The sequence below is a fragment of the Esox lucius genome, chromosome 14, assembly GCF_011004845.1.
Source record: "Esox lucius isolate fEsoLuc1 chromosome 14, fEsoLuc1.pri, whole genome shotgun sequence".
Classification (NCBI taxonomy): Eukaryota; Metazoa; Chordata; class Actinopteri; order Esociformes; family Esocidae; genus Esox; species Esox lucius.
In genome coordinates this window covers 32759902-32818514 of record NC_047582.1, presented here as the reverse complement: position 1 = coordinate 32818514, position 58613 = coordinate 32759902, and the positions used below count along the sequence as shown (strand labels likewise).

At 41.4% G+C, this 58613-nt stretch overlaps 2 protein-coding genes across 3 annotated transcripts; both read right to left on the bottom strand.

Annotated features, from left to right (window-relative positions):
- Positions 1–312: 312 nt before the first annotated feature.
- Positions 313–17267, bottom strand: LOC105015357 (apolipoprotein B-100). Its single transcript, XM_010878457.3, has 26 exons — positions 17172–17267; positions 16831–16875; positions 14220–14332; positions 13959–14104; positions 13701–13848; positions 12886–13038; positions 12579–12703; positions 12356–12441; positions 11744–12194; positions 11521–11638; positions 11265–11411; positions 10816–11054; positions 10475–10697; positions 10203–10376; positions 9867–10070; positions 9492–9659; positions 9045–9250; positions 8748–8924; positions 8530–8660; positions 8210–8411; positions 7917–8089; positions 7580–7755; positions 7306–7421; positions 6790–7163; positions 1765–6497; positions 313–1660 (listed from the first exon to the last, which is right to left on the bottom strand). Exons 1-26 carry the CDS (start codon positions 17224–17226, stop codon positions 545–547), a joined length of 9999 nt encoding a protein of 3332 aa, XP_010876759.2. The 5' UTR covers positions 17227–17267; the 3' UTR covers positions 313–544.
- Positions 17268–22696: 5429 nt separating this feature from the next.
- Positions 22697–41884, bottom strand: apobb.1 (apolipoprotein Bb, tandem duplicate 1). Of its 2 annotated transcripts, none has more exons than XM_010889473.4 (29): positions 41783–41884; positions 41230–41268; positions 40237–40349; positions 39600–39745; positions 39302–39449; positions 38990–39142; positions 38778–38902; positions 38247–38332; positions 37394–37835; positions 37183–37297; positions 36939–37085; positions 36642–36853; positions 36340–36535; positions 36051–36230; positions 35573–35776; positions 35244–35420; positions 34952–35157; positions 32416–32598; positions 32202–32332; positions 31885–32095; positions 31621–31793; positions 31285–31433; positions 31051–31160; positions 30720–30970; positions 25023–30605; positions 24791–24902; positions 24595–24618; positions 24290–24476; positions 22697–24169 (listed from the first exon to the last, which is right to left on the bottom strand). In XM_010889473.4, exons 1-29 carry the CDS (start codon positions 41835–41837, stop codon positions 23174–23176), a joined length of 10854 nt encoding a protein of 3617 aa, XP_010887775.2. In that variant the 5' UTR covers positions 41838–41884; the 3' UTR covers positions 22697–23173. The 2 variants fall into 2 exon arrangements, with proteins under 2 accessions (XP_010887775.2, XP_019909282.2); XM_020053723.2 differs by having other exon boundaries at positions 41217–41268; positions 41783–41877.
- Between the last annotated feature and the right edge of the window lie 16729 nt (positions 41885–58613).

Below are 58613 nucleotides of genomic sequence, written 5' to 3'. Positions count from 1 at the left end.
ATATAATCTCCCAGTTCTTTTCCTCGATGGTGTTGTGTGGTGAACGGCATTCTGACACAAAATGGTTGCAGGGCATCACCCTTGTTAGTGCTACACATTGGTGGTAGATCAGGTGAGTTTCCCCCTCAACAAGGTAAAGCAACTTGAGTGTCTAGTTCAGTTGTTAGAAAGGTGATATATGTCATATTACTAAGCCCGGTCAGAGATTCATGTTGTAAGATATTACAAAGTTGTTATTGACAGTGACCACAGAACGGTAGAGGTAAGGTTTTGAGTGTGTGCGGGAGTGATATAGAAGCATTAACTTTGGTATTTGAGGTACAAATGATCTTTATTCATGTTTTTTTCTCAAGTTTTTAAATATAACAAGGCAGCTAAGGAAAAAATAAGACTAGTCAAGTTGGTTGTCCAGAAAAATAAACTGAATTAGAAACTTACAAAAAATGTATGTAAATTCATTATTATAAGAATATACTACGACTCTGTATGTGACATCATCAGCTGTGTTTGCATGTTCAAAGCCAAGGAGTTTGGTGTAAATGTTTTACATGTCAAGCTGAGCAGTGAATGGGAAAGGAATTTCAATGTCCATCTGTTTGTCACTGACTGTGACATAAGACTCTGCATTTCTGGTAATGTCCTGAAGGAACTCAATGATATTGGAGTGAATGGCATTAATGCGCTGAATCAAGGAATCAATCCAAGACTGGATGTCAGCACTGAGCTGCGCAACTGACATTTCTGCAAAGAGATCGTCGAGCTTGGACTTGACAAGGCTGTTGTATTCTCTGATGATTCTCCTGGTTTCCTCAATCTGCACTGTGATGTCAGACATGACATGGGAGTTGATGGCATCGCTGTACACATCACTAATCCACATGGTGAGTTTCTCCATGTCCTGAGATTTCAGGGAGACAATGAGCTCTGCAGTTTTCTCCACGGTTAAATGCAAAAAGGCAGACAACTTGCTCACTAAATCCTCAAGAGGGATACCTCCAACTTTCTTCACAATGACGACCACTTGCTGCTGGATCTTCTCTATGGCTGCCATCAGGTCATCCAAGATAACTTTCCCACTGATGGATTTGCTGGAGCCGGGAATTGTGAATTCAGCTTTTCTGATCTGTTGCAGAAGAGCTGCACAGTTGGAGGTGCAGAATTCTGGAACCTTTCTGATAACATTTTCAAGCGATTCAGCAAAAAAGCCACTGAGCTTCTGGTAGGCCTCAAGACCAGACATCTTTCCCTCAAATCCGGGGATCTGGAACTGGGTCTCTCTCAGGAACTTGATAGCAGCGTTGAGCAAAACCTGAACATTCGTCTGGTAGTGCCTGAGGATGGACATGATGCTGTCGGCAAGCTTGTCGGTGGTGGCTGTAAGATCTGAAGATTCAATCATTTTTGCAGCCCTCTTGTACATGACCTTGCTCTGATCCACAATCTGGTCCATGCTATCCTCAAGTTTGTCGGCGATCTTCTGGGGAGCAGACAGGATATCTTCCATGGGAACGGCTGACATGATCTCAGGCACCTTCTTCTTCACTACCAGAAGCATCTCAGTGGGAATTTCCATGTCCCAGGTGGTCTGTAGTTTCAGCTTCTCAGAGTTGATCACAGACATTTTCAGGGCCACGATATCAACATCCGTGGTGAGGTCAGACTGCACAAGAGAGTGGAAACAGAAAAAAAGGTGAATAAAACAGCATTGCGATCATAAATACATTACATTCATTGCTTGTCTAGAGCCTCACACATGAGCCTTACCGGGTATCTACCATAGAGTCTTCCTTTCACTTGGTCTGGTTTCTTGGCCTGTAGCTGGAGTCCAATGAGTCCAGCATTTGGGGAGGAGACAGTGATGATTAAGCCCTCCTGTGCATTTGCAAATACTTCCTGGTTGACCTCCATAGTCCAGAGAGTTGGGACATTAATGTCAGCTTTATTTTTGATGGAGGCATCCATGCTTTTGCCATTGTGGCTGATAGTGCTGTCATGGCTGCCCTTAACACACATGGTCTCCAGATTTAGCATAGAGGCTAGTTTCATTCCATTGTTCCTTTTCAAGGTGGTGGTACCATCAATCTTGGCCTTCAGAATATTAAATTCAGAGGTTGAGGAAGCGTCAAACGTGACAACGAAATCATCCTGATTGAGGATGCCAGCGTTTGCCTTCACTGTCAGCACAGTGGTCTTCATGGAAAACTCATAGGTCAGATCGCCAAAGACAGGGATCACGATTTTGCTCTGCATTTTTGGCAAACTGATTTTTGGAAGGGTTACCTTGCTCAAAGCAGATGTAATGTGCATAGTTGGCTTTGTGATGACAGTGATGTCAGGTACAGGAATAGAGAACGGTAACATCACAATGTTCAGCCCTGGAACTTTGTTTACTGGAACAGTGATGGTTTTGGGCAGCTCCATGTTGTATTTTTCGTATTCTGCCTTTGCCTGGTCAATTGAGGTAGAGAGGAGGGCAACAGCCTTGTCCCTTCCAACAATCATGTTCTTTTTTAGACCCCGGGTGTGTTTGTTGATGGCATTGAAGATTGGCTCGATGTCAATGTCAACGATGAACATCTCTGTGTTCTTCTTGTATGTGAGCTTGGTGTCCATGTCAAAGGTCTGCTGAGGTGTACTCAAAAGCAGATTCAGACCGGTGTCATACCACAGAGAGAAATCAGTTCTGCCAAGGAATTCCACAGCACTCTTGGGAATAGTGATGGGCTCCCTCAGCGCTTCAAGGTTTGCTTCTCCTTTCATCTGGGTGAAGACATGGATTTCTTGCTCACCGTTGTCCATCATGAAGTAGTGTGAGTATTTGTACTGGTTGAATCGTGCAAGTCCAGTCCAGCTGGCCTGTTGCACTGCAGAGTTGAGGGTTATGGCTATGTCATTCTGAAGATCAACCTTTCCAGTCAGTGTGAAAGGAAGTGTAACCTTGGTGTTTTCCTTGTTCTTGGTGTCAAATACAAACTCATATGGTGTTGCAACAAAGTTGACTGAGTTGGAAATAATTCCCTCAACCATGCCTACTAGCTCTGTGATGTGGGATCCAGTAACCTGCATCTTCAGATCTTGCACATTGGCCTCTGCTTTCAGCTCAGCAACGCTGCTCTTGATGAAAGGAGTTTTGGTGTCAGTGTTGACATCAATGATGACATGACTGAAAATGCCGGCTTCAGCAATCACATTTTGCAACATTTTCATGTTGTTGGTGTCGGTTGCTCCAGTGAAGGTCAGTTTGACAGTGTTGCGGTTCATGACAACCTCCATGTTGCACTTATGTGTTCCTTCATCTGAGTAATCCTCGATGGCCGCTTTACCATTGGCATCATTGATAAGCGTCAGAGTGATAACACCAGCTTGCAGGAGGGATTCTACCTTCTGAGTAACTGTGACTTCGCTGAAGACGTTAAGAAGTGGCAGGTTCACCTTATGGTTGTAAGTATTATCCAGTGTCACTGAGAGTCCATTCTCAGTGGTGAATAAGGCATTGCTAACCAGCCTAGCATTATAGGGCTCAGTAGTAGCCCTAGCATTGGTCTTGGAGGAAGCTTTGGTGGATGTTCCATAGAAGTCAACTGCTCCCTGGTGCTCCACAGAGAAGGCAGTGTGCACAACCTTAATGTTCTCAGAGAGAGATAGGCGGCTCATCTTGGGCAAAGCAAGGTCAACTCTGGCATCGAAGGTGTAGGCAAGCAGCTCGGAGGTAGAAGTGGCCTGAGAGTTGAGGGCAATATAGAACTCGGGTGTCCCTTCAGTGGTGGTGGAGTTGTGAAACTCAGCAACGGTGTTCATGCGGTAGTCAGGTGAGGTGATTCTGAACTCTCCGTTGACCTTTCCGAAACAGGGGACCCTACTAAGGTCAATGGCTTTCAGTTTCAGCTCTGCAGCGAATGCGTTATAATCGAAAGACCTGATCTTCTTAGTCAATTTATCAAAATAGGCACTCATGTCTTCTACCAGTTGCTTGAAGTCAAAGGCAATCAGTTCATTTACAATCTTGTTCACATGAATGATGAAGTTGTTCAGTGGGCCTTGGAAATCAAAATACTTCAGATACTTGCTTTTTGCAGACTGAATGCGTTCTTTAAGATTGTAGGACTTCATGATTAACACAACCTCATCCATGGCTGTCTCAACCATCTTTTCAACCTCATACTTGGACAGGATCTCTTCAATTTTGGTGTAAATAGCATTTACCTTGTCATTGAGGTTTATTTTCTTGATCCACCTTATAATAGTGTCCCTAATTGACTTTATGACATTCAAGATGTCTTCAGTGGGAATCTTGTCCATCAGTGTGGGAATGTAGGTTTCAATGGAGCTAATGAAGTCCTTCAGGTCTTGAATGAACAGGTTGATGTCGAAGCTCTCAACGACTTGTTGCAGATCATCTATTTTTCCCTGAATCTTAGCTCTGACTTCATATTTGGTGTCAATATCCAGCAGCAAGCCCTTGCTGTCCTCCAATGTCATCATCATTGCAATTTTCACTTGCTCAATGACTGCAGGGAGATGCTCAACAAACGGCAGTTGGATGAAATGGCTGTCACTATTCTTCTCATACTTTAGGGAGCCAGAGATTGCATATTCCTGCTTTTTGCTAGCCTTGTTTAAAATGGTTGTGATGACAGCTCCTGCCACTTCCATTCCCATTGATTCAGCATTGTTCACGGCGTTCAGTTCTTGGCTGAATTCATGGTTGTTCAGTTTGGATGTCATCTTCATTGAAGCATGCTGCTCTTGAGGACTCAGACTACTAGTGATCTTATTGTCCAGGTTGGTTTTGATAGAGTCTCCATTTTCCAGCTGGAACGTGGTGGAGGCCTTGTATTCATGGGAGTGGGAGAAAGCCAGGGGCTCAGCCTTCAACAGGAATTTATTGAACAGCTCAATGTTCTGAATTCCAAAAATATTTGGAGATCCGTTGGAGTTGAAGAGTGCAGAAATGTCAACCATGAATGGCTCAGCGACAATGTTAACAGTGCTGTCCAGGTTCAGTGCTGTCCAAAGGGCAGTTTGGGAGTTGATGTTGGCAATGCTGTTGAACTTAGTGGATAAACCCGCAATCTCCAGGTCAGCGGTATGGGTCATCTGAGATAATGCATATTTTCCATTTGTTTTGCACTTAGCAGTGGCAGTCATGTCAGCAAAACCGATCTCATAGGTGTGCTCGAAATTGGCCATTTCGGATTCGGAACAGGCTCCCTTCAGACTGCCAGACAGTTTCATCCTATATGGGCCTACTTGGAACATGGCCTTGTTGACAAAGGTGTTGTCCATAATCTTGAGGTCATTGTTCACATTCATGGAGGCATCAAAGAGTTCCCTTTCAGTAGAGATGTCGACAGAGATGTCGTGCTTGTAGGCATTCTCCTTGGTGAAGAAGTTCTCAGTCTTGGAGCGGAGGGCCAGGGATTTCAGTGTGAGAGTCAGGCTGTTTGTGTTTTCTGTCTCCATCTGAAATAGTCCAGCGACCAGATTGTTGGAGAGGGTCAGGCCATCTTTGTTCACCTTCAGGTTCACTCTGTTCATGGTGTTGGCATCGAAAAGAGTTCCCTTGAACATGCTGTTAAGGCTGCCCTCAGAGCTTGCGACTTTTCCCTCCATGTTAAACTCAGCAGTGTTCTCGTTAAAGGCTCCCTTGGTGTTCATGGACACGTGGGCCCTGGTGGTGTCGACTCCACCATTGAAGACATTCTCAAAGGTTATGGGGCTGCTTTGGATGGTGGTGGTGGCACTTGTTGCCATGCTTTCCTCATTCAGAGTCAGAGCGGCCTTGTGGGAGGCACGGCTGCCAAGAACGTTGCCGGAAGCGTCCACATTGATCTCCAGGCCATAGCTGTTCAGGGATCCTGAGAGCAGTGAGTAGACACGGTTTCTTGTATCATCTGCCTGGTTCTCTACCCTGATGCTGGCTTTATCCGTAGAGGCAGTGAAATCCACTTGACTGCGGATCATTTTCTCTTCAGCCTTGGTCACAGAGTCGGACTGAATGGTCAGCTGGGCCTCCTTGTAGCCGATGGTGACTTTAGTGGTGTGCTTAATGGGGTCGTTGTTCAGGTTGGTGTTGGACTCGATCAGAAGCTTCTCATCAGCATAGCCGGCCTTGATCTTGCTGACAATCTCCAGGACTGGGGAGTTCACCCTCAATGTGGATTCCGCTCTGGCCTCTTTCTTCATGGGCTCAACTGAGAAGGACTGGGAATAGGTGGTGCTGGCGGTAACAGATCCGAGGGTCACACTTCCATCCATGTTAGCGTCACCAATTAACATGTCGGCGGCCAGGGAGGCCTGGGAAGTGATTTCTAGTGATGTTTCCAGACCCAGGGGGCTAATGACCTTAATCTTCTGGTTGCCTGTGGTTCTCACTTTGTCTGACACACTGACGGTTTCCATGACCTCAAAGCTTGAATCAATGAGCTTGTGGCTCAAGGAACCATTCACGATAGCCTTCAGAGAGGATCCTGGCATATCACTTATGAGGGCAGTTCCTGTAATGTGACAAAACAAGGTAAATTAAGTTACTATAGTACACACATACTAAGCAAGTTAAGGTCACTGACTAAAGCATTTAAGTTGAATGACCTATTTTGAAGTAATGATGTAACATCCCAGCAATAAAGGGCACATCCTAAAGATGTTCAGGGGATCATGACACAACATTCAGTAGTGCTGGGGATATCCCAATAATTATTGTTCCCTTTCCTGAAAATCATTGAGGGATATTTGGATTTGAATCTTTTTAATCTTTATGTTCAAAATAATCACAGAGAAGCTATTTACCTTCAGAATTGAAAGTGAGGAGTTCAATGGGACTGTCAGCTGCCACCTTAAACTTGGCAAAGTAGCTGGGGGAATCCACAGAGTTGTTGCCACCAGAGACCATGCCCTCCCAGTTGTAGTAGTTGCTGTTCACCTTAGCGGACACTTCGACCATTCCAAAGAGTGGCACAGTGAGTTCATAGTTGTTGGGGATGGAGAAGGCAGGGACCTGGAACTCCTTGGAGGCGAGCTCCAGACCGACTTGCGGCACAGACAGACGTGGGGTGGTCAGCGCGGCAGGGATCCTCAGCTCTTCAGATGACTTTCCTCCAAATGGCATGGGAATGGTGATGGTGACCTGGTCCTTGTTGAACTGGTATTTGAATTTGCTCATACTGTTGAAGGAATAAAAGTGTGCAAATGGTTTGTAACCTACGAAAGTGCTAATGGAATAATTTTTGACAAAGATAATTACTAGGCTCTTTTTTAAATACTCTCAAATGTTTTTGTTTTTGAGTTACTGCAAGATGTACTAACGATTTCAGGAACAGTCTTTCAGGGATAGTAGGCATTGCCAGCTTGGGCATGTTGTCCTTCAGTGTTTTAACCACGGGACACTCAAAGCTCATTTTATCCATCCATTTGTTGCCAGCCTGTTAAAAAAAATGCAGGTTTCTCTAGTAAAATCAATTTGAATTTTATGCAGGAATAAGAATAGAAAAAAGTTAAATCAGATAAATCATGCAATATTTAGTTTTGTTGCTGTTTGCTAATTGACTAATTACTGTGCAAACAAGGATGTAGGTGCTACCTCAAGAGACTTGGTGAGGATGTGACGCAGTTTCATGTCAGTCTTCACCACCTGGTGGTCCAGGATATCATCAGAGAACTGCTTCAGCCATGCCTGGAGGGCTTCAGTGTTAGGGATAAGTTTCTGGATCTCAGAGCCCATGTCAGACTTCAACATTACCTCAACCTTGTTCTCATCTGAAAGCAAAACATGTTGTATGATTAGTACATTCAACTTTGAACATTGTAAATCGTTTATACAATTAAATATATGAAATAAATATAATGCATAAAGAAACTTTAAACATCAGCCCTCCTCACACAGAGTTGTGTGTTACGAATTTGGAGAAATAACATACCTAGCTTTAAGATGACTCCCTGAATGGAGGTGGTCTCGGGGAGCTTGAGGTCGCTTGTTAGCTCCAAAAGGAATTCTCCTGCATTCTTCATGTTTGCCGTGATCATTGCATCTGTCTTAAGGGCGGGGACAACCAGCTGGACTTGCAGCATACCGTCGTTCATGGCCTCAAGCCTGCAGGAAAAAATACTATTACAATCTCGTAGCGGTTCAATACATTTCCAACACGTGTTGATCTATGAAGACGTGGACCACTGAATGTGGTAAATGAGGACGCCACTCGTATTTACTTACTTGGCACGGCCAATTAGAGACAGCTGCGGGACGTTCTTGTTGGTGATGTCGATGGCGATGGACTTTCCGTTGGCTCTGCTGTCGGTGAGACCAACCCTGATTCCAGCCTCCACGTCGTAGTCGGGGATCTGGACGTTGGTGGTCAAGACATTCCTGTTCCTGTTGTACTTCATGGTGGCAGTGGCCTCAGTGGCTTTAGCACCTGAAGAGATTTGGGTAGAAGAGAGTGAGCCGATCCCCACTGCTTGATTCATGTTGCTGATCAACGCTAAAGAGCATGGACCAAAGAAAATGTAGCTCTTGGACAGAGATGTTCTCACCCTCCGCTCTTAAGATCATCTTCGCGGTGTCAACCTTCTGGCGTCCTTCCTTACCCTCGCTGCGGAGCTCGTAGGTGAAAGTGGCGGTGTACTCGGAGACCTCGCCCGTGGGCTCGATGTTCACAGCAAACCTAGGACAGAGACTGCGATTTAGAACACACTCCAATTAAGCATTACAATTGGGTGCGTTCCAGCGCTTCCTCAACATGTGTACATACTTTGTCTCTCCATTGAGAGGGAAATAGGGTGCGTTGTCACCGGCTGTAACATAACGAGCAGTGGTGCAGTACTTCACACCAGAGAAGAGAGGGCCGCAGTTATCAAGCGATGTCTCCCCCTCACCCACATGGGGGATCACAGTGGACTGTCCCTGGGCCACAGTCAGCATTCTATTGCTTTTGTTTATGACGTTCGAAAGAAGAAAAAAAAAAAAGAAATCTCATGAGTACAAAGTCATATTAAATATTTAAAAAACAAATTTCCAACGTAAATGGCCCTGTTTTCGTTTTTCTTACCTCACTCTGAAAAGCTGTGTTTTCCCCTTAGGTGCGGGTATGCTCAGTTTGATCTGGTTCTGCTCCATGGTGATCTTGGCGTTGAGGGCACTCTCGTGATACATGTTGGTGTGCATCTCCAGAGCAGAGTTGACAAACTCAGGGATGTGTACTCCCATCTGGGTCACAAACTCCACTCCAACAGAAGGCATGAAGGACACTTCTTGCTGTTAGAACACAAGAGTAGAAAGTCACTTTTGGTAAACTTGGTGATGCGTACACATCCCTCCAAATTATTCATTTGTTTCATAAATACTCGAGAATGTGTATGAATGTTTAAAACACTACTCGTGTTCAATCATTATGAATACTACTGTTACTGAATACTGTAAAAAAAATTAAATTTTTTTTTATTTAGCAACATGGGACACATGTTGATTCAGTGAAGTAAGAAAATTAGATATTTACAATTCTGCGGTGAATCTGAATGCCTCCCTTAGCTCCTGGGGCAAAAGTACCGGACAGAGAGAACTTCAGAGGGAAGCCAGAGGCAGTTGACAAGGAGAACTTGTTGTCCATGAAGATGTAATGGGCAAACACTTCGTTGTCAGTGCTTGCCAACAACTTCTGAATGAACTACAACCAGGGGAATAAATATCAATATCATGATAATAAATACATGAAAAATATAATAATATGTTGTATATAGCAAATGCTTTTATGCAAAACATCTCACAGTCATGCGTTCTTAATGAATACAAATATCATATTGTTCTCAACAGGAAATAGCATGAAACAAGGTGATTTTTCCTCTTCCCAAACAGATGTGTGTGAGTAACTTACCTGTGTGGGCATGGTCTTGAGGAGGACCTCGGCATAAACAGCTGCATTTTGGGCAATGCCCTTCAACTCGCTGTCCTTGATGTATCCAAGCTCTGTTCCCATGATCCTCAGGTAGGCCGTGGCCTCTGGAGACTGCTGAGCCTGCAGGTCCTTCGCCAGCTTGTTGAAGTTGCGGACAATCTCCCTCACGATGTTCTCTGGGACCTAAAAAATGTTTTGAGTGGAGTTAAAGAATTTGGAAAAACCCACTTGACGCACATTGATCAATTCGTGTAAATAATGCAAGCATGCAGTAGTGTAATAACAAAATCAGGATGTGTGATAATTAGTCGACACCTTTGTTTTCTCATTTTGCAAGGGCGCAGCAAAGTTCTTCAGAATCCTGTTAACTTGCTCCGGCATGTGGTCTCCAGCAAAGTACAAAGCCTTGGACAAGGTGTCAGGGAAGAACCCGTTCTTTCCAAAGAGAGCTGCGACTGTGGGCTCAAAGTCATTTCCCTCCAGGCCAATCTACGGAAAAAACTAAGCATTAAGTCTTCACTGCAATATGGACACCTTCCTGTAACTATCGGTTCCTAAACATAAAAACACGTAGTTTTTTTACATACCTCCAACATGTCAATATTATAGCCGAAGGCTTTCAGGGTAGTCTCAAGCATGATTTCCTTTGGCAGTTGGCTTGTGGGATCAAATATCATGTTTCCTTGCATGCTGGTCTGCATGTCGTTCATGCCAGCATCCATCTTGTAGTTGCGGGAGGAAGTTGTATAATCACCATGAGTGCTGACCAGAGTCGGGTCAGTAATGACATCAAGGATCTTGGCACCCAGCCTGAGTAGAAAAACACAAATGTCAAATGTATTAGCAGTATTCAATTAACAGTACTAACTCTACAAGTACCCTGAGATCGTTATTGTGACTATCTGTTTCTGCAGATGTTTAAACATACTTTTTTGTTTCGGGGTCATTGGAGTGGATGATGTTGTAGATGTGAGAGCTCACAAAGGCCTTGACCTGCTTATTCTGCTCCTCAACATCTGGTTTATCAGCCTTTGGGGCCTTGAGTATTTTCTTCAGCAGCTCCAGGTCACTTGCCTCTGGTGTCCTCATCAGAATGAGGTAAGCTGCCAGTCTCTTCTGCACAGAACCCTTTGCGTATGAGCTCACTTTCTGGAGGTTAGTGCGCACCTGGAGAGGAAAACAAATGGGTAATTTGTCAGCATATTCTTGAAAGTAGAATGTGTGCTACAGCAAAGCAGTGCGGGGCGCAAGTTTGCAGAGATCAAAATGTTTTCTCCTAGACCATAATTAAAAATAATAAATAGATAGAGAGGGCCGACATTATCCTCAGACAGCGAAGGCCAGCTATCTGCGTATTTTACTTTGCATGTCTTTTACCTCATCGGTCACAGACATGCGTCTGAAGGCCTGGATTGCAGCGAGCTGGACCTGCAAGGTTGTGGCTGGCTGTCTCATGCACTTCAACAGGTTGGTCTTCACGTTGGCATCTGCGGCCTCCATGATATCTCCAATATTGCCAACAACCTGGGTGTCATTCGCACAAAGAGAGAGTCAGGCAAATAGGCCATGGAGTCCAGCTTTTCATGTCATGAGATGAGGAGAGAATGAGAAACCTTTTCATTTAGCAACATACCCTCAGGGTCAAGAAGGTCAGTTCTTTCTCACCAGCGCAATCAGCGCCCAGAAGGGAGACGAGGTACTCGGACACAGCGGCGATCTCAGGGGTGACTTTGCCCTCAGCCTGGTAGAGCCTAGTCACGCAAAACGAGGGCGGCAACAACCATTTAGACCACAGTGCTCATTAAAATTAACTCAAACCATCAGATGTAGCCGTGTCAATAACTACGTGGCCTTACTTTCTGATGACGTTGCCCAGAGCGAACATGATGGGCTTGCTCTGTTTGTACCGAGCCATGCTGAGCATGTCCCTGACCAGGAGGCGGGAGGGGTTGGGCATAAGTCCCAGTGCATAGATGACTGCGTCGACCTCCACAGCGTCTGTGCTGAAGGTCCTGAGCTGCTGGAGCATGGCGCTGCTGCACTCTGGGGTGCCGCACTGGGCCAAGGCTTGCCAGGTCAGCGTGTTCGACACGGACACCATCTCGGGGACGGCGGGGCTCATGGCCTCGATCTTCAGTCCACGGAGCTCCGCCACCAGCCTCTGAAAGGTGCTGGCGCGCTGGTGGCCCTGGTCGGTGTTGGACAGTGTGCTCAGCACCCTCAGAGTGGCAAGGACAGCGTCCGCCGTCTGGACGGGGGCTTTGTCCTCGGCAGCCTCCATGGGAAGTCCCTTGAGGTTGGCCTCATCTTTGGAGAAGTTAACACATTTTAGTTTTCTAAGGTAAATACGTTATGGCTGTCCAGCGCGGTCTACATTGTGTTTGTTATTATACACATTGTGTTAATGTATATAAAATATTTTTTTTCCGGCATTTTAAAGTTGAACAGTAAAAATACAAAATTAGTACTGTGGTTGAAGACTCTTTCGTTGATCTTGATAGTCTCCAGGAGGGTTAAAGTCTGTTTAACCAGAGTTGACATTCCATACTCCGTCCTGCATTTGTGGAATAGGATGGAAGATTGTGTGAGGAATGGAAAATCTGTCAACAACCAAATCTGGTCCAACTTCATTGCCAAATACTTAAGTACACCATTCATGGGAGACATCGATTCTAAGTCGTTTGGACTCACTGGTGAGAGAAAGGCAAAAATATGTGCTTCTCAGTGCAGGATCCAGCAGTCATGTGCTTCTTCTGGTTGTCAAACTTGTAGTTGCAAATCTGGCTGCTGCTTATCAGCTTGGACAGGGGATATTGCTGAGGACAGGGAAGCACAATCAAAGCATTGTCAGGCAGGAATGACGATCAAGATGTGGTTAATGATGTACAGTAAATTAATAAAACTATGATATTCCATTAAAAATTAAATGCACAACCAAAGAATTGTGTATTGTGTTTGCGTAAAGTATCTCTGTGATTTATTTTCCTCCCCGCCTTACCATGCCAGAGATGATAGCCAGGGGGCTGGTGTGGTCCCTCTGGGCAATGAAGCTGTTGCAGTTGGACAGGTCCCTGGAGACGGTGACATCAGTAGCGATGTCTTCCCTTGAGTTCACAGCGAAGTCGGTGACACAGACCCCATGAAGCGTGGCCTGAAAGTTGCGGGATTTTTTTTTTTTAATGTGAAATATATGACATATCATTTAAAGGATGTATTGATTATCTGATTTTGCTTAACATACAATTATTTTAGCATTTAAGGTAAACTTATACTGAAAAGAGGACTAATGCTTGAATATCAGTTCAGTAAACGAAAGTAGGATTATTGAAGGGAAAGTTCTCAGATTTTTCTGTCTTTATCTTTTTTTTGGAGACTTTTCACTTACCTAACTGGATGAACTTCACTTTTTATTATTGTATTTTCCTGCAATGTGATAGTTTCTCTTTCTAAATAATGAACATGTATATTTGACTAAAAGAATACTGCCAAGAAGGTTATCTACAGTATATGAGCTTTGAGATGGTCATGAGCGCCGTGATGGAGACACGCTGTCTTTGAGATAAAGGACTTTTTCCAGGACTATGACCCGCAGCTTTATCTATGGTGGTGTCACTAGGTAGACAACTTGTAGATAGGGGAATCTTATCTGCTCATTATGTCATCTGTGTCTTGACACATCACAAACAAATATCAATCTTTGTATGACCCAGCCCTATATGGACCTGATTACTGTTATGTTACATTACAGTGACTACTTGGCTCTGATCTATTGTGTGAGGACGTGGTGATTGATATGCCAGCTCTTAGTCATACCATTTCCTTGTTCTTCTCGTCCTCCAAAGCAGGCACAATGAGGGCAGAGACAATTCCCCTCTTGATGTTCAGGATGGTGATAGTCTCATCTTCCTCAGGGAAGAGTTGCACATCTGTCTGTCCCTCAACCATGACCTTCAAGGGGTTCCTAGACAAGAAAGGGGTTATCATTTAGCAATTTTGTATTGTAATATCACTGAACAGCAACTGAAAAGGTCTGTGGGACGCATGTGGGACAAAGGTTATGCTGCCACTAACTTTTCCATGGCAGCCTGGAAAGCCTCAGACCCACTAGTGGGTTCAAACTTGGGGGAACCATCTGCGGAGATGTCAACCACTTCGCTCAGGGAGCACTCCGTAGTCCGCAGGATGAAACTGCATGTCTGAGGCACATCGACTTCAACCTGTGCGAAGTAGGAGAAAAAGAACGATGAGGAATGTCCCTTTAACGCCCCCCTCCAGTTAAGGGAGGAACGGAAGAGTGGGCGAAGGGCTCTGGGCTCAGTTTCCATTGTATACCTTGCAGGTTACTTTAGGGCCGTTCTTGAGGTTGGTCGCTCCGTGTACGCCATTAAGGCTTTCAGCTTCATACTGATACACAAATCTTCGGAAGTTCTTGAACCTCTTCGCCACTAAAGAGGGAAGGTGGCCTTCAATTAGTAAAGTTGCCATTAAACTTGTGTGCAAGAGAGGAGCAATTACATGTTATGAATGTACGACATCTAATCGCTAGGGCGATAAGGAGTTCTGGACTCTTCTCATGATACAATTGATAGTGTCGACATTTGGGTCAGGATGCTGGCAAGACAACCTGACACTAAATGGTGCAGTCACCATAGAGTTCAAAGTCACATATTTTATCTGACCAAGGTGCTATTAAAAGGAGACTAAGGGGTTATATGGTTTTCATTAGATTCGTGGACCAAAAGGTCATGTACTCTTATAAACATCACCCAGCACAGCCAGAAGAGGATTGGCCACCCCCCCCCCAGCGTCTTTCTCCTTTCTACGTTTCTGTTTAAGTATTGTCCCTAGCTACTGGGCATAAACTCGGTTGTTGATTGCTTGTTGGGTTTCAGGCTGCGTCTTTAAAAGCACTTTCTGACAAATAATCATGTGAAAACATTGTTTCATGAACTAATTGTTATTGATAAAATTGTAATATAATTAAGCCCAAATATTCTGTTGTTTATGTATATATTACACTATAATCTTTTCTGTACTGTATATACAACCCTGTTTCCAAAAATGTTGGGACGCTGTGAAAATGGAAATAAAAACAGAATGCAAAGATGTGCAAATCATGTAAACCGTATATCCAATATGAAATAATACAAAGACAACATATCAAATGTTGAAATTGAAAAATTTGATTGTTCCTTGAAAAATGTATGCCCACTATGAATTTGATGCAACACATTTCAAAACAAGCTGGGACAGGGCCAACAAAAGACTGGAAATGTTGTGTAATACACAAAAAGAACCTGGTGTAATGTCTCACAATAATTTAGCTCAATTGGCAACAGGTCCGTAACATGATTGTGTATAAAAAGTGCATCCCAGAGAGGATGAGTCTTTCAGAAATAATGATGGGGAGGGGTTTGCCACTCTGTGAAAATATGAAATTATTTTTGGCAATCAGCAAGACAAAGCCAAACCATTTTCTGCAGGTATCACAACAGCATCTCAACAGTAAAATAGTCTGGGTGCTAAAGACCTTTCACCCAAAACGAATACGACAAAGGAGACCCTGAACTGTTGAGCAGCTGAAATCCAATATCAAGCAAGAATGGGAAAACATCTCACTTTCAAAACCACAGAAATTGCTCTCTGCAGTTCCCAAATGCTTACAGAGTGTGATTAAAAGAAGAGGAGATGCAACACAGTAATAAACATTCCCTTGTCCCAACTTCCTTGGAACGTGTTGTTGGTATCAAAGTCAAAATGGCCATATCTTTTCAAAAACAATAACAATAATTTCTCTGGTTCAACATTTAATATGTTGGTTTTGTACATCATCGCATTCTGTTTTTATTAGTATTTTATGCAGCGTCCCAACTTTTTCGGAAAACGGGTGTGTATATTTATCTCCTTACAGATGTGTCTAGGTCCATGGTTATAACAAGCACTCAAAATCAATTTATACTAAATACATTTTCTATGTTGTTTGAGTTTAGTTTCTAGTGACGCTGAAACCTTGTTATAGTGTATCAACACTTCTCTCTTACCACAGTGTCAGTATAATTGATAGAAGTATGGAAAAACCCTGTTCAGTGTTCAGTGTTGGCTCTTGCCTTTTGGGGGCCCTAAGTAAAATTAAATTTGGGGCCCCCTCTCCCCATAGGTCCCCTAGCAGTTAGAGGCCCCCTAGTGGTGGGGGGCCCTAAGCAACCGCTTATGTCTCTTATGCTCTGTCAGTGTTATCTATGCTGGGGTAAAATATAATGCAATGAAACTTCATCTTTAAGCTAGCTATCAAAGACCACCATACAGAACGGGGATCTCATCTTAACGGGGATCTCATCTTAACATCTTAAGCCTAAGTTATGTATGTTCAATAGAGATTTGGCGAGTATGCTGAGGTATTATCATTATTGCTATTATAGCTAACAAAGATTCTTCTAGAACAAGTGTTGGGTACATATTTTTGAAAATAATTAGTTAAGCACTCTACAAATTACTTCACACTAAAACAATTTAGGCTAAACAAAATGTAAAACGTTGTTCGCTACATCCCAGGTATAAATGAAACACAATGTTTTTATCTAGCATTTCAAGACCAAAAATATATGTTCTCAATATCAAAGTAATTTGTTAACAGGATGTGTAATTTAGCCTTTCAAGTCAGAATTAGAGAGATCTGATGACGGAAAAGAGAGGAAAGCTTATCTTACCTCATCCATATATATTGAAAAAATATATATTTGCAGTCGTTTACACAGTATGTTAAGTAAAGTAGTAACAACACCAACTGGATTTTAACTTATTTAAACGACCACCAAAGTACTGCAAAATGTAATAAATGACTACTACTACATATAGTTCAATAACCCCCAACACAGTAGAGACTATTATTGGCATTATACTAGCTAAGAGTTAAACACTGCTAAAATTGTAATATTGCACTTACAGTGACAAGATTGAGATTGTCCTTCCGCATTACCAATATCTTGCTCTGTGAAAAATAACATTGAAGTAATAATTCAATACCAGTGTACAGAACAGCATACATTAAAACAATTGTCTGTCTGTAAAATGAGTTATGAGAGGTTGCATATTTTCATAAGCTATAGGCATATATTTTAATAACAACATATAAATACATATGTAGGCAGTATATTGTCTGATTGTTAAGGTTAAGCCTATTTCCATGGTGTGATGCTCTGAACACAAAACTAACAGAAAACCTCTATGTACAATAACCGTTTGAGAAAAGAAGCCCAGAAAAAGTTTGAATTGCATAGTACTCACGAGCCAAGGCACATGTCCCTAGCAGCAGCAAAAGACAGAGCTTAGTTTCCCCCATGATGGGTTGGAAGTAAGCCTTTGGGGTAGGGGAGTCCTCCTTTTTCCGTGAAGACTGATTCCTCGTCTTTGGGCACTTGGCTTTTATAGTTCCCATATCTCTTTCTCAGAGATCCAGTACTGCGGTATCAAAACACCTTCCTGGTTCCAAGGTTCAGACAGTCCTTGTGGCAGGCCAAAGGTGACTTATTTCATAAACACTCCCAAGACTTGACAGTCAGCAGTGGACCTGATGGGACTCAGTGATTGTATTGGATTAGCTTTAGTTAAAAACAAAGTCTGGTTTTGTTTCTTTTTTTTGTGCTTCAGAAGCATGTCTTACAAGTAAGGCAATGTAAATTAAAAACATGTTATTTTTACGTATAATTTTCTTCTGAAATGTTGTTTGCAGCTCCCAAAGAATTGTGGTGAATTGTGTGTGTTGGTTTCATTGGGGTTGACTGTATGTCTGTACTGATACCTGTTTTGTTATATTGATCATAGTGATCACATGAAACGGGTGCCTCCCAAGACTTTATTACCCCCTCAGCACGGGGCTGCTAACATCAGTGAAGGACACAGAGAACACAGGATCCAATCTTAATGAGCCATTTGATTGGATAAATGTGCCCAGCTTGTGTTTAAGTTAACTCTTTGTGGTGCTCCTTTAAATACCCATCTGTCGTTGGTGTTGTTCCTCAAAAAACATGAATCACCAGTCAAGTAGCTATTTAGATAGGCTTACTGGTTCATTTAATCAGCCCCAGATATGGGAAATCAACCTCAATTAAAATTCTAGAACAGAACACACTGAATGCTATTTATCCAACTGAGTATCACACGTAGAAATATATAACAAATAAATATCCCAAAATGAGGATACAGTCAACCTTTCACTTTCACAGAGAAATCTGTGAACCTGTGATCAGGATTTGGCCTGCTACAGAACAGCACTCAGTCAACGTGATAATATTGCCTAGTGTGAGAAGATAACTCAATCACGAAGAGGAACACAATGTAAAGTCCTGAAGAGTAGCCTCAGGACTAAAGAGCACTGTTATCTCTAAACAATTTATCGGACAAATGCTTCAGGGTTCATGGATAGTGGCCGCAATTAAAATAATTAGGAAATAAGAAAAATGAAGACCAGTAAAGAAGATTCAATTGACGTAGAGTGATTCACTGGCATCAGTGGTGTTATAGCAAATAATCATCAACAAAAATACATTCAGAGCAAATTAACAAGCAACAATGCAACTACTGACACTGTACTGTTTTGATGAACCACATGTGGTCCAGAAACCATCCAACCCAATTGGTCAAGGTAAAGGGACGGGCCTGGGAGGTGGGGGGACTTTTAAAATGTCAGGATTGATTGACCTTGTTCAGTTTCTACCATCAAAATAATGTCATGTACCTAAAGGATACATTTGTTTTACCTAACGAGTCACATGACACCGGGGAGGGAAAATGGCTAATTGGGCCCAATTTGCCATTTTTACTTAGGGGTGTACCCACTTTTGTTGCCAGCGGTTTAGACATTAATGGGTGTGTGTTGTGTTATTTTGAGAGGACAGCAAATGCACACTGTTTTACAAGCTGTACACTCATTACTTTACATTGTAGCAAGTAAAATTTCTTCAAATATTTGTAAAAATCTGAGGGGTGTACTCACTTTTGTGAGATACTGTATATATATTTTAATGCATTCATGTTTCTTTGTCAAATTTTTGGGTGTTAGGAAACAAATTTGGCTGATTATATCGTACAGCCGGCCCCTTTACCTAGTATAATCAATACAGCCTTGTAACATGTAGCAGTTGGTTGTAGCTACCATACATAGACTGTAAAAAACCATCCCACCCGGACAGGCAGAAGTTTTAGTTTTCTTTTAAACAGTGCATACAGTAAAAGGGAATTATTATCATTTTTAGCATTTCAGTGTACGAAAAAAAAAAGAAAAATGGGAACACTGTAACCTGAGCATATGTAAACTTTTTGTCTGAACAAATGAGGTTATTCAGGAATAATATTTCAGGAATAATACCCAAATAGCCTACTGGATCTATAACAAATTGATCAATTAATTTTGGCTGGACTTTCATATTGACAGAAACATAATATAACAGGTTATTTAAAAAGAAAAAATTGTGGCACAAAATGGATATATCCTGCACTTGTCATCTTTTCATCCACACGCGTTGCTGATAATCTTGAAGCTTATTAAAAAGATCTGATTCAAGAGATGCAGCCCACCCTGTCTACCTAAGATAAAGCCTCTGTTGAAATTTTAGCCCCCTCAATTTTTGTTTAATGTAGAGATGATGATAGTCGCAAAAGAAAGGTAAGCCCCCTTCTTGATTTCATCTGCCTCCTCAGTCACTTAATGCTGCAGCTGTCCTGCCCCATACCCACTATCGATTGATTGACCCACCCATCCAAAAAATAACCCATTAACCTTCCCCTTCATCTCATTCAGCTACATACACAAATCCCATTTCTATTCCCCAAAATTTGCATTTTCTGTTGGTCAGGCACAAAAAAAAGTTGAAATGTAATCAATGGAAAGATCCCTAAAATTGTAAGATTGAAATTGCAAAGATAACAACAGAAGAACATTTTGTGTGGTGTGCACACAATTTTAAGTGAAACAAAGCTGGCATGAAATACAACTCTAAATACGCAGTTTTTTTGTTAGTTTCTTTTTTGTAAAGATATTTTAGATGGAGCTGGTTCAACAGACTCTCAGCAACTTTGAAAGTGGCATCTAGTGGAAAGTTGAAGCATGTGCAACGCCATTGGACCCAAATTAATAAGACACAATATATATTTTTCTTGTTGAAAACAAAATTTTTAATATTTTTATAGTAATTGTAAGTATAGATTCTCAGCTTAGAAATGGAAAAGCTTTTAATTTATTGTCCTATTTACAACCTAATTTCAGAGGACATTGATTTCGAATGGGCTAAAACTAAATTAATTGCAAATAATTTATGCGCAGGTCAATACATTGGTTGCATAATGCTGCTGTCATTTTATACAAATAATGAAGGAACCAAATAATGTTTTAATTTAATTATTTCTTTATTTTACCGGAGGAGTTGACTGAAAACAGATCCTAATTTGCAGAAACAACATAGGTAGGTCACGATAAGAAAGAAACAGACTTCCTGTCACATACATAGCTAAGTTCCTGTATACCACACAGCGGAGCTAAATTGTACGTTCATATAAATACTGGAGAAACACCACATAACAAAGAAATACAAAAATACATGAAAAGCAATATTGAATCTTATGACTCATTCCACGTGTGAGGTACAAATAAAGCTGTTCCACCCAATTCAGTGGATATCTTAGAGATCTCTTAAGTTAGCCATCCCTTAGCCCAGGTCTGGAAGCCTATCCATCTGTATTTTAACAGTGAGTTAATATATTAGGTTAAGAGGGTTTTATAGACAGTAGCCTACTGCTTGATATAGTATGCAATGATGAATACTAAAGAAACACTGGTAATGTACTGATGATTTAATCCTTCAAGGTAAGACAACTTACAAGTTATTAACGTAAAGTGTCGTCCTTCGGACAAATATCCATGAGCAGTGGTGCAAGGAAATGTAAAAGGCTTGCAATTAGACTGCCACATGTGTAATTCAGGTGTTTCACATGATTTTAGGTTAAACATACTTATCTCTGGGACAGCTAACAGTCGGTTAGGACAATTCCAAACAAAAACGACATCTTGAAGAAACAAAGGAACATATAAAGCAAATCCGAAATAAGGTTCTTTATAAAAGGTAAGGATAAGAACATTTCCAAGGCACTGAATTTCCCCTGGAGCACAGTAAAGTCAATTATTAGAACATTTAGAGAATATGGAACAATTGTTAATCTGGCCGTCCTTAAAAGATTCCAGAAAAGATTCTAGATGTGGGACAGACTGAGCACACTGCAGCAATTGTTGTTGAGAAAATCCTCACAGGAAGCAGTATTTTAGGAGACTCTTAGACCAAGTGGATGTTCTGATGTGGCCAAAATCAAGCCTTTTGGCCTCAATGTTAAGCTCTATGTTTTGCGCAAGCCTAACATTCCACATCAACCCTACTATGAAGCATGGAGGTGGAAGCATCTCTAAATCAGGGCCTGGAAAACTTGCGAAGATAGAGGGCAACTGGAGCAAAGTACAGAGAAATCCTTGAAAAAAAAAACTGCTGATGTCTGCAAGAGACCTCAGATTTGGGAGAATATTTATCTTCCAGAAGGACAATGACCCCAAACATACAGCCGAAGCCACACTGGGGAGATTTGTTTCTGATTTTTTGCGGTGGACTGTGAAAACTGCATGTCCTTAAGAATGTTTTCAAGCTCCTCATATATCAGCTGCAAACTTCCAGAAACACATGATGAACCTGTTGGAGACCCATTTACTGATGTTTTGTAACATAACAGCTGAGTTTGCTCTTATATTTTAAATGAGAATCTAATACAAAAACGGAAAACTAGAAGGCATTCAAATAGTATTAAATGCCCGGAATTAAGGCACCATGGAACATACACATGGAACAAGGGACACAAAAATGCACAAGGACTAGGAGAGACAAGGAAGGCAGAAGGAACAGATGTACACTTGGTAATGATGGGAATTGAGAATCAGACTCTCTTGTCATTGGTGACAAGAGAGTATGTGGTGCGTTCAAGACAAAACAGTGTTGTGAGGTGTTGGGAAACTGGAATACAGGACCAGGGGAATGGTGGGAGCTAGGAAGACAGTGATGTTGAATGCCGGAGCCGCCCCGGAGCAGGAGTCAGCCCCAACAAGGGGAGGAGTCAGACCCGGATCAGAAGAGGAGGAAGCCCAGGACCAGGGGAGGAGTCAGTCCCCGACCAGGCGATGAGTCAGCTTACAGCTCGTAATCATCAATAAATTTAAAATCCAGTATCTCAAAATATTAGAATAAAACATTTACAGTACAGAAATGTTGACCTGAGGAGAGCTCTAATCAGCTAACCCTTATCCTTCAATCTCTCACTCTGGTTCAGTACACACAACCACAATCATGGGGAAGACTGCTGAACTGACTGTTGTCCAGAAGACATTCATTGACACCCTTCACGAGGAGGGTAAGCCACAGAAAGTCATTGCTGAAAGGGCTGGCTGTTTGAAAAACAGTTCAACTACATTCTGAGTAACAGACACTGGGGGGAAAAGTATTGATATGGTTACAATATGTTGTTCATCAACAGTATCTTAGTTAAATACATTGACTGTAACTTTCTCTGGAAAAATTTGCTTGTTGAATGCCAAATATAAATGTAAAACACTTGCAAATCATGCTGGGTGTTATTCAAATGAAAGTATTTTGGGCTGTCCAAATCTCAACCAATCGTAGACATTTGGGCTGTGAATTTGAATAGCAAAGCACAGTATGGAACAGTTCTGTATAGTACGGTAACACATTTTTTTAACCAAAAAAACCCAAAACTGACTAATAGTTTTAAAGCCAACCTTTATTTTATGAAATTAGCATACAACATGTGTTGTTTACAAAATGAGTTTAAAAGTTGAAAACTCCTCAGTTTCAGAAATTATTATGCCCATTTTATGTACTTGTTATTAAATGTTTAAAACTTTCAAAAAATACCACAAAGTGGTAATTTATAATTGTTTTGCCATGTGGTTAAAAAGAAATAAACACTTTACTGTATAATTGTCCTCATTGATGCACCTTTACATCTTGCATACCAAAGTAAAAGTATTGTATTTCCATGTTGATGCATTAGTGACCATTTACACAAAATAACAATGCATCTTTTCAAACAAGGTGTACATGTTAATTTGACTGCTATAAATAAATGCTGAACCATTTATTGAGCCAAGCGTTCATTTTTGTCCCCCTCAAGCAGGTATTTGTGTTAACAGATAGATAGGTAGTGTTTAATAGACTCTGGGTCTAGTCTGTGAAGGCATCTCACTGCTGGAAGGGAAAGGGAAGGTTAATCTCAAGCTTTCCACCGCTAACTTTAGTGAAAGCTTGGGCCTCCTCAGAGGATTGATCCAGAAGACCAGTGTTTGCAAGGTTGAACTGGGTTACCAATGACATGACCATCTCAATGATGTGTTCAACGGCTCTGTTCACCTGCTCCATGTTCAGAGTATTGAGGGTATCCAAAATGGTTTTTATCACGGCGACAAAGTTAACATAGAGATCATTGACATAGACAGCAACATCATCCAGATAGTCAAACTTCATATTGTCAACCAACACTTGGGCCTTTTCAACCAAAAACTCCAAGGTCTTGCTAAGCTCCACCAGGCCCGTGTCAAGTCTCTCAAAATTATTTATCAAATTAGTAACCCGGTCCAAAAATTCTTTCTTGGTGACCTTTAGCTGATCCAGGATTTGGCCTCCAGTCATCACATTACCAATTGGCATTCGGATCTGGATTTTGCTGAACATCTCGATCAGGACAGTGAAACAAAGCTCCACATTTCTGTTGATAATCTCGATGGTGTGCTGCAGAATTATAGAAAGGGTGATGGTGAACTGTTTGAGGACCTCCGGCAGGGTGGTCATCTCCTCAGAGCCAGGCAGCTTGAACTGTGTCTCTCTCAGGATCTTAATGGCAGCATCCAGGAAGACCTGGACAGCTTTCTGATACTGGACAACGGTGTTCCTGAAGAGGACTGACAGCTGACTCAGCTCGGGAGCGTGGCGGTTGGCAGTGATGTAGGCGTCTTCAATCAAGTTGATGGTGGCCCTTTTCAGTCCCTCCATGTGCCCAAATATCTGGTACTTCTCCAAAAAGTTGGTCAAGGTGGATGTGATGAGGGGGAGTCTCTCCTTCAGGCCCAGGAGCATGTCATTGGGAGCCTCCATGTTGTAAGCAACCTGCAGTTTAATCTTATCGCCATCATCGGCAGTGGTTCTGATGACCAAGATGTCAACGTCATCCTCTGGGGCAGACTGTTCGGAAAATGACAATATGAGTACCACAATGACTCTATAAGATTACCAAACAGGGTGACATTTAATTGATGAGCTTATTGAGGTACAAGGAGATTTTAAGAAATGAAAGACACTCACAGGATAACGGCTGTAGAGTCTGGTGCTCAGCAGAGATGGGCTCCTGCCTTGAAGCTGAAGACCCAAGAACCCAGAAGATGGATTGGAGATGGACGCACTGACTCCATCTCTTTGCGCAGTGTAGCGGAAGTTCACATCAGTGAAAGTTGGGCTGGTGATATCCACATTCAATGTTTGGCGGGAGACACTAAGATATCGAATGAAGTACAAAATTAATCACTCACTGTTTTCCTTCTTATTTATCTAGTTATGGTAGATCTAAAATTAAATATCAGCCTTTGTTTCAAAAGTTTTAAAATATTTACCTTCCCTCATCCTGGCGCTTCTTCCTAATATAAAAAAAATCAAATAAGAAAAAACATTGTGTTCTCTGATATTCATATACTGTATCTTCACAGCTGGAAACAATTTGTCATTTTGATAAACATTAAGAGGCAAAACAAATGTGTCCCAATGGATATAATACTTTGAATATATTTGTATATAAAAAGAAAGTATTACCTTATTGCCTGGGTGATAACATTCTGTATGTTGATGGTGAGGTCAGTGTGGGTCAGCATAACCTTTCCAGTCAAGCCAAGGGCTTCTTCCTCAACGTTTATTGTGATAGAAGCTTTTAAAAGATTTTACAAATTACAAATTGATGAATCGACAACAATGAAAGACAAGTGCCCAAATATTTGAGCTTAATACATTTTATAAATAAGCTTAAAGGCAATTTATAAAAATTTACCATCCACGTCATAATCCAGGAAGTCAATGGCAGATGTGGCAGATGACTTAAGTGTGGCTTTGACAACAGGGGCGTCTACCTCCAGGTCAGCTGCCACATCTGTAGTGTACACAGGGGTGGTAATCTTGGCAGCAGCAGAGATTGTTTGTTTGTAACATTTCAGGTCCACAACACACTTCTCGAGAATAGCAATGTCCCCCGCGTTACTTTGCTGAGAAATGCTGATCTCATAGTCAGAGGTTAGTGATTTCCATGGTACAAAGTCGACGGTAGCCTGGGCAACATGAATTCCCTTGGATTTGAAGGTGATAATGTTGGCGTCGTTGTTGCTTTTCACTTTCAGCAGTCCATACACACGCCCCGAGGATGCCTCCAGAGCTATGGTCTCATTCAGATCTATCATAAAGACAGTGTTCTGCAATCCCTTGAAGCTGGCGCTGGCAATTACCGTTGAAGTGGAGCGCAGGCCGTTACCATTACAGTAGAAGACGGCCTCATTTTCTAGGGCACCTAAAATAGTATTGTGTGTCTGGATAGTGCCGTCAATGTTGCCCTTGGTAGATGACTCCACAGAGAGGTACTCAGAGGCTCCCTCCAGCCTCAGGCTGTGTTCAGCCTCTACCATGCCAACTGATCGGATAATGGGCACATTGTAATCGCCCTTCAACTTCAACGTGTAGGCAACTTTGAGCTTGTTCTTAGTGTCTGCAACTAGTCGCTGGTTGGCCTCCAGGTTAATAATGAACATGGCGATCTTAGCAGACGTAGCCACTGACATAGCCGCTCCGTCATTGTCTGTGTTCAGACTGATTGTGCTTTCGTGGATTCCCCCAATGAGGGGGTTCTGTAGGGACAAGGCAGTGGCCAGCTTCAGCCCCCTTGTTGTAGTCAGACTTGTGATGCAATCAAGCTTGGCTTTAAGAGACTCATATACAGAGGCTGTGGTACCTCTCAGGCGGAATACTAGGTCATCCTCTGTGTTTATTTCACCATTGGCATTCAGATTCAACATGGGAGACTTGAGGGAGAGTTCGGTGAGCAGATTGCCCAGGTAGGAAAGCGGAAGCTTCCGGTACGTGATCTTGGCATCCACATCTAGAGATTGTTCAGTGGTGATTAGTACATGCTTCAAGCCAATATTCTCGTATAGGTTCACATCACCGACTTCTGGGGTGTGCATGTTAATGAAGGGCAAATCAAGCTCTGGAATGGTGAAGGGATATGTCAAGAAATCAAGATTAGCCTCTCCATTTAAAGCCACAATGATGGCAGCCTCCCTTTCATTGTTCCCAACTGTGAAGTTGTAAGATGATTTGTATTGGTTGAAGCGAACGATAGCCACAGTGTTGATCTTTTGAGCTTTGGGGTTGATGTTGGCAGAGTAGTCATTCTGGAGATCCATCTTGGCCACCACTCCCTCGTCGAAGCTCAACTTGGTGTTTCCCTTGTTCTGGAAGTCAAAGACAACCTCAGTTGGACGAATCATAAAAATGAATGAGTTGGACAGGATTCCACTGAGACTTCCAACCAGCTCTGAGTTATGGTTTGCCTTCAGTTCAACCATAATGTCTTCCAGTTTAGCATTTCCAGATGCCACCAGAAGGCTGTTCTTGATGGCTGGACCTTCTGCCTCCGAGCGGATATCAAATGAAATGTGACTGGGCATGACAGCTTCGGTGTTCATGGACTGCTTCATTTTCAGAAGTCCAGTGTCCGTGTTACTAGTAATTTTCAGCTTGGCAGTGTCAGAGGCCATGGTGAATTGAAGTTCGCTTTTGTGTGTGCCCTCATCAGAGTTCATCTTGATAGTGCCATCATTTACAACTGTCAACGCAATTCTACGGGATTCTGTTTTGGCGACAGCCTTCTGCTTCATAGAGGCTTCACTGGTAATGATTGACAGAGAGATCTTGTGGTTGTAGGTGGTGTCCATAGAGGCAGACATTCCACCGCCTATGGCAAAGAAGACACTATTGACAATGTCTGCATTGTAGGGTGCAGTGGTTGCCTTGACCGTGGTTTTAGCCGAACCTTGGGATGAGCGGCCATAAATCGTTACCGATGACTGGTGTTCAACAGTCAGTGCACTGTGGGTGAACTTGAGGGTCTCTGTCAAAATTACACGCCTCTGTTTGGGAAAGGCAACACGAGTAGTGGAGTCAAAGTTGTAATTGAGTATCTCAACACTAGGAGATTCGGCCTGAGAGGTTAGGAAAACAGTGAACTGAGGAGCTGTCACAGCAACAGTAGTGTTCATAAGCTCAGCTGAGGTAGTCATGCTGAAAATGGCAGTTTTAACTTTGATCTCGCTATAGAGCTTGCCAAAACAAGGAACCATGAACTCACTAGGGACAGCAGGAAGATTAATCTTAGGGATCTGGAGAGTTGGAATCTTTAGGAGCTTCTCAGCTGCCACCTTTGGAAGGGCAGGGAAGGATATTTCTGATAGTGTGAACTCTGGAAGTGCGATCTCAGGCAGTTTTGGCAGGTAGCTTAATTTCAAGTCTCTAAAGACATCATCCAATTCATTAATCAATGTTTCAAATTCAACAATGAAGCCAGGGTGCTTTTCATTAAGGATGTCATGGTAAACTATGTTCCTCAATGTTTTGACCATGTCTACAATCCTAATGTCCCTAAGATTGTCAATGAAGTTAACTGCGGATGTAATGACAAAGTTGACAAACTCCCTGAAAGCCTCAAGTTTCTCTGGAATCTCAAGTGCTTTGATAAGCTTGTTCACATGAGTGGTGTATTCAGCAATGCATCGGTTGACTTCATCCACAAATGCATTGTAATCAAATGACTTTAGCTTATGAACAAAAGAGTTGAGATACAAATTTAGTTTGTCAATCACCTCACTGATCTCAGTAGTTTTCAAAATTTTGATGGCTTCTGCCAGAATCTGCATTACTTTGCCCGGGATATCGACAGCCTTCAAGTTGTTCACAAGGACCTGGATTGTTTCTTTAATTTTGAACTGCTTAATAAGCTCCACAAACTTCTCCAGGAGTACTTCAAGCTTCTTGTCAACATCGTACTTAACAATAATTTTTCTCAGCTTGGCATGGAAAGCATTCACAGAGCCAATAATCTGTGAATCCTGGATAAGTTCCTTGACAGACTCCAAAGTTTTGCTGATATATTCAGTGGGAAGGAGTGCCAATAACTGCTCAACGTTTGCTTCCAAGTTAAAAGAGGAAATGTAGTCCCTTACATATTTAATAAATCTGGTTCTGTCTAAATTTTCAATTGATCTTTTTAAATCACTCATTGCATTCTCAAGCTTTGCCTTGATCTCAAACTGTGCATCAATGTCGAGCAGGAATGCAACGCTACTGTGTTTAAGTTTCTGCATGTCAATCTGCTTGATGAAATTTTCAATTGCATCAATTAAAGCAACAATCTTTGTAGTGATTTCATAGTTCTCATTGATGGCATTCAGCCTCTCACTGAGCCTCTGGATGACATTTTCGGACAGTAAGCCACTAATAATAATTTCTTTGGTAGCATCAATGACTTCCTGAATGCCGGATACCATATCAATCAGAAGGTTTTCAACAACTGTCTTGTAGTTAACCAGGAAGCCCTCAAGGTCTTCCAGCTTGATGACATAATCATGGCTGAGTTTAATCAGGTCCTGTTTTAGCTGAACAACTTTGCCTTCCAGATCCAGTTTAACAACAAAATCACTGACATGCTGGGGTAGGGCGTTCAGCTTAGCCTTGGTATTTTCATTATTCATGTAATTCTGCAGAGCCTCTGCCATTCTCACAATAATGTTCTTGATGTCTTGCAGTATTGCTGGCAAACTTTCAAGGAAAGGCAGGTGAATTATGTGACTGTCAATGTTTTTATCGTACTTCAGGAAACCAGAAATTCTGAATTCCTGGTCTTTACTGTCAGCTGTGTCCAAAAGGCTGGTTATGAGGGTTCCAGACAACTCCAGTCCAAGCTTGTCAGGATTGTTGTAGGCTTTCATATCCTGATTGAGGGTGTGGCTGTTTACCTTGGACCTCACTCTGAGTGTGGCTTCCTGCACCTCAGGACTCACAAGCATGTCCATCTTGTTGTCTAGTGTGGTCTCCAGGGAGAAGCCATTGTCCAGGTTCTGGGTAATGGATGCTCTACATTCATGTGAGCTGGCAAAGGCCAATGGCTGTGCTTTAAGAAGGAACTTTCCATAGAGCTGAGCGCTGTGTCTGCCATACAGGGTCAGGTCACCATCAGCATTGAAGATCATGTCAAGGTTGACACCAAAGGGAATAATGCTAGCACGGATGGTGTTATCAAAGCGGAAAAGCCGGGAGTTGAATTGGGCATTATTGTGGATCCTTGCAGCAAGGCCAATCATTTCCAGTTCAGTGTTGTGGCTCATGTGAGCTCCAAGAAGCTTTCCAGTGGTACCGCACTTAACATTAGCGGTTAAGTCAGCATATTTTATCTCATAAGTGTGTTTGAGCTCTTCCTTAGCATAAGAGGCCTTCAGGATTCCAGTCAGGTCAATTTTGTTAATCTCTGCCTTCAGCTGAGCCTCATGGATAAGGCTGGCTGCCAGTAGTTTCAGGTCATTATTCACATTTACAGAGGCAGTGTAGTCACTCAGGTCAATGGTGATGTCATGCGCATAGGATGCTCTTTGGCTGACAATGGCCTTAGCCTTTGAATTAAAGCCAAGGGTGGTGTGGGTCACGGTCAGAGAGTTGGCATTCTCAACCATTACGTCATTAAATGCACTCTTTGTCTCAATGGACAGAGTCGCCCTGGAGGTATCTAGCCTAACGTTGAACGTGTTCTCCATGGTGAATGGTCCCTGCAGGCTGGTCGTGCCTGTTGTGACCAGGCCGTCCTTGTCAAATATCAGGCTAGCTTTGTGTGCAGCTTTGTTCTCAAGCAGTTTTACAGTGGCATCGCTGGTCACAATCAGGCCATTGATGTCCAGCAAGGCGGTGAAAATAGAGTATATTTCGTTCTTAGAGTGGTCAGCCTTGGTCTCCGCCGTGATTTTGACTGCTCCAGAGCCGACCAAAAAATCTGCCTTGTTGTTGATCTTCATGCCAAGGGCAAGGCCCTTGGTGTCACATTTCAGGGACAGCTGGTTGTCCCTGAAGGTAAGTTCAGCAGTGTTGATCACAATGTCTTCAAATACTTTGGTATTAGATAGGACATCCAGCTCACCATTGACTAAGGACAAAATAACTGTATTGTCTACCTGCAGAATTGATGAATCAATTTTCAGGGAAGAGTCAACCTTTGCTGCATCTGGCTTGAATGGGAAGAAGGCAAAAGACTGGGCTGCAATTGTTTTGCCATAGGCAGGTCCTGCTTTGATTGTTAATTCTACATTGTTGTCACCAGAAATCTCTTCTGTATTGATGCTCAATAGGCCAGTATGCACCAGAGCTGCACTCAGACCCAAGGGGCTGGTTACTTCAATCTTTCTGTCGGATTTCACATTTATCTTGTCCGTAACACTGCCAATTTCCATGATGCTCAGGGTGGCGTCAACAAGCCTGTGGCTCACAGAGGCCTGCACATGGGTCTTGGTGGAGTCATCAGGCATTCTGGCAAGCAATCCAGATCCTATTTAAAACACAAACATGCTTCATTACTGTGTACCTAAACATGTTCAAGATAGACATATCATTCTATATCTGTTGCAATGGCATTACGAGATGTCAGGATGTGGAACAGTACCTTCAGTCTTAAAAGACAGAAGTTCCAATGGGCAGCTGCCGATCAGATTGAATTTGGTGTAATAGCTTGGCATCTCAACATTCTCTTTTTCAGCAGAAGCTGAGCCTTCTAAGTTATAGAGGTTGCTGTTCACCTTTGTGGAGACCTCTGCTTTTCCAAAGAAGGGTGGGAAGTTCAACTCATTAGATGATATTCCACCAAAAGGAAGGGGAGTATGCTCATTGCTAAAGTGGTAAGCAGCTGTGGCCTCGCTGTTAAAGAAAAAAACATGTAAATTAATTTATCAAGAAATGTAAGTTTTAATGTATCGATAAAAAAAAATGTAACTTACGCATTGAGGAACAGTTTATCAGGCAGAGCAATCTCTGGCATTTCAGGGACTCTCAAGTTCAACATATATGGAATATCATTAGTATATTTCTCCAAGAAGTTGTTGGTTGTCTGTAATAGAAATATGTACAATTATGTATTGAACTTTAAAGCAGACTAATAGCGATCAGACAGTAAAAGGGAAACAAAACAAAAACACTTGAGTAAGCCTAAACAACTGCCTGAGCAGTATTACCTCCACAGACTTGGTGAGGATGTGGCGGACCTTCATGTCAGTCATGCCCAACTGCTCGTCCAGAAAATCATTGACCATCTTCTGGATTTCCTCAGCATGGATCTCAGAGTTTATGTCAGACTTTACCTCAGCTACAATCCTATTGTCATCTAGAATTAACATTACACCCTTTTAACTGCAACGCTTAAACCAAAATGTTCAAGGTGATTATATTGTACAGTTGTCCATATATAAATCACAATTATATAATGTTAAAGCTTTACAAGCAGAGTGAAGCTGATCAAGAAGCTGACCAATACATTTTTGTAGGAACGGTTTTATTAAAAGGCTGCATACCATATGTAAAGGTAATCTTTTGCACTGAGTTGGTCTCTTGGAGCTTTACGTCACTTTCAAACTCAAGCTGCAGTTCCTTGTCCCTCTTCAGGTTGGCTGTGATTGTGGCATCAGCCTCGATCAAAGGAACAAGCAGCTGAACCTGCAGCATGGCGTTCTTCATGGCTTCAACTCTGCCAAGTAGCAAACCCACCAGTCAGTAGGAATCTAGAGAACACTGAATAGATGTCAGTAGCACTTGGTAGTGTAGCACCGTTGTCTCACCTAGTGCTGCCGACCAGAGACAATGTAGGGACGTTGTTCTTGAGGAGGTCCAGGGAGATTGAGTGTGTTCCTTTGCCCATGGCGCTGCCATCAACAACACCCATTCTGAGCCTGGCCTCCAGGTCAAAGTCTGGGACCTGGATGTCGGTGGTGAGGACATTTTTATTCCAGTTGTACTTAGTGGTGGCTGTGGCCTCAGTCGATGTAACGCCTGTATCCAGGTGTTACGGAAAACAAGTTCATCACCGAATGTATAGCAGTGGGAGAAAGACCGAGTGTTCTACTCAGAAATGGCCTTGTATAACTCAAAGCAATACCTTCTGCCTTTAGGACCATGCGGACAACGTCAACTTTCTCATGTCCCTGGTCTCCGTCCTTGAGGAGGTTGTGGTCGATAGTGGCCGTGTACTCAGTGACGTCACCCGTGGGGTGGATCTCCACAGCGAACCTATAGAAACGTCTCGTTTGTCTCGAAACTTGACAACGTGGACGGAGTGTGTTTGGGTGCATTTGCATAGGGTTAGTACTCACTTGCTGTCCCCGGTTAAGGGAAAGTAAGGAGCAGTGTTGTGGGAGCCAGCATCAGAGTACTGCAGGGTGGCGCAATACTTCATGCCAGCGAAGAAAGCTATGCAGTCAGACGAGTCGATTCTGTCCTCCATCAAAGACGGGATAGGCTTCACTTCTGCAGAGGTCACTGCATACATCTTGTTTCTATAACAGGGATGGAGGAATGTAACTGTTTAAACTGGACAACTGAAGAATAACGTTTCTCAACATAACATTGCAAAGAGTTTGGGGATCCCATCATCTACAGTACATGAAATCATTAAAAGTTCAGAGAATCCATAAAAATCTCTGTATGCAAGGGACAAGGCTGAAAACCAATATTGGATGGCCATTGTGGAATCTGAGCATTAACAATTACAATATGAATGTACATTTCATTGGAGGTGAATGTGCCTAGATAATGATAACAACAGAAACCTCTCTGTTTAGATTATCTCTCTGTAGGTTGTGCTCTACTAACCCCAGGAATGTTCACATTGACCATTTGGCATGGGGGTTACTGTCTTGGAAACCTGATCTTTGCTAGGTAGACACACCCTTCAATGTATATATCAGCTTGTAACCAACATTACAGTGAGAAGAGAGTGACTGAGCTGAGATTGAGGTTGTATAAGGAAGACCAGGTCCGTAACCTCATGAACAAGACTCTAATGCTGCAATAAATAATATAATTTCTCTCTCCCTTGACAAACGGGCATGCAATAATTATTACAACCACTGTACGAAACGGCTGATTTCTAACACCATGATCTTTGGGCCCTCCAACAGACACAATTCTGTAGTGACCATCACTGCATGGGCTCAGGAACCGAAAACGAGTGTCTGTGAACACTGTACGTCGCAGCATCCACAAATGCAAGTTAAAACTCCACCATGCATGAACAAGATCCAGAACTGCCGCCGCCTTCTCTGGGCCTGAGCTCATTTAAGATGGACGGAGGCGAAGTGGAAAACTGTCCTGTGGTCTGACAAATCACCATTTTTGGTAATCATCAACGCCACAACCTCCAAACTAAAGAGGAGGGGGACCATCCAGCTCGTTATCAGCGCATAGTTCAAAAGCCAGCATACGTGACAGAAAGGGGGTGCAGTAGTGCAAATGGCATGGGTGACCTGCACATTAATGCTGAGCAACAGATACAGGTTTTAGAGCAACATATGACGTCTTTCTCAGGGAAGGCCTTACTTATTTCAGCAAGAAAACGCCAAACCACATTCTGCATGTATTACAACAGCATGGCTCCGTAGTAAAATAGTCTGGGTGCCAAACTGACCTGCCAGTAGTCCAGACCTGTCACCGACTGAAAACATTTGGCGCGTTATGAAAAATACGACAAAGGAGACCCCGAACTGCATTTCACATTCAAAACTACAGCAATTGGTCTCCAGAGTCAACCTGGTCTCAGGGGACTACACAGACAATTTTAAATCTCAGAATTCGTAAAATATTACATTATGTAAAGTAACGTTAGAGTAATAATCCAGAAAAAATCCAGGGACCTTCCGCTTTGCAGACAGGTGTTCTACCCTCTGCTCCAGACAGGAACTTGCTGTGAGAGGATGCGAGTTATGGTGTTACAACATCAATATGTTATAAGTGATTTTCTTTTCTTTCTAATCCTAACCCAAACCTTAACCCTAACCTTAACCCCAGTGCTGTGATACCTAACCTTAACCCAAGCCTGAATCCCAGTGCTGTGATAGCTAACCCTAACCAAACCTTAACCTAACCTTAACCCCAGTGATGTAATATCTAACTTGAACCCTAACTGTAATGTTAAAATGCATTTATTACATATTGTAACAACCTTTGTAAGGCCAATACTTCTTCCTTGCTACCGATATATCCTGTGTGAAGTAGTGGGTAGGGTGCCTGTCTACAGATGCTGAGTGCTGTCGTTTCGCAACACAGGCTCACTCACTTTGTGCCAATTCACAGCGGTCATAAGATATATGTCTGACGTTCATATCATATTATACGTTTTTATAGCGTTCGTAACATTTTATATGTTGTAATAGCGTTTGTAAGATATGTTACATTTTAGCCAATTCATAACGTATCATACGTTTTGGTAGCACATTGTAATGTAACCTAATGTAACATAACATATACGAAATCAGGTGCCATGGATTTACGTAAAATAGTCTACGTAGTCCCCTGAGACCAGGTTACCTGAGTTCCAAAACGCTTACAGAGGGTTGTTAAAAGAACAGGTGATGCAACAATAGTGGTAACAATGCCCCTGACCCAACTTTCTTGAAATGTGTTGCTGGCATCTAATTCAAAATGGGCACGTATTTTTCCAAAAACCATAAAATATCTCAGTTTTAACATTTGATATGTTGTCTTTGTACTATTTTTAGTTAAATACAGGGATAGATGATTTGCATGTATTTTTATTACCATATTATGCAGCGTCCTGACATTTTGGGGAAACAGGGTTGTATAAGTATTGTTTTTTGTGAGGTGTTATATTAATTGTACTGTAACACTTACGTGATGCTGATTACTTTTGTAGGGCCCTGAGGTGCCGGGATGGTCAGCTTGACCTGGTTGTCAGTCATGGTGATCTTAGCTGTGAGCCCAGTCTCGTGGTACAGGCTGGTGTGCATCTCCAGGCGAGAGAGAACCGACTCAGGAATGTGGCAACCAAACTTGGTCACAAACTCAATTCCAGCGGAGGGCATGAAGGAGAACTCGCTCTGCAGGAAAGGTATCGGTCAGAGTTCCTTACATACCTTAACAAAAATAAAATGTGTCACTACAAATAGGTAACTTAAAGGTTTACCATGCCAGGTTTAATGTCAAGTCCTCCCTTGATACCAGGGGTGAAGGTACCAGACAGGGCAATTTTGAGTGGCACACCAGTCGCAGTTGGCAGGAAGAATTCATTATCCATAAAGATATAATGGGCAAAGACTTCATTATCAGTGCTGGTCATCAGTCCTTTCATCAGCTTTGGAACCTGTAGATTTCACAGTTATGCTAGTAAAATGCGTATACAATTTTAATGATTGATACATAATTCTTGTCAGAAATTAAAATTTCAATCCTAATATTCTGTAATGTATATCTATGCGAAGTAATAAAGGTTTGTTTTCCTATTTCTTTACATACATGAGTGGGGAACATCCTGAGTACATTGTGAATCATCAGACCAGCAGAGTACGCCATCTTCTCTACGTCTTTGGCTTTAAGGTATCCAAGCTCATTTCCCAGCAGTCTCAGGTAAACCATAGCTTCAGGGGACTCCTGAGCCTTCAGGTCACTCAGCAGTTTTTCAAAGTTGCGGATGATTTCCGTTGCTATGTTCTGGGAAGCCTTGCGAGAAAAGATTATAAGAACACCGGCGGTTGCAGATGTTGAGCTAAAAGGCTTATCTCGCAAATTGTGTACTATGTTATGTACAGTATGTGCCGCTATGTTTCCTGATGTCATCAAAACCACTCACTTGGAATTTCATGGCTAACTGCGGTGTGATACTGAATGGACCAATAAATGATACACATATGTCACATCCATCCCAAAATGGAAGTTTTTTTTATAGCAATGCTAAAGTAAAATGTTTAATATCAAAAACTCCAACCACAAATACCTGTCTTTTCATTCTGTCTTTCTTCAGTGCAGGCATGATATCTTTGAGGACATCATTGACCTGCATGGGCATTTTGTCAGAAATGAAATAGACAGTCTTCAGCACTGTGTCCGGAAAGAATCCGTTCTCTCCAAATAAAGCGTCAATGGCCGGCTCAAATCCTTTTCCTTCCAAACCAACCTTTAAAGCAAAAATAATATTTACAACAAGACAACCAAACAAGACAAACAACAAATACAAAACGTAGAATGCCACTAAAATAATCCAAAGGGAAACAACTTCTTTTTACCTCCACCATGTCGATATCATACCCAAAGGCTTTCAAGGTCATCTCCAGCATGACTTCCTTCGGCAGGTAGCTGGTTCCCTCAAAAAGCATGTTTCCTTCCACAGATCCGATTTTATAGTTTCGGGAGAACTTCAAGGGATCCATGATGGTTCCAACCTCATTTCCCTGCAGAGCATTAAGAATCTTCTCTCTCAGCCTGTAAAGGAAGGAATTACCACAAACCTATGATGAGGAAGGCAAGCCAAACAGAATAGTTTTTTTGGTCTGAGGGAATACAGACTGAAATAATGTCTGTTGCATACTCCTGTGTCTCGGGTGCTGTTGACTCCAAGATATTTGTCAGGTGGGAGATTATAAAGCTCTTGGTCTGCAGATCTTGATCGTTCCTCAGAGAAGAAGCCAGCTGAGCTAGGTCAGCAGTATTAGGATCCTTCATCAGCACCAGGTAGGCTGCAATGCGTTTCTGAACGGGGCTAGGGTCTCTCCAAAGAGCCTGCACAAGCACTTCTCTGCCCTGTGATGAGGGAAGACACTTTCAGAATGTGCATCAGTTCAATTAAAAAAAGCGCAGAAAACTAACATGCCGAGTGATATATTACCTCCTCTGGGACAGGGGTCTGTCTGAAGACCTGAATGGCAGCCTGTTGAACTTCAGGGGAAGCAGCGGGTTGATTAATGCACTGGATTACAGCGGACTTCAGCGCAGGACTAGCAGCTCCCACGGCTTTGGCCATGTTTCCGATAACCTGAAACAGAAAGCAGCAAGCGTTACTTCTTCAGATTCAAATGTTTGTTGCGTGCATGAGACTGCTAAAGCGGCACGGCGTGACATGTAACACGAACCCTGAGGACCAGGAAGACTTGCTCCTGATCGCCAGAGCAGTCACCCAGCTGGGTGGCAGCGAAGTCAGCCGCAGCCTTGATCTCCAGGGTCACTTTGCCCTCAGCCTTGTAGAATCTAATGGACAGAGGGTGGAATTCACTGTAAGAGACATGTCCGAACATCGTTAGTGGTCAATTTAGAAAACGTGCGCTGGCTCAAATGTTTTCTGACCTCTTGACAACATTACTCAGGGCATACAGGATGGGTTTGCTCTGCTTGTACTGAGCCATAGACAGTATGTCTGTGACCAGGAGGGCGGAGGGGTTGGGAACCAGACCCATGGCGAACACAATGGGATCAACCTCCACAGCAGAGCTGTCAAAGCTCCGGAGGATCTGCATGATGGCGCTGCTGCACTCTGGGGTGCCGCACTGGGCCAGAACCTGGTAGGTCAGTGGTCCGGACACCTCCAGGGCCTCTTGGACAGCAGGGCTCAGGGTCTCGGCCTTCATTCCACGGACCATGCCTACAAGCTGTTGAAAGAGGTGGGCTCTCTTCTCACCGTTGGCCAGAGTGGCTAGTTCCCTCAGAACGGCCAGAACTGCATTCTTGTCTTGTACAACGCTCTTGTCCTCTGCAGCTTCCATGGGCAGACCCCTGAGGTTAGCCTCATCTGAAAGCAAACAAAGGGGCTGGAAGTTGGTTTGTTTGAGCTGAGTGTCTGGGGCGGATAAAATCTACCCATTCAGTAGTCTATTCCATAGATCAAAGCCAGCAGTCTTGCAATGATAAAGTATCTTAGTCATTTTCTATAGGTTTATGTCCCTAGAGCAGTAAAATGCGTGATGGAATTATATGGCTACGCTCTAATGGATAGAGCATAACATGGACAATTGTTTTGTTATATGTATTATGTGTTTAAAATTTATTTGGGTTTCCTTTTTAGAGCTAATCATACAGGCAATTGTGATGGTACACATCCCGCCATCGTGTTTCCAATGATGTGTGACTAAATGATAGAAGTTAGCTATAACCACACGAATGTTGATCTTGTTTGTCATTAGGGTAATGGACTATTCCTTACCGTGGTCAAATACTCTCTCATTATGTGTAGAGACCTTCAGCAGAGTCAGAGACTGTTTGCCAACATTGGTAAAGCCATACTCCCCTCTGTGGGCAGACAGAAAAGTTATATTTTTGTGTGTAACACTTGCAAACTCTCCAGAGGGTATCGCCAGTAAGACGTTAAATCGCATCACGTTCCATTATGGCCAACTCTGTCTTTATGACTACCTCTTTTACATTGTGTCCATCCATGTTTCATGTCCCTTACAAAAATGCACAAGGACCAATACAACTGTCAATGTACCTGAAAATTAAAATGGTAAATCCCTTTAGTCTTTATAGTCTATTATGTTTCGACTGGACAGAAACTCTGAGAAGAGAGAAGAATTTGTGTCTGCATGTGTTTGTCTGGGTTTGCAAGTGAGAAAATAATGTACATTTAAGGATTATGATTAATGTGCCAAACATTTTAGTTTCCATTACCAGTATGTAATTACTTGGAACTGGGCAGGCCTGGAGTAATGTTTTACTCCAGTAATGGTTTACTCACTTGTGGGAGAAAGGCAGCAGAATGTGCTTCTCAGTGCAGGCGCCAGACATCATGTGCTTCTTGCTGTTGTCAAACATGTAGTTGCAAGTCTGGGAGCTTTTGATCAACTTGGAAAGAGGGTAGTGCTGCCGGAGGGGAGGCAAAAATATCTGCATTAAGACGGCGATGAGGTCGCCTATTTCAATCTACGCAGCCACTTCTAGGTGTCTTACCATGCCAGAGATGAGGGCCAGGGGGCTAGTGTGGTCCCTTTGGGGAATGAAGTGGTCACATTTAGACAGGTCCCTGTTGAGGGTGACGTCGGTACTGACGGCGTTCTTGGCGTTGACTTTATAAGCCGTCTTGCACAAGCCGTGGATGGTGGGCTGTGATGAGAAATTCATCAAGGTGGTTAATGGTTAACCAGTACAAATGCTGATTCATGAATTCATGCCCCTCCCCCGGTAGACCCACGGATGTTCATATGTGTTACATGCGTGTTGTACAGCTGACACCGGGGCTGCTTTCTGAGAAGATCAACATACCATTTTCCTGTTTTTCTCCTCTTCCAAAAGGGGCACGGCAAGGGCAGAGATGATACCTCTCTTGACGTTCAGGATCTTCGTTGGCTCGTCCCCCTCAGGGTACAGTTTCACATTGTTAGCCCCATCAACCACAAACCTCAGAGGATGTCTAAGCAAAAAGGGGGACATCGGAGATTTGTTATGGTCAGTGGTTAACTCTAACACAACGTGCTGTATAGAAGTGAGAACAATGTACTCAGGAGCAGTTCCAGGCTTGAGAAGTCTAGGGTTAGTTTAGACGTGTGATGAAGGTGCTCACTTCTCCATGGCAGAAGCGAACTCTTGAGTTCTAGAGACCGGTTCAAACATATGGTTTCCCTCTGCATCCACATCGACAACCTCATTCAAGTTACAGTCTGTGACACGTAGAATATAGCTGCAAGACCGAGGAACTTCAATCTCAACCTGTAGGCAAAGAGGTTAAGAATTTAACTAAACCTGTGAACATAGGCTACAAATTAAATGTTTGACAAATCAGTATAAAAGCATGAAGTCTTGTGTACACCCCACAGGTTGTTCGGCAGTTATTTCTGGATAGCTTGCGGCCCCAGAAATGTTTTCCGGAAAACCAGGGATATTATGTACTCAGCATTACTGCGATGTGGTGTAACAGCAATATTGATAATGAACATATAGATACATTCCAAGATTTTTGGACTCTAGTAGCAGATTACAATTGGCACTGTTCAGCCAAGACTGGTCCCCGAAAATGGTATACAATTTATTTAATCTATTTAATCAAAACGAATGGCTTTCCAAGCTTGAAGTTATATGGCTAACTGAGGGATGACAGTGATTCTACTTATAGATTATACACATATGAACAACAAATTACACATCCAACCAAAAGAAAACCTTGAATGCAACTTGAAGTGAACACTTGATGAGGTATCTACCTTGCAAGAGCCCTTTGGTCCGTTCCGGAGGTTGGAAGCTCCATTCACGGCATTAAGGGACTCAAATTCATAGACATATTGGTATTTGTGAAGGGTCTTATAACCTTTCGCCACTAGGGGGTGGGCAGAAATTCAAAGTTACACATGTACAGCTTTGTGCAAAATTATTGGCAACATTGATAAAGATTGGAAAGAACATAATTGGATTTTCTTTTTTTGTGAAGTATGTATATCTATATACATAATTATCTACTAATACAATACCCCAGACAATTGATTCACAATTAATTAAGAATTAGGTCACAATGACTGGGACCCATGTTTTCAAAACCTTTCAAAATCTTGTCTTTCGAAGGCAACAGCCATTTAATGTCAAGGCTGAAATGTGGATCTTTCAGTAATCTGTAGTGATCAGAATATTTAAACGGCCATCTCAGTATCCAAACTTGATCCCCTTTGAAAATGTGGTTTGAATCGTAGAGGGCAGTCCGTAAGCTGCAGACGAACAAAAGCAAGGGATCCAGAAATTGACATGTAGTCCAGGATCCCTTTCTCCATATGTTCACCAAACTTACAAAACATTTGAGAATGAGGCTGAATTCAGGTTTTCTTGTAAGACTAAACCTTTCGAAACAGGGTCCCAATCATTTAGATCTGTCTTATTTTTAGAAAACAAATTTATAAACAAAACTATGATACTGTAAACAAAACGTTGCACAAAAATTGATTTGTTAGAACAATTGTGTAAGTATATTTGTTTCATACATAATAGGTATTAATATAATTAATTGAGTATTTTGTGCACATATTATTTAATGATGCAAATCACTTTGGATCTCTATATAATTATTACATTCTGAACATTTGTGTCTACTACACCTTAACACACTCTTAAATGTGTTTAGTTGTAAATGTAATGTATCTCCAATAGAAATGAATAAGCCTGCTTCATATTATAGCTCAAACAAAGTGTTTCTTACTTTTTTTACTTACATAAACAGGTTGGACTTTTTTCAGTATTGTCTTGGGCATCTGTAAAGAAAGGATGTGAGTACATTTCTGTTGAAATGCTATGCAGCTGACCAATGTGACTAGTGACTAGTGATCATTAGAAAAAACATATTGTATCATTAACTTTAGAAAATTAATTTGTTAAATGTATAATATTTGAATGTCTCAGATTAAATATCAGATCGATGCTGCCAATATCTTGGGTTTAAAATGTTGCAGAAGGAAAGGGGGAAAGGATTACATTTGGCAATCTAAGACTATACCTATTGAATGTAAAACCAGTGGTTCCCAACTCTGTTCCATTAGTACCCTACTGAATTTACTGTTGTTGTAGCCCTGAAAAAACATCTTATTCATCCTGTCCACAAACCATCATGCCCAAAATAAGCTGATTCAGTTGAGTTTGTCCAGGGCAACAACAAAAAACATGTACTCATAGACTGGAGTTGGTACTCAAAGACAGGAGCAGCTGTGTAACATTTGAATTGCACTGCCGCAATTTCCAAAACCAGGGAGCTGTCAGAGAGGTACTTACAAGCCAGAGCAAGGGCGGTCACAAGCAGCAAAAGGGAGAGCTTTGTGTCCCCCATGGCGGGTTAGTTGAAGCTCCTTCCTTAATGGGTGGCTCTCGGTTGGGACTGAGTCCCTAACCACTGCAAAATACATTTATATCCCAAGAGAAGCCCAATGGGAGGAGAGGTGGGAGTCACGGACAGTGCTTCTGTAACTGCTTCAAAGTTCAACCACCTGCCCCTTTATGGGACCATGACTGCTCATGGAGTTTTTAACTCATTTCACAAAATGGGGTTCCCAACCTTTCAAAAAGTAATTTATTTGTGAAATAAACTTAAAAAACTATTCACATAATCTTAGATAATTTGAGGTTATATATAAAGCACATTTTTTACATGTCTTTTTCAACTGCTTGACAACAATAGAAATGTCTTCCGATCTTGTTGATATCAAATCTCAAACATAGAAAACATGATTTCTGCTCCTAACAAGCCAGGTAATTCTATCAAGCTGTGCAATTTTAATTATATCTAGAAATATAAAGGATATCCTGCGTTATCAATTCATGCAATATGCCTAGATACATATTTATGTTCGATAAAAACGACCAAATGTAAAACCCTGAACTACTAACATACCACAGACGATACCTCTGTTGATTAGCGTTTGTTCCAATGGTTGTTCATATACTATTTGACTAACATACATTAGCAGCAATGGATTTTCTTGCTGAATGTATTTCCACTTCGGTCTTACTCCAAAAGGTTGGTTTCTACCTAAAGTACATTGGCCAACACTGAGCCTTACATGTCCATGACTTTCGTGGATCTACTCTGGCTTGGGACCAAGTTCCAAGTGCCTCTATTTTTTTTCCTCTTACATTTACATAGCAATGGCTGACTGTGACCATGGACTAATGTCTTTTGCGGTCTACACCATCCCAAGAAGGACGGTCTTGATCAAGGTTGTTGATTCTTTGAATCAGCTGCCGCAATGTGGAATCAGATTTTCTTATCTCTAAAATTGAGAACTCGAGTGAGCACAATCATTGGTGACATTCTCATGCTGTAATGATAAAAAGGCATCCTTGTGTACAGTATAGTGGTAGAAAGACGTCTCCTGTAGGCTTTCATTAGGGTTGCATCATTCTGAAATGTAAAAAGAAATGTGTAGGTTTTCCCATAATGCATGAAAACCAATGCTCATTCAAAAGAATCAATAAGTTATCAGCAACATATAATGTTTCATTATATAGTTCTTGTGTAGCCATAAATCCATAAGAATAATTCATGTATATTACTAGCTTCAGTGCCAGGACGATTTGATATCTTAGCCAAACTACTAGATGAGGCAATGAACACCAGGAGATAAAAGCTCTGAACTACAGTGCCCTCCACTAATATTGGCACCCTTGGTAAATATGAGCAAAACGGTCTTTGAAAAATTATCTTTGCTGTTTATCCTCTTGGTCATTCATTACAAATATTGACACAAATTGAACCTTTCATTTACGAAAAATTTGGAAAAAATGACATATTTTTCTCCAAAACCTGAGCCACAATTGTTTGCCCTACAAATCCTGATGAGTAGGATCTAGTATATATCCATTCATATCCATTCAAGTTTTCCTGAGTGATTTGGAACACTTAATTAAGTGGTAAGCTATGACTTCCCGTTTCAATGGGGTATAAATATGCGGTGATACACAGGCAAAATTCCTATAGTCATCCATCACTATAGGAAAGACCTGAGAATACAGTAATGATGCATGACAAAAGGTTGTTGAGCTGCACAAATCAGGAAATAGCTCAATGGTTGAAAATGGCCATTTCCACTATCAGGGCAATAATTTAAAGCAACTGCAGAAGTTAACAATTGGCCTCAAAGAGGATGTGTGGGCAATGATCCAAAGCATGCCTCAAAATCAATACAAATATGGCTTACTAACCACAGAATCCAAGTCAGTAAACCATGACATGGAAAGCCCAGTACCCTGACCAAAGGGAGCCAATTGCTCGTAGTGTATTTGCTACATTTATTACAACAATTAATTATATTTTCACATTACTACATTTACGACATGTCTCTCAGGGGGACATTCTAAGGATTTTGTTTTCTGCACATGGCAAGACTGACAGACAACCCTAGAGCCCAGTCGTTCTCGACCAAGGTACAAGGAGGTATCAGTGCATGCTGCCAGAGTGCGGTCAATGACCCCTCAGTGCCTGATGGCAGTTGGATACAGAAATTTATAATCAAAGGGATCAAAGTTGGAGATTGATGTTGATGCACTCATTTGCAAATGGCATCTGAATGGGTCCATGGCTACAAAGGGCCATCAGAATGCCCAGGGTCAAACAGCAGTGCAAATGGAGTTCATAAGACATTCATCATACCATTGAGGTTCTACGTATTTGTTCGTGAAGCAGGTTTCCAGTAATTTCCATGGCCAAGGATTTCTTTGCAGATTACATTTTTAGACGGAATAACAAACTTGTGAACTGTCTGTTCACCTCTATCATGAATTTTTCCAACACATACCAGGACTGACTTCAAATTGGCAGGAGCAGTCCTGACCCGGAAACTAGCTCTGGAAATGATGACACAGTGGCCCACTTTCAGGGAGAAGAAATTAGGGAGAGGATTGTGGAGGGGACTATGAACCAGCCTCCATAACCGTGTCCGTATGTAACATACAAAACCTTAGACAATATTGGCACAGTTTTGAATGATGGGTTTTGTTATAGAAATGTGACATTTATAAATATATCATACTATATCATACTTTTGGTACACAGGTCCCTCTCTAATGGAACACATTTTCCTTTAGGAACCTATGGATGTCCACACTTATGCATTTTAATTGAAAGAATGCACCTGAAATGCTACTCTGTTAACAAATTACCTGTGAGTGGCTAACTTGCATCAAGATGAAGATTGCTTAATGCAGGGACTCTAAAGATGCGCAGAGCCAAGGTAACCCATGGCAAACTAGCTCGAGCTTTCCTTGAATTATTGCACTTTAGATGCTCCGTGCGGTAGGGTGGACTTGTACATGGTCCATTGCTGTTATTGATTGGTGAACGTGTTCACCTCCAGGTGCATACGTTCTGGCGGGTACTTCCTTGCTGAGCAACAAAGGAAATATCTCCATCTTTGACTTGCCCTATCCTGTTGGCCTATCCGTCTGGGAATTGCTGCAGACCTGGCAAACTGTATTAGCTGCATGTGCATGTGTGCTGGATCCGTGTGTATTCTTCCCCAGGAGTCGCATTCTTTCACAAAAAAAAGTGTCTGCATCGGAAACAAGCTAATTTAAGATTAACTTTACAAGAGATCGCTGGAGAATGATCCAAATATGATAGGTCTGTTCTTTATTTCCGATATTTACTTAAAATCCACAATATTAATTTTTTATATTCTTGAGTATATAGGTGAGTAGAAAAAAGTCCTCATTTCATTTCAATAAATTCAAACCAACTTTTGAAAAAGGTCAGGGGGTGTATTTTATCTTTAGGTGCTGTAGGTTGGCTCTCAAAATACGTTTTAATGTATTTGTTTAATCAGTCCCTCAGATGTTCTGGCACATTCCTCTTATGTTGTTCTAAAGAACTAAATCGTTTAGTGAGGCTGTTTATATAGTCATTATGGTCCTGGCCTTTGAAATGCCCTGCAGAAACAGCGTTTAGTGCCTTGCTCAGAAGCAGATTTACATTCTACTTCACCCTTCAGTTACTGGCCAGAAACACATTGGTGGGTACACAGGGGAACAGGTGAAGTCTACTAAGAGATAGTACAATAAAAAAAAATGCTCCAGCAATGATTTACATTTTGACATTTTTTTTTATTTTTCTCAATTGATCACAGATAAGACAGTCAAATACCAACCTGGATATTATTGGCCAATAGCAGTTCAAAACATTCAGTCAAATTTATTTTATAAAGCCCTTTTTACACACGCAGTTGTCACATATCTTATGCAGATATCCAGTACCAACACATCTTCAGAAAACATCTGGAACACCATACAACTTCAAGCATCAAGTATCTTGTACAAGATACAGAAGCAACATATTTAATTCTTCTGACAAAAATGCTTCTGACAAAAATGCCACTGTATTTGACTTTCAACCAATGTAGTTTTATATCTTAGTTTAATTATTCATCTTGTATCCTGATATTTAACAGGAGATCATATTTCACTATCGTATTTTGTGAAACATTAAATTTTGTTTAAGAAATGATCTGCATGCATTATATTTTATTTAGCCTTTGCAAACACACAGTCCTAGATACCGTTTGATACAACATTACAACAGTTCAGTGTGTCCTGCATTATCTCCATGATGAAAGATTTGTTTAAGATAACGTCGTGTTCTATGCTGGAACTCCTCCAAAATACTCTTCAGTCAACCAGACAGCTCAATAGTCCTTCCATTCTTCCCTTTAACCATAATTTACCCAGAAACTAGTTCCTAAAATAAGTGCATTGTCATGGGATTTTCATTTCATTGTTCTTTTCTTCTAACCAATAATTGCTTATTTAAATACAACCCTGTTTCCAAAAAAGTTGGCACACTGCTAAAAATGCAATTAAAAAACAGAAAGCAATGATGTGTACATCATTTATCCCGATATTTAATTTAAAATAGTACGAAGACTGAGAAATGTAATTGTTTTTGGAAAAATACATGCCCATTTTGAATTTGACACTGGGCCATTCTAGCTGACTAGGTTTCATGGATCTTACTGAGTGTATTGTCTTTAAACCCATCAGAAATAAATCAGAAATGCATTCAGGGCCTAAACCCTTCAGTAATTTATACACGGCGTCCACAATTATTAGGCAAGTGAATATTCTGATCGTATCGTTATTTTTATGCAAAATTTCCTGACAATATACACTTGAATGCTCATTGGATTGAATCCTTTTCAGGTGATACATATATGTTTAATGAGGGTGTGGTGAAAGTGAAAGACACCTTTTATCACAGTGTGCATAATTATTAGGCAGCTTCATGACCACAGGTAAAATGGGCCAAAAAAGAGATTTAACTGACACTGAAAAGTCATAAATTGTAAAATGCCTTTCAGACGGATGCAACAGTCTTGAAGTAGCTAAACTATTGATGCGTCGCCGCCATATTTCAGAACTGCAACCTACCTGCTGAAAGAAGACCACCACTGAATAAGATTCACAAATTGAAGCGTATAGATTGGGCAAAGAAATACCTGAAGTGCTCTGTTCACTTGATCTTGGTTAACATTCCAGCGACTACATTCCGAATGAGCTGCAGCTCATCAGTTTCCATTGCCTGTCCTGGTGGTATAACTATAACCAATCAAGCATTTTTGTTTGCTTTTGTATCGTGGAAATCTGACAAATGTCATCTAAATCAGTCTACTTTATCAAAGGAGTTTTAATAAAAAAGTTTGCCAGGACTGTGACATGGATTTTGTAATGTGTCCTTGAAAGAGTAAACTTACGTATATCTGTCATCATTTGTCAGGTCTACATACACTCACCTAAAGGATTATTAGGAACACCATACTAATATTGTGTTTGACCCCCTTTCGCCTTCAGAACTGCCTTAATTCTACGTGGCATTGATTCAACAAGGTGCTGAAAGCATTCTTTAGAAATGTTGGCCCATATTGATAGGATAGCATCTTGCAGTTGATGGAGATTTATGGGATGCACATCCAGGGCACGAAGCTCCCGTTCCACCACATCCCAAAGATGCTCTATTGGGTTGAGATCTGGTGACTGTGGGGGCCATTTCAGTACAGTGAACCCATTGTCATGTTCAAGAAACAATTTGAAATGATTCAAGCTTTATGACATGGTGCATTATCCTGCTGGAAGTAGCCATCAGAGGATGGGTACATGGTGGTCATAAAGGGATGGACATGGTCAGAAACAATGCTCAGGTAGGCCGTGGCATTTAAACGATGCCCAATTGGCACTAAGGGGCCTAAAGTGTGCCAAGAAAACATCCCCCACACCATTACACCACCACCACCAGCCTGCACAGTGGTAACAAGGCATGATGGATCCATGTTCTCATTCTGTTTACGCCAAATTCTGACTTTACCATCTGAATGTCTCAACAGAAATCGAGACTCATCAGACCAGGCAACATTCTTCCAGTCTTCAACTGTCCAATTTTGGTGAGCTTGTGCAAATTGCCTCTTTTTCCTATATGTAGTGGAGATGAGTGGTACCCGGTGGGGTCTTCTGCTGTTGTAGCCCATCCGCCTCAAGGTTGTGCGTGTTGTGGCTTCACAAATGCTTTGCTGCATATCTCGGTTGTAACAAGTGGTTATTTCAGTCAAAGTTGCTCTTCTATCAGCTTGAATCAGTCGGCCCATTCTCCTCTGACCTCTAGCATCAACAAGGCATTTTCGCCCACAGGACTGCCGCATACTGGATGTTTTTCCCTTTTCACACCATTCTTTGTAAACCCTAGAAATGGTTGTGTGTGAAAATCCCAGTAACTGAGCAGATTGTTAAATACTCAGACGTCTGGCACCAACAACCATGCCACGCTCAAAATTGCTTAAATCACCTTTCTTTCCCATTCTGACATTCAGTTTGGAGTTCAGGAGATTGTCTTGACCAGGACCACACCCCTAAATGCATTGAAGCAACTGCCATGTGATTGGTTGATTAGATAATTGCATTCATGAGAAATTGAACAGGTGTTCCTAATAATCCTTTAGGTGAGTGTATTATCAATATAATATGTGTCAGGAATCCTGTCCCTCCGGCGACGCCTCCCCCTTCCCTACGGAGAAGTGGATCGCCGGCCTACTAGATACCATCGTTCTACAAGCTACCATCGTTCTACTAGCTACCATCGTTCTACTAGCTACCATCGTTCTACTAGCTACCATCGTTCTACTAGCTACCATCGTTCCTCACTTTCAACCGCCATCATCTGCAGTTTCGTTTTGCACATTACACACCTGGTCTTAATTACCAATTCCCACCTGTATTTAAGCACCTCTGCTTTCCCCTGTCAGGAGCTGCATGACCTGAAACAGCTGTCAGGTCCCGCAGCTCCTTGTTTCACCACTTAATAGTAGTGTTTGCTCAGTTCTTTCACGTTTGCAACTCTTCGCACTGTCACTTTGCTTTTGTTGACAGTTTGCAATTAAAACCCATCCTTTTACTTACCTGCGCCTGTGTCCAATCTCCAGTCTCATGACAGTATGTAATTATTAAGGAAGATGTGGAAAACAGTGTTCCCTTTAACATATTATTTCTTGATTCTTAATTAACATATCAATATTTCGTTTGGTTGTATTTTGGTTAATATTTTCCGGCAATAAGAATATTCAGTCCTGACAACCTGAGGCCATAGGTTAAATTTGGGTCACAAGACTAAGCCAGTTTTAAAACAGTAATAAAGATACAGTGCACCTATGTTGATAAAGTGTCACTCTATGGGCCATAAAACCATAGACTGGAACTGTGAACTAATTGTCTGTGCAATGTCTGCCCCGCTGTCTTTTCAAAAACCTGACAACCTGGACCAGAGTCGATTAAATGCCAGAAACATCTGGTAGTTCCATGAACATACTGGTACTTACTCAATGTTTTGGAAATACAAGCATGTCAACAGACACACACACAGTTGTGTACAGCTATCTGTGTGGGGACCAGAAAACAAGGTTTGCCAACCTTTACCATAACACCACCATTAATAACCTGAAATTAGTGCCTTAACCTAACCTTAATAACCAGTAGGACAGGTAGAACAAGTATGCCTTAACCTCACCCTAATTGTAACCTTAATTCTAACACTATCCCTAATTGTCCCTTGGACCCTAAACCTAATCCCCTAAACCTACCCCCCAAGCCAGAAATTGTTCTCATGGGGAGCAGCAAAATGTCCCAATTAGAGTTGTTTTTTTATGCTTTACTATCCTTGTGTGGTTTTCTGGTCCTAATTATATCTATCAAACCAAACCCTACACACACACACACACATACATACATTCAAACATTAGCGTAGGCAGTGCAGCCTGGAAACCCAAGTGGTAAATGGTCAGCAATGCTGATGCAGTTTGCTCATATCACAATGGCAGATTTTACACCTGTCTATTTAAATGGCTGTTTACTCACTCAGTCTGATATGCGGATGGTCGTCCTAGCATGCGCGTTAGGATCCACCCACCATCCCTGCCTCCAGCTGTTTGGTTCTGTGTTTCCTTTGTGGGGGGATTGGTACTGTATACCTTGCTCATTGCCTATGGGGATTGCTATCAATAATATGACGGTCAGGTTATTGTTATTGTTGGTAGTATTGTAAACATGATCATGGGATGGCAATGACTTAACCCAGAGAAGCTGAACCTAATGCCAAGACACTGCGTGTACATTGCTGTGCAAAAGTTTTCTAATGACTGGTTGAACAAATAATTTGTGTTTTCTGTCTGAACTAGGTTTTACTATCAAGGTGAAGATCGGCAATTTTGTACAATAAATATAGCTTTTACCTAACCCTAACCTTAACCTCAAAAACCTATACTTAATGGCAGAACCTAAAACTACCTACAGCTCTGGAAATAATTAAGAGACCACTGCACCCTTTTCTTTCCTTTCCAAAAAAGACCACTGCAAATTGAACGCTTTTTCCTTTCTCTTAATTTTTTCCAGTGCTGTACATACAAATTAAATGTAGGAATGCATGTATGGTAAAATGCACAGTAGGCATATGACACATTTCAAAAGGACCTACAGCAGCCACAAAAACAAATAAATGGACAGCTAGGCTAAAGTGGCACATGCAGTTCTGGCCTGCCTAACCTCAAACACACACATAAACAAACACAAACATGATGGTAATGGACTTTGTTTTGAGGACTTGTGTTGGATCCAACCTTTGCCCTTACACGGAGGGGCATGGTGTCTCTCAGTGGAGTCCAACTCCCATACTCAGTACATGCAGCCATGACACACGCAGGAGAGAAGATTCAACGTCCTTGACTCCAGTGTTTTAGGGGTCATGACCCCAGACTACACCTGGGTTGATTATTGTTGGCTATATATAGCAATCACCAGCCTTAGGGACCAATGATTTTTGGTGGATTTGAGTGACCTGAAACCAAAATTGCAGAGGGAGAGGGTGCAGCCACAAGTTAGACAGTTAGACAGTTCACCAGCCAGAGGTTTACCAGCTTCAGTGTCCCATATACTACACAGACATCATGCTGGTATAGTGGGAATCCACTGTTGAAACAATATCAAAGTGAACTCCCCGCCCCAGATTCTGTAACAAGCTGAAGAATGCATCGGCAAAATGTAAGGCAAGGACTGACCATCCATCATATTGAAATAGATTTTTATTGAGTTTTCCAGCCTTACAGTGTTTGTTTACATTCACTTGGTTGACAAACATTAAAGTAAAACAAGGTGTTAAGTTGTGCTCTGATCGTGTACAACAGTTGAGCTGAGCTTATAAGGCAAGAATCAGTGGATGAATATCATTAAAACATACATCCAGAAATGGTATGTGGAAACTGGCAATTACCCCATTAAATAAGCCCAATAAACCTTAATTACGGCAGAGGTGCTACTTAAAAAATGTACAGACATTTAAACAGGGCTGTTTCTGGAGTGCTACAATTCACATAATTGTCAAGATTTGCAGGGAAAAAGCTGAATCTGGTTAGTCACGAGTGGGGTTGGAAAATACACTCCAGCTCTCCAGGAACAGAGTTGGGCAACCCTGCATGAAAACAAGGCAAGAGTAAACATGCGCTAAAAGGTGTATCAATTCAAACTCCCCTCAGAATGCAGTTTGAATGCACATGTAAGAGTCTCAACATGTGAACACTGCATCCTACCCAAGGAGGCTACAGACACCAGCCCCTGTGTCTTTAACCTGATCAAACCTGCACACATCAGACGTCCAATCTCATCACTGATCATTCACCCCTACAGGTTTATCAGGGCCAGACTGGAGAGGTCTTTCTTAAAAGCTTAGAATTTCCAGTTGTCTTGACGTCCTCAAACTTGAGCAGTTGCCATGGCTTCTAGGTACAGGCAGCACAACGATCACAGCATTAAAAACCAATTACAGCATTTAAAACAATTACTGCATTTAAAACAATTGCAGCATTTAAAGACGATTTCAGCATTTAAAACAACTGGATGGCTATTTGTTTACGTGGACTGTTCTGTAATCTTGGGTAGCCTAGTGCCAATTCGAAAACACAATGTAAATGTATGGCCTCCTTGCTTGCCCAATGTTATAAATTCTACATTGCTAATGTTTTGTCTTCATCTTGTATATTTCTTAAGTTGTTCCTTCTCTGACAATACTTTTGGACACAAACTTGTCAATGCATTTCCCAACCAGAAGAGCATAAATCATTGACAGAACCATCTTACGTAAAGTGGATGGAATTTTGCCAGTGCTGTCGTACAGTGTGATTGGAAGACTGAGGCGGCTCGCAACCCTAACCCGGTAAATTAGCCAATGGTCAAACAGAAATCAGATCTGCACACAATCAATAATTTCAACCTCGGTCAGGTAAATGGACTAAAGGTCTCACAAACTAAATCTGATTGGTTGTTACGGAGCAGAAGTCCATCGAGGGCAGAATCCTAAACCAGGGTTCTGTGTTCGGTTCTCCCACAGAAAAGGATCGATACATCTATACATTTAAATGTCTCCTATCTATCCTCTTTGTACTTGTTGTGACCTGCTTTCCTGGTCCATCCCTCCACACAAATTATTCCACAGATATTCTTTCAACATATTACGTGTTTTTATGGCATCTTGATGGTTTAAGTCAATGGTGCAAACTGTAAATGTTTTTATAGGCGGGATAGTGGTAATATGAATAGTTTCAATGTTCCGATCCATTTACACATGTAAGATTTCCAAGGAGGTAGGTCTGACAATGAGATCACAATGTGTGTTTTATTTATCTATACCTGTCTACAAAATGAAAGCCTCATTGAACCATCGGGATCTTGCAATCTCAATCTCATTTTGAGATTCTGTTTTGTTACAACTAATAAAATGTAACCCTACATTTACATTAGTAGGGCAAAGGAATATATTTAATATATTTTATGAAAATAAAATTGCTGTGTGGATTTAAGTGTCACAATTTGACTTTCTCTGTTTCTGATGAAAGAGTATTCCAGTATTTTTTGTTGTTTTTGTACGGTTAATGTATCGCACTTTACAGAAATATTGTAGAAATGTCACCCAGCTGCCAACTATTGTAGTAAAATTTACTACTGGTATATATACTCTATGGGGTGAGTAATTTAGCACTGGTATATACAGTGGGGAGAACAAGTATTTGATACACTGCCGATTTTGCAGGTTTTCCCACTTACAAAGCATTTAGAATTTTGTAATTTTTATCATAGGTACACTTCAACTGAGTGACAGAATCTAAAACATAAATCCAGAAAATCACATTGTATGATTTTTAAGAAATTAATTTGCATTTTATTGCATGACATAAGTATTTGATACTTCAGAAATGCAGAACTTAATATTTGGAACAGAAACCTTTGTTTGCAATTACAGAGATCATACGTTTCCTGAAGTTCTTGACAAGGTTTGCACACACTGCAGCAGGGATTTTGGCCCACTCTTCCATACAGACCTTCTCCAGATCCTTCAGGTTTCGGAGCTGTCGCTGGGCAATACGGACTTTCAGCTCCCTCCAAAGATTTTCTATTGGATTCAGGTCTGGAGACTGGCTAGGCCACTCCAGGACCTTGAGATGCTTCTTACGGAGCCACTCATTAGTTGCCCTGGCTGTGTGTTTCGGGTAGTTGTCATGCTGGAAGACCCAGCCACGACCCATCTTCAATACTCTTACTGAGGGAAGGAGGTTGTTGGCCAAGATCTCGCGATAAATGGCCCCATCCATCCTCCCCTCAATATGGTGCTGTCGTCCTGTCCCCTTTGCAGAAAAGCATCCCCAAAGAATGATGTTTCCACCTCCATGCTTCATGGTTGGGATGGTGTTCTTGGGGTTGTACTCATCCTTCTTCTTCCTCCAAACCCGGTGAGTGGAGTTTAGACCAAAAAAGAACAGAAGGGTTAAAATTAAGCCTCCACTGTAAATTGAACGCTTCCGTTCCTCACTCAAAACTTTCCTTTTCAACTTTTTTGGAAAGGAAAGAAAAAGGTGCAGTGGTCTCTTAATTCTTTCCGGAGCTGTATATACTCTATGTGGTGAATAACTTCTGTACCTGCTGTTGATTTCAATAATAGAGAAAATCACATTTCTGGTATTGTAGGTTCATCTACTGTACATGTAGATGAATTGTCTACGTAGCATATACTGTACACTTCCACAGATAACTAACCAATAAGCTTGCAGTGACCTCTTGTGGATTGTTGAGCGAAATTCCTGGGAAGTTATCCTGCTTTTCCAGGTAAGCCACCCAGTTCTTCAGTGGGTCACAGTTAAGACCACTATGCAGTCAGCATTACACAGAGAATAATGGAATTAATTCAATAGATCACAAAAAACCCAATGAATACTTCAGAAATGGGAATGTGGAATATGGCCAGGGACAAGAAATGTTGCTCTCACAATATAATTTCTTTGCTGAAACAACACCCATGAATTGTTCCGACAGAACAGAAACCAGGTTTAATCTTTATTTTCTTCACAAACTCAGTAATGGGTTTTTGTAAAAGACAGATTTTCCTCCCACCAAATCCAAAGATATTTGTTTTATGGAACACGTTCCACATCCAGTCACCAGAAGTAAACATCGTATACCAGAAGTAGACATTGTATACCAGAAGTAGACACCGTATACCAGAAGTAAACATTGTATACCAGAAGTACACATCGTATACCAGAAGTAGGCATCGTATACCAGAAGTAGGCATCGTATACCAGAAGTAGGCATCGTATACCAGAAGTACACATCGTATACCAGAAGTAGACATTGTATACCAGAAGTAGGCATCGTATACCAGAAGTAAACATCGTATACCAGAAGTAAACATCGTATACCAGAAGTACACATCGTATACCAGAAGTAGGCATCGTATACCAGAAGTAGGCATCGTATACCAGAAGTACACATCGTATACCAGAAGTAGACATCGTATACCAGAAGTAGACATTGTATACCAGAAGTAGACATTGTATACCAGAAGTAGACATCGTATACCAGAAGTAGACATTGTATACCAGAAGTAGACATTGTATACCATAGGTAGAATGTCACATAACTCTTAAGTGTTCAAATTGTGTTATGGTTCATAACACCAAGAAGACAGAGAAGTCACCAAGGCAATAGTAAACATTTCTTCCACCAGAAAAGGGACAATAAGTGTAATTTTGTATATATATATATATTTCATAAAAAATAGTACAAAGACAACATATCAAATGTTGAAACAGACATTTTATTGCTTCTTGAAAAATATATGTCCACATTTGAGGCCCGCAACATGTTTCCAAAAAGTTGGGACTGTGGCAACAAAAGACTGGAAATGTTGTGTAATGCTATAAAAATCAACCTTGTGGAATATCACACAGCTAATTAGGTCAATTGTGTAAATCTTATTAGTTATTAGTTTATCTTTTAAAGAATGAGGATACTTTGTATGGTGTTGCAAAATATTCCTCAGAGATATCCAAAAAGGAACTTAGGAAATCAACAACATATTTAACCAATGGTGCCCCTTCTGGGAAGGCAGAGAACAACACACAATAAACTGAGGAATAAAACAGATAAGATTTTTTTTTTCTCATCACTTGAAATGGCTCTTTTGCTCAAATGTCCCCAGTTTTCCAACTGCCAACCCAATCTCTCCACATTGGACCTTCTACTAAACAATCCCTTCACTTTTGACGCTCATGTCAGTTCCATTAAGGGGTGCATACTTCACCTATAAATGATTCTAACACATTCTGACCTCCGACCGGTGACACCAGACACTTTAAGGCCAAAGCCACTTGGCACTAACCTTAACTGGACAAGTTAACAATCAGGGCACACGTAAAAAGCGTTAGATAAAATAACAACCGTCAATACTCTAAGCCCATTATTTAACAAACAGTCAGTTTGGTTAGTAGCAGCTGTAGGGCTAGAGCAACAGTGACACGCTCGCTACAGTGTTAATAATTTATTTACAGCTCTGACATGTACACCGCCACTGTTTGAAACATCCGGTCTCTGGCGCCATGGAGGGCACACACTCACAAAATAAAAAGGGTTATTTCGATGTCCTCAGGGAGAGCCATTTTAAGAGCCCTTCTGTATTGTATTGTTAGGTAAGCTGACTGAGAACACGTTCTCATTAACAACAACACCCTGGGGAATACTGGCATGAGAGAGGATGGGGATGAATGCGCCAATTAGACACCGGTCAATGATTAGGTGGCCAGGATGGTATGAGAGCCAGGAAATGTATCGTTGACGCATGGTCAACACCTCTACTCCTAAGAACAGCCACAGTGTCTTCACTGAGACTAGACAGTCCATTTTAAATACGATCCGAAAAGAATGCACGCTGAATAGGGCAATGTCCTGAAACACTGCACCTGGGCACTGGTTATTTTATATAGACCAAAATACACTGCACCTGGGCACTGGTTATTTTATATAGACCAAAAAACCTGCACCAGGGCACTGGTTACTTTATATAGACCAAAAAACACTGCACCAGGTCACTGGTTACTTTATATAGACCAAAAAACACTGCACCAGGTCACTGGTTACTTTATACAGATCAAAAAACACTGCACCAGGTCACTGGTTACTTTAAATAGATCAAAAAACACTGCACCAGGGCACTGGTGCCACACCACTATCGTCAAGCATCAGGTCTTCCGTCCAAAACCTTTAGTGGGATACAGGTCGGTGCAGCGGTAGTTCTTGGACCAGGGTTATCTCCAATCTCCAGGTAAATGAAAGGTTAGACAATTAACACTGTTGGCCAGATAGGCATTAATGGGTGCAGCTTAATACAGGTCAGAGCATTGATGTATTATTGTGACCAACAACAAAAGTTTATAAAGGTTGGGAGATTTTGGGGGGGAAATGGTGTGTGGATGATGAATAGGCTTAGGCGAATAAACTGTAAGGGAACCAAATGGATGCAATTTATACTTTTTTATATTTGATGAAATGTTGTTTTCATAAAAACATTTTTTGTTCTGGGGTAAGTGGCCCCCGATGAAGTAACTGGCCCCTGGGGGGCAGTTACCCCTTCTAGAAGGGGGGCCAGTTACCCCAAACACACTCATCCGACATATGACTGCTTTATTTAAAAGGTTTTCAACATTTTCTCTCTAAACAAGTGGACCATTTATCTGAAGGCTTTACTACTTGTACATAAAAAAATTTTTTTGCTCTTACTTAATTGAAACATATCTGGAAATCTTTAAACATTATATATCTTACCTTACATATTCCACATTGTACTTTCAAGATTCCAGCAATTTAATGAGCTGAGAAAAAGACATGTTTCTGCCATTGAGGAATCCCACATGGATTCCATACAAAGAAAATGAATTACATATTAGGGCAAAATATTTAAAACAACAAATTGGACAAATTATGTATGTACACTGTAAGCCTCAATAAGTTCACAGAACTCAAAAAGGCAATAAGTGGCCTTAATATTTTCAAGTTCATAAAAGTTTGCAGAACAGGTTTAGGACAATTTAACACATATTTTCATTACAAACTACTCAAATTATTGCAAAAGCATACATAAATATTTTCAATTGACACAACTCAAGTGTAGCCCAGAAGTCAGTTGTATTTGCTTAAAGGAATTGTGTAATAAACTAAGCCACACATACAATATCATTTCCCAATATGCATTACCACCCATCACTATATTTGTTAATGACAGAGATGTTTTTTATTAACCTCATTCATTTTCAATTATTTCAACTCCTAGACAACTGTTACAAATGTTCAACGTGAAATACTTTACACGTTTCATATGGCCTTATTGTGAGGTCTTGCTTTGCCTAGTACAAAAAAAAAGTCCATAACTTTTTGAAAATTCCCAACATAACATATTTTTATGAGATTCCTGGAAATCCTGGGAACCTCACCAGAATTTTGCAATGTTCCCAGCATAACATCATCATTTGAAACAATAACATTTTTTGTAAAGTCAGTAGGCCTATCACAAACATTCTTAGACATAAAGAACAATTCACTAACTTTGACTGACACTTGGTAGAAACATTTGAGTAAAACATACTTTAGGGTTTACCGTGTATATATTTTTAAGTTTGAATGTGAATGTGTTGATAATGTACTTCGAGCATATTCATTGGTTTGAAATTACGAAAAAAGTATATCATGAGAGTTTTTTCGCACTTTATTTTGTTGTGGATGGGACTTGAGGAATGTTTTTGTTGAGGATTCTGTTTCATATTTCATAAAAACACAAATCTTTTGAATGCATCTGTTCTCTACCATCAACGCTATAATGAAGGATGACTTGATGTTTCTTCTCAAATATAGCAAACAAAACATGGTTTCCTGTTCATGGTGTCTTTTGGCAACGCTTATTGCAACATTCACAGTCACGTCATGATTTTGATCCACACCGTAACACAGGCCTACGGTACTGTATACTGATATAAAGAAAAGCATCACTGAAAATGTCAAGGAAAACTGAATCATCGTTCATTGAACAGGACATATCTCAACAACTAATTATTAATTTACTGACCTGTCTGAAAATAAATAAAGGTCTGCCATATTAAACGTCCTTATTAAACGTACTCATTTGAGAACCATGTAATGCAATTTTCCAACTACAGTGTTTGCTATGGTAAACAAGTTCAACATACAGATTGTAACAGGCTACGGTTGC

Excerpts from the sequence above, each read along its gene's own strand:
- LOC105015357 (XM_010878457.3), bottom strand. The coding sequence starts at position 17,226 with ATGGGGGAAACTAAGCTCTGTCTTTTGCTGCTGCTAGGGACATGTGCC. Across the intron at positions 12,704-12,885 it reads TGGCTATCATCTCTGGCATG|CAATATCCCCTGTCCAAGCT; the intron begins GTAAGGCGGGGA and ends CCCTGTCCTCAG. Across the intron at positions 9,660-9,866 it reads TCAAGACCATGCCCACACAG|TTCATTCAGAAGTTGTTGGC; the intron begins GTAAGTTACTCA and ends CCCTGGTTGTAG.
- apobb.1 (XM_010889473.4), bottom strand. The coding sequence starts at position 41,837 with ATGGGGGACACAAAGCTCTCCCTTTTGCTGCTTGTGACCGCCCTTGCT. Across the intron at positions 31,434-31,620 it reads AAAGATTACCTTTACATATG|ATGACAATAGGATTGTAGCT; the intron begins GTATGCAGCCTT and ends TGTTAATTCTAG. Across the intron at positions 24,170-24,289 it reads GACTCTACAGCCGTTATCCT|TCTGCCCCAGAGGATGACGT; the intron begins GTGAGTGTCTTT and ends TTTTCCGAACAG.